General features: G+C 36.9%; 1 protein-coding gene and 1 long non-coding RNA gene across 2 annotated transcripts; one reads left to right on the forward strand and one right to left on the reverse strand.

Annotated features, from left to right (window-relative positions):
- The first annotated feature begins 2,782 nt into the window (after positions 1-2,782).
- Positions 2,783-16,933, forward strand: LOC580057 (formimidoyltransferase-cyclodeaminase). Its single transcript, XM_030990299.1, has 15 exons — positions 2,783-2,880; positions 3,988-4,093; positions 5,221-5,404; positions 6,247-6,375; positions 6,845-6,933; positions 7,777-7,956; positions 8,634-8,771; positions 9,298-9,429; positions 10,499-10,560; positions 10,988-11,114; positions 11,700-11,861; positions 12,523-12,566; positions 13,161-13,299; positions 14,966-15,061; positions 15,430-16,933. Exons 2-15 carry the CDS (start codon positions 4,028-4,030, stop codon positions 15,514-15,516), a joined length of 1,635 nt encoding a protein of 544 aa, XP_030846159.1. The 5' UTR covers positions 2,783-2,880; positions 3,988-4,027; the 3' UTR covers positions 15,517-16,933.
- Positions 16,934-29,745: 12,812 nt separating this feature from the next.
- LOC764682 lies at positions 29,746-33,757 on the reverse strand. The gene is made up of 4 exons (XR_143608.3): positions 33,659-33,757; positions 32,811-33,006; positions 30,974-31,042; positions 29,746-30,001 (listed from the first exon to the last, which is right to left on the reverse strand). It is a non-coding gene; the product is annotated as an uncharacterized LOC764682 (long non-coding RNA).
- Positions 33,758-68,195: the final 34,438 nt, after the last annotated feature.

Here is a 68,195-nt window from a genome sequence, read left to right on the forward strand (position 1 = left end):
AAATATAGAGGATAAATTAAAAGATGATCAACAGATAACAAGAAAAAAAAGATGAACAATTGAAATAAATCAATGCATAAATAATTAGATTAAAACATAAACAAATAGTTTAAAGAACCTAATTAACACTAAATTAATAAAAAAGATAGATAGATATACAGATAAATGAATAAAAAATTAACAACATTTGATTAATAAATTTAAAACAAATGAATTAATGAGATTAAAGTTTGACAGCGCACGTGTGACCATCCTGACACACCTCCGCCACACCCCCAAAAAGAAATAAGCTCCGCAGTGCACACGTGTACGGCAGCCTAGCTGCGCGCAGTACGTACTGTAACAAATCAGGGTTTTAGTATTGGACGAAGGTTAAGCATTTTCTGTTGTACGAGCATGCGCTATAGCAATATGGTGCATCGTTGATTTAGCAATTACCAAACTGAAGGAAAATGAGCATAAATTACATATTTTGATCATGTTGGTGCAATTATCATGTTTCTTTTGGGGATATTACTTGTATAGTAGTGATCTAATCAGGAATAAGGGGTTATACTGAAGATTATATGTGAAGATTTTATGGGATTAGCAGAAATATTGTGTTGAAGTGTTGTTTTACTAACGAGGACATAATTGTTCTTTTACACGTTTATGTATAGGGAAATTGTTACGATGGTCAGGGTTGTGCATCTAGGGCTTTCCACTGCACTGTATCCGATACAGGCCAGCCTCACCGAGGCTGGCCTGATAGTTGGCCTGATAGTTGGCCTGGCCTAAGCCTCTAAGCTAAGTCTCACATAGTTTGCACTGTATTGAGTTTACCCGATTGTTGAATAGATCGCAATAAAGACTTTCAACCTACACATCATGATTGGTTTGATTTCTTGGAGCAGTGAAACCAAGGGACGAGAACCTGTGACAAGTGTTGACAAGGGAAATTGATTGTTCGAAGGATGCTCAATTGATTGATGCTGTGAACGAGACGTTTAGGTGACCGATTGTAGTCGATGGACGAATGATTGTTGAGATACGTGTGAGCAGTTAATGACTCCAGCCATTAAGCTACGGGCATATATTTTGTCCAAACGAACGACGGGGAGCGCCAGGCCGGACACGGGCATCCTGACAAATACTCCGTGTCAAGCCAAGGTGGCAAAATCGTGTCCGTTACACATGGTGTCAGAAGTGGGATTGCTGATGGCGTGGAGTGGTCGAACTGACGGATCTAGTAGGGGACGACGGCAGTAGCACTGACGGAGCTGGGGGACCATGGGCAGTAAGTCTGACGGCGTCACAAGCTGGTAGAGCTGACGGAGCTGGGGGACGACAGGCAGTAAGACTGACGACGTCACAGCTGGTTGAGCTGGGGGACGACGGGCAGTAGGTCTGACGATGTCACAAGCTGGTAGAGCTGACGGAGCTGGGGGACGACGGGCAGAAGGCCTGACGGCGTCACAAGCTGGTAGAGCTGACGGAGCTGGGGGACGACGAAGGGCAGTAGGTCGTACGGCGTCACAGCTGGTCGAGCTGATAAAGCTTGGGGGCGACGTGCAGTGAGACTGCCGCGTCACAGCTGGTCGAGCTGAAGGAGCTTGGGGACAACGGGCAGTATAAGACTGACTGCGTCACAGCTGGTCGAGCTGACGGAGCTTGGGGACGACGGGAGGTAGCATTGACGGTACGTGTTGCAGCTGGTCGAGCTGACGGAAGTGTAGAACGATAATGGAGAGAAAGAACAATGAGCCCAGGGGTGCCTAGAAGGACAGGAAACGAACTAACTTTTGAACAGTTGAACACTTTTGGAAAGAGCCATTTTGAACTGTCAGAAAAGACTTGGATTTTAGTTTTGAATTGTTTTGATAACATGTTATGTTTTGTTGTTGTTGCATAAGTTATAGATAAGTTAGCTTGGGGACCAAGCTTGGGAGGGAAGGGAATCGTGTAACAAATCAGGGTTTTAGTATTGGACGAAGGTTAAGCATTTTCTGTTGTACGAGCATGCGCTATAGCAATATGGTGCATCGTTGATTTAGCAATTACCAAACTGAAGGAAAATGAGCATAAATTACATATTTTGATCATGTTGGTGCAATTATCATGTTTCTTTTGGGGATATTACTTGTATAGTAGTGATCTAATCAGGAATAAGGGGTTATACTGAAGATTATATGTGAAGATTTTATGGGATTAGCAGAAATATTGTGTTGAAGTGTTGTTTTACTAACGAGGACATAATTGTTCTTTTACACGTTTATGTATAGGGAAATTGTTACGATGGTCAGGGTTGTGCATCTAGGGCTTTCCACTGCACTGTATCCGATACAGGCCAGCCTCACCGAGGCTGGCCTGATAGTTGGCCTGATAGTTGGCCTGGCCTAAGCCTCTAGTCTAAGCTAAGTCTCACATAGTTTGCACTGTATTGAGTTTACCCGATTGTTGAATAGATCGCAATAAAGACTTTCAACCTACACATCATGATTGGTTTGATTTCTTGGAGCAGTGAAACCAAGGGACGAGAACCTGTGACAAGTGTTGACAAGGGAAATTGATTGTTCGAAGGATGCTCAATTGATTGATGCTGTGAACGAGACGTTTAGGTGACCGATTGTAGTCGATGGACGAATGATTGTTGAGATACGTGTGAGCAGTTAATGACTCCAGCCATTAAGCTACGGGCATATATTTTGTCCAAACGAACGACGGGGAGCGCCAGGCCGGACACGGGCATCCTGACAAATACTCCGTGTCAAGCCAAGGTGGCAAAATCGTGTCCGCTACAGTACACACAATGGTCAAAGGTTATTTTTGCACATTCCTAACAACACAACCTGTGGATCTGGAACGGAGCTGAGCTGTGTGATCATCCAAACTTGAATTTACGTGAGTATTACATCTTTTATTAACACTCAATCACCGTAATAGTGACAACAATTGCTAACATACTTGAATCCAATCCTTTGCGAGTTTTTTAAAAGCACAACATTTCATGTGATGAGCAGTTAATTAGCTGTTGTATACGAAACTCGCACATCAACATTTTTGCTCCGGAGTCCGGAGTCAAGACCTTGCCCGTGAAGCGACCGCGACAGTAGTGCTCGGTAGAGCGAGCTTGGCGGGTATGCTGCCCGCACATCAACTGCCATTGATTCAATCAAGGACGTATGTGACAATTTATTGTGTGGGTTGTGGAGTGGTGCGCTTCGTATACATTATTGATTGTAAATTGAAACTGAAATGCCACAGTACTCAGTAGATCTGCATGTACATCATGCTTAGCAGCCATGATGTAGGTCTAGATCTAGTCACATTTTCATTGTTGACACTGAATACTGATGTTTCCACGGCTACCACCAGTGTAGATCTAAAGTAATAAAAATGAACCTCTCAGTCTCACCAATATGAATATAAATTTAAAAAACAAATCATCCCTAAACCACTTCCGAACTCAAATAAATCCTCTTTCCAGAGAGAATATACAACTAATTACAAGACCTTGCGTGCTGGACAGGTTCTGTATCCGGAGTCTCTGGACAGTCGATTTAAAATAGAAATTTAAAGAAGTTTTCAAGCAATAATTCATAAATCTTCTAAGACTTATGTTTGACACAGAAATTCATGTTAGTTAGTAATATTTGATGAATATTTTCTGTTAAATCCTAAGGTGACAGACAAGTTTGTCTATGGACTAACTGACAACCCCCATCGAATACTAAAGTCTAGGAGTTTGCTTCTACCGGTAAATGTAAAAATAACAACAAAAATGACACCAATGAGACTGACAAAAACAAAAATTAATTTCCCAGAAGGGCACCAAATTTATTTGTTTTGGGGGTCGTTGTAGGGTCGATTTAGGGGTACAATGTATGATTAGATTTGGAGTATAACAGGCTGTTACTTCATTAGCTGTGACATTGAAACAGTTTTTCCATTTTGATTTTGTATTGAAATTCTTTATATTAAAAAAAAACCCACTTTTATATTTTTCAGAGCGTAAAGTTCTTGCATTCTTGCTGTACCAGCCCTCAAGATGTCACCTGTTATAGCTCGTCTGGTGGAATGTGTGCCAAATTTTTCAGAAGGACAAACCAAGGAGGTATGTGGCACTATATTATTTTCTTTAAAGCCCCACTGCACTGCTTATAGACTTGTGCCCTCTATGTAGCAAACAATGCCTAATCAGTGCATGTTGGTCCCCCACGATCCCCTTTTTCCTAAGTTAATTGAGAGCTGATTTGATGAGATAACCTCCTGTCAGTGACCTTGCAGGGAGGTCTAACCCCTCTTGGCAAAACTAGTACAGACAGGCTTTAATCCTCGTATGTGGAGATTTTTTCATCGAGTGGATAAGTCACCACACTCTGGATGACAAGGTAAAGAGTATAGACTTGCAGTTGCTCTGTAGACAGCAGAAATACAGTCAAACCTGCTTCATAGCGACCACTTGTATAGAAGGACCACCTGCCTTCAAAAAACACATTTTTGTTTCCCTTGAAAATGGTTTCTCATTGAAGCATGTACTAAAGGAACTTGTCCATAAAGACCACTTTTCTTGTTTCCCTTGGGTGGCCTTTATAGACAGGTTTCACTGTACATATAATGTATGTCTGTAGTTTGAATGTAGTATGCTGGCGTTGAACCCCTGCCTTCAGAGCAAAGTATTTTTTGATGATTGTTCCATTTTAAAATTTGCATTCACTCCTAGGCTTAGTTTACAACACATGAGTTTGTGATCAATTGGAAATTGAGAATGAAGATCTGATTGGCTAATGGTCAGCCTTTTGACCAATATGTGCATTCAACAAAGAATTTTTTTTTTGCAATTCATCGCAAACCTTTGTCTTGTGCGGCCCTGTTTCATAACACTTGATACATAACGAGTTGCAGCTTTTGTAAAAGGCTACTGACAAAATGGGATTCGACAGGTTTGCAGTTCAAGTCCCGTCGAGGCTTAATGTCCTTTAGGAAGGCATACATTTGCCACTCTCCACCCAGGTGTTGAATGGGTACCTGGTAGGATGCAAATGTTAATGTGATTGGCATGTGTGCTTTTGTAAAATGGTGCCTGGCCCTAGCACTCTCAAGTGTGGATATGGAATCGAATCCCATGACCAGGGTAATAAATATTACAATTAAAGCTCTTAGAAACATAGTATTAAGCGTTGTAAAAATTATGATTATTATACTGAAACGGAGCCCTGATTGGATTTGTTTCTTCTTCAGATCATTGATGCCATCAGCAGTGCCGTAGCCCAGACCCCGGGATGTCAGCTCCTAGATGTAGATCCTGGTCCTTCCACCAACCGTACGGTCTACACCTTCGTGGGCTCACCTGCGTCTGTCGTAGAGGGCGCTCTCAACATGGCGCGGGTTGCTAGGAGTCTGATTGACATGAGAATCCATGAGGGTAATAATAATAATAATAATAATAATAGACAACATTTATTAGGGGCTTAATACGGGTGTTTCTAGGAGCACCATTGTTTGACTAAAAATTACCAACCAAAACTTATAATAAACACACAAATTATAAATCTGTTTTTTATTCAATAAATCATGCGTATATAATAATAAAAATAAAAATGAGATCAAACATAAGGTCAAACATAAGTTCAAACAAACAAACAAGGATAGGATGGTGTGCACCTCCTTTGACCGACTCACAACTGCAGAGAGTTTTTCACATTGGTCTAACAGGAATGGCATGAATCCTCTTCATCATGACCGAGAATCCCTTTTTGGTGGGGGCGGGAGGGGTAAACACATTAATATTTCAAGTCTCTCTTATCCATTTTTAACTCTGGTTGTGCCAAGAGATGTGCTTGTTTCGATATTTTACCGAAACATGATCAGTGTTTTCTCTTCAAACACCTGCACATCTTAACTATGACTTAATGTACATACACAATTATTTTGTGTACAAAAGTTGTAGAAAATGTAATACCCTATTATTAGTAGTAGTAGTAGAATTAGTATTAGTAGTAGTAATAGTAGTAATAGTAGTAGTTGTAGTAGCAGTAGTGGTATTGTTATTATCATCATTATTATTAATGGTACTATAATCGTCAATGAACTTATCAACTGTTTATAGTTGATCCAGAGTTTTCCATACATGTGACAGTCCTAACCGTAAGTCTAAACATAATATTTATTCTTTCTCTCTCTCTCTCTCTCTCTCTCTTTCTCTCTCTCTCTGTTTCTATCTCACTCTCTCTATCTCACTTTCTCTCTCTCTCTCGTTGTCTATAGGTGAGCATCCGCGTATGGGAGCGTTGGACGTGTGTCCTTTCATTCCTATCAGTGGAGTTACCATGGAGGAATGTGACCTATGTGCCGTAGAGTTTGGGCGAAGATTAGGAGAAGAGCTTCAAGTACCTGGTAAGCTGAAAAATGACAGAAAAGATTAATTAAACTGTTGCAAAAAATTATTTTGATGTGATACATGTTTTTTCCACAAACTCCAGCAGCGATAGCACTGGCTTATTATTCAATGGATAGATGTTTAGGGAAAATCCATTAAAGGAAGTACAGGAAAGTACAGAAAAGATTTAGTGATAGATCAAAGAAAAGTTTGTCAGTTCGTGTTTTTTCGTTGTGAGCAGCTCTCTTTTTGTTCTATACTTAATATTTCAGAATTTGGGAATTTCAAAATTTCTCTAGAGAAAATATGTTGTAATGCATGTGCCTAGATAAAAATTATCAGGCTTGCGTAATATGCGTGGCTGAAAAATAGTGAGTAAAAACAAAAAAGCTTATTATTTTCTCCTTGAGGTCAATGTGCACTTTAGTGACTATGCAAATGAATAACAACTGTTGATTTGCTCAACCTATTCCTTGTCTCTTTCAGTGTACCTGTACGCTTTCTCCGCTAGGGAGGAGAAGAGACAAAAGTTGCCTAGCATCAGAGCAGGAGAGTATGAAGGATTGGAGAAAAAGGTACGTATAAGAATATTATAAATATCATGTGCTGTGCTTGATCTGTTGATATGCCAATAAATACTTATTTCTGATCAGTGACACTGGAGATAACTGTGTCAAACGAAACTTGTGATTTTCTTGGATCGTTCAACCCATTATATTGTTAATGTCATCCACAGAAGTCAGCCACAAAAATAGGCTTCATTGCTTAATTGACATGACAGTGTGCAATGTAAAACTGTAAAGCGAGAATCTTTTTTGCAACAACATTTTTTTTTGTTAGAAATTTTCATTTTCATTACAAGAAACTTTTGAGAATTGCAACAATTTATAGTTGATGTTTAGTTATTTACAGTGTGCGATTTGCAAAACTGGACGGTATGTGATAATCATACAAAATATAATGTAATAATGATAATTATCTGGATTTTTATAGTGCTCGATTCAAAAATACCGCCTCTATAAAGTGTTTTGCAGATATTAATACCCGGGTCACCAGATTCATTCTTGCACAATTTGCACAATCTGTGAGGGCATATGGCAATAACTAACATAAAGGCTTTTGTCATACTACAAGTTACCCGTTTCTCTCCTGGGTATCGAGTGGCAAGGGCCCAAGGACATTAGAGCCGTGCAGTGCCGGGGATCAAACCCATGACCTTTGCTTTTCAATTCAAATGCCTAAACCACTAAACACCTCAACAGTTTCTGGGTTTACAGTAATAATGGTAACATTCAATGACATACACAGGCACTACATTATGATGACTGTTTTTTTTTCATCAATAGAACAAGTTAAATCAGTTTGAAATGGAAGATGTCAATGTTTAATTATGTTCAGTCACGTTTGCATTCCTCCAGCTTGCAGACCCTGAATGGAAGCCCGATTTCGGTCCGACAGAGTTTGTCCCAACCTGGGGCGCCACAGCGACGGGGGCTCGTAAATTCTTGATTGCTATGAACGTGAACGTCCTGGGGACCAAAGAGCAGTCGCATCGTATTGCATTGGACATCAGGGAACAGGGGAGAGGGACAGACCAGGTAGGTCAGGGACTAATACATTAAATTCTATGTTTTTTGTGCTTTTAGTAACCCAAGAATAAAATGTGGACTGGTCAAATTAGAACCTTTGTTGAACACTTCCAAATGTAAGCTTTCATTTTTCACATACTTGAAAAATTACAAAACTTGGTAAGGGTATGAATAATTTAGTTGTTAACTGTACATGGGCCGAATCAATAGGATTAGGTCAAGAGGAAGGAACAGAAGGAGATGGACAGATGATTTCAAAAGGTGGACAGGGAGATCCCTTGCAGAATGTGCAGCAACAACAAGAGAGAAAGAGGGAAAGAGGGAGGGAGGGAGGGAGAGTGAGAGAGAGGAGACAGTGAGGGAGAGAGGAGACAGTGGAGAACATTAGTGTATAATCCAAGACCTCCGACCCGAGGAGGCGTAGAACAATGGAATAGCATCTGACGTACATGGGCTCACACATTTCTAAGGGGCTTATTCTCACAAAGACTCTGTACATGCACCACACTAAAGAATATCGTTGTAACATTATTGGTAACATTTATACAACTTACTCCTAGATCCTAATCAAATTATCGGTTGAGAGAATTCAGTTTTCAGGAGGTTAAGCAATATCTAGAACATTCTCTGTTACCTCACCTCCTCCTCCATTCTCATGAATTTACACTTTTTACTTCTCTTTGTAGCCCGGATCACTGAAATCAGTTCAAGCGATTGGTTGGTGGCTGGATGAGTATAACCTTGCTCAGGTGTCCATGAATCTCACCGACATTGACCAGACTCCCATGCATGTTGCCTATGAAGAATGTCTAGCAAGATCTAAGGTAAGACACAATGAAACCTGTATATAAAGACCACTCATAGGAGATGAGATATGTGGTCTCTATGTGCAGGTGGTCTTTATAGACAGGATGTACAATTTCTTTCAACATATTGATCAATGAGAAACTTTGCAAGGAAAATACAAAATGTGGTCTCAATGAACTGGTGGTCTTTCTTACCAGTTGGACTCTAAAGGAGGTTTGAATGTAAGAAGGAAATGTTTCATTTGTTAACAGCTACTTTTAGAGACATTGATTAGATCTCCAGGTAATTGATGGTGGCCAGTGTGGGTCCTCTCGGGCCATACTGGAGGTGTCTGAGTACTACATGGAGAAAGAAAATCTTTTCATTATTTCATTATCGCTATGATTATTCTGTCTCCGTGCAGGTAACCAAGGTTGGCCTGTGTGGGTCTGAGCTGGTTTGTCTTGTTACTCTCAGGACCATACTAGAGACAGCCGATTATAACATGAAGGAGGAGAATATTTTCATGATCATTATCACTATGGTTATTCTGTCTCCTTCTAGGTAACCAAGGTTGGCCTGTGTGGGTCCCAGCTGGTCGGTCTGGTGCCTCTGGCAGCCATCATGGAGGCCGCTGCGTACTACATGGAGAAAGAGAATCTTTTCATTATGGAGGACTCACAAAAAGTCAGACTGGTAAGAATAACAGCCTTTTCACACAGGGTGAAAATCATTGCATCTAGAGCTGATTACTTTAAAGCTGTTTAACTTAACAGCTTTAAAGGGACTATGTAACATTGTTCAGATGAGAGATAGTGGTGATAAGGTAGTGACTTCACAGCTAGATGTACAATTAAAGATAATCTGAAAATTTGAGTAAAAACGGTCCATTATTCATGGTACAAATTGGGAAAAACTGATCTGATCGATTCCTAAATTCTCCCAACTATATTATTACAATTTAATTACATTTTAGGTGAATGTAAATCTTCACAAAGCAATGAAATGACTCTACATTCCATTCCAGACAATTAAGTGTTGACAGATTTTTTATAGCCTGTTTTATGTATTTTTTTTCATGGAAAAACGGTTGGGAAAATTCAAAAATGGTTGGGAGAATTTACTGTTAATCACTGTTAGAGGGTGTCGTACATCGACGCCTTCAAAGAAAACCATAGATATCTTCGTGGTTTGAGAATTTTTTCAGGATTTTGTGCATGTCAGAGGGTAAGTATAGTAAAAGGAATATAATAAGTAACATTTTATACAAAAATTAAGCAATTTTTTTCATCAACCTTCAAAATGTTACCGAGTCACTTTAAAGTCAATTTATCCTTTGTGAATGTCATTTATACGATCTTCGGACAGATACGAAGTCGTGTAGAAAATCAGAGTAACATGCCATGTCACTGACCAAACTGCCAATTTGAGGTTAGCATAGACTTACTGATCTCATATTTCAGACATTCTTGACTTATTTTTAATTATTGGTCTGATTTATTTCAAACTTTTGCCATTCTGTTTATATTTTTTTTAAAGGGTTGGATTGCCTTTTAATATCTAAACTTTGCTCTTGCTTTGAAGCAAATTGGCCTATTCAGTTTTGAGAGTAGTCTTGACCCTTCAATGTTGATGGTTTTTTGTATTAATGTATAGGTTACATTATTCTGAGTTTTAATGGAAAAAAAATGTTCAAGGGAAACAAGAAATTGGTCTTTGTAGACAGGTAGTTGCTAAAAGCAGGTTTCATTTTTTTTTTCTTCAGGTTGTTGATCGCCTTGGTCTCAGTTCACTGGAACCGTTCAATCCGAGAGAAAAGATCATTGAGTGAGTATCTTACTCTGTGCTTCATTTTCCTCACACTCAATATTTACACCCCTTTTGATGATATCATACTCCACAATTCATGAATCCACATTGTTCTTTGCCTGAAGTAAACATCTTTCTGTGAAACCACCAAACTTTTGAGCACTTATAATGTTTTCTAAGTTTACAAATAGTTCATAAGATTCCTGCACTTTCATGTCTTGAAATACTCTTTTTTTAATCACAACTGACACAGCACTGAATTTTGGTGATTCTTGCTGCGAGAACTGTCATTTACAGTTTCTACAAAGTCTCATGTCATGCTATTTTCTAGTTTTGCAAAACCGGGTAGATGTAAGATCAAATTATAGTGGTTCGGTAACCTATGGTGGTGGTAAAGATCAAAGTAGAATGACCATGATTTCATTTTTTTTCCTCCATCATCCAGGTACATGGTTGAAAGTGTTAGTGATGGACCACTTACCTCCATGGCCCTCAAGTCTTTCATCCTGAATGTCGGAGCAAGGTCACCTGCCCCAGGAGGAGGATCAGTTGCGGCAGCCATTGGCGCTATGGTAAGCCAAGGAGCTTGGGTTTGTGAAGCTGGCTCTTTGTTTGTAGTAAAGATAGAATCGGTGGAGATGATAAAGAGCCTTGCCGTGGTTGTTTTGATGATGATGCAGCTCAAGTTGTAGTGGTTGCGTTCATGATTAGGGGGTGGATAAGGGGTAATAGTGATGGAGGACTTGGTTTTTTTTTTATATAAAGTTGATGATGAATATGAGTGATGGTGATGATGATGATGATGATGATGATGATGATGATGATGATGATGATGATAATGATGATGAGGATGAGGGTGATGGTGATGGTGATGATGATGATGTTGATGATAATGATGAGGATGATGATGATGATGATAAAGGTTGGGAAGGGATGATTATTTATGGTTGTGAGTGGTGATAGAAGGATGATCATGAAAGTGAATGTGGTTTTAGTGTTTTTGATAACAATGATGATGAGGGTTATATACTGACACTGCTCAGGATTTTTTTTGTTATAGGAAATAAATAAATCAAATCAAATCAAATCAAATTCACATGGTAACCAGGAACTTGTGAAATATCTAGATCAATATAAATTTTTGTTTGATATCTCAGGGAGCAGCGCTCGGTACCATGGTAGGCTGGCTGTCGTTCGGAAACAAGAAGTTTGAGGCTCTGGACTCCACCATGAGAAAGCTCATTCCTCCACTGAAAGAAGCCATGCACGACCTCCTCCCCATGATAGATGCAGATACGGCAGCATTCTCTGCTTACATGGTAAGTTGGCAACCTCAGACCCAGAATTTGTTTTTAATTTAAAAACTCACAAATGTTTACCAGATTTTGACCCCTTGTGGGCCACCACTTTTATCAAAAATTGAAATAAATGAACTTTAATTTGCATTAAGTGACAGTAGTGTGTTTGAAGCAATTGCATTATCAAGGATTCAAAGTTGTTTTTGTCTCTCCCAAAACAGATCTATGATTATGCTGAATTGATATCCGGTAAAAGTGACAGTTTGAGCAAATCTTTCAAATAACTATATGAAAGAGAATCTAACTGCATGTAAAAGTAATTATTTTGGTGTGTATAAAGACTAGAATGAATCATTGCATGTAAGTTTGTTGATCCAATTTATTGCAGCATACAGTTTTGCCACCAATTCTCCTGACAACTGATAGTCAACCTGTTCAACACGTCGAACCTCTTCTACTACCCATCCTCTCCTAGAAAGATTATCAACAGTTCTTTTCAAGACTCCCTAATCCTCTTCCCTTTCTCACATGATGCAACCGTAAGCCTACATCACCATATCTACATATCATATCATATCATATCATATCATATCTACATCACCATGCAAGCCAATACTTATAAGAAGCATCTAATTCTGCTATAATACTGAATTTAACTCAATGGATTTTTTTTTCTTTTCAGGGTGCTATGAAGCTCCCTAAAGGCAGTGATGAAGAGAAAGCTATGTAAGTGCCATTTGAAATTATGTATTAATAATTGTTTACTATCTCTCGAAAATACAATTGTGTATGTTCATGGTTTGTAAAAATATATGTCCCTTAAATCTCTAACCCTATAGTAAGTACGATACCCTATTATTCATGGATTTAATTCCTGTCAGGTGCCCATTTAATTACCCTCGATTAATTCTTTATATACCACACAAATAATCTCCCTGTGCCACATTGTATATGCCCTCCCGGCAACCATATGGTATGAATAGTCCCCAGGGAGTGGAGATGGTGCACATTATGCGTGAATGAATCCAATGACAGGATAATAATATCTGTAAAGCACTTAGAGAAGGTATTTTGTATTAAGTGCTATATATCCAGATTATTATTAATCACCCTTTTAAAGAATTAAGTCCTACCCCTGGGGCCCGTTTCATAAAACTTTTATCAATAACAAATGCTAAATTTGTATACAAATTTGCTCTCAGCCAATCAGATGCCATGGTTTCAGTAGCTTATAACAGTAGCTTGTAACTTGTTATTGATATCAAGTTTCATGAAACAGGGTCCTGATCTTATTTCTACCCTTTCCATTCATACATGAAGTCGAGACGAGACCATGAAAGCGGCCATGAAAGACTCGGTCGCCGTCCCGATGAATGTCGCCATCACAGTCAATGCATGCTGGGATACAATGAAGGAGATGGCCCGCTACGGCAACATACAGTGCAAATCCGATATTCAGGTCAGTAGGGAAAACCGGATTGATCGATTTTAAAGATTGACCTTTCGCCATTACAGGGGAAACTCGATAAAACGAGGTCGTCAGGACCAATTGATTGACCAAACCAATTTTTTTCTCCATACATATCAGTGGTAACGTCTGGCTAGCAAAAACTAGGTATTTTTTGAGCGTGCTCGGTAAATAGGCCGATGTAGCAAGGTTGTTCGAAAAAAAGAGAAAAAGAAAAGGAAAGAAAGAAAATCAATGCAAATTTGAATATTTCACCCTGTCATGAACCAGTCCTGTGCATAATTTTTTCCCCTACTCCTGAATAATTCATTATGCACCTCAGAGTAAGACTGACTAATTAGTCTTAGCCAATTATGTTGGCATCTCTGATAAATGTGCAGACTACATGTATGTGTAATTGCATTGGATTCCTGTCTTAATTGTGCATGTGCGCTGCCCTCTTTAATACCCAATCGACTGTCCAATCATAATCTTTGTTCTATTCACACCTCTCCTCTTTCTCGCGTTCAATCGAGAGCGAGCATGCTTGGAAAGCCAATGGCTGTGAAGTGTTGGTGCACTGTACATAATTAGGCTATGAGAGTTTCGATACTGCTTTCAGCGCATCGACCGTACGTATAGCCAGCCCTCAGGCGCGCCCAACATCATTCACTCTGCTTGCACAGTTTGTGTGCAATAATCTCAGGGCTAAAGACACTTGTGCTCCAATGAGTTGTCGTACACATAAAGAACAGTGAAATAGCTTGTTATAACGGAAATGATTAACATTGTTTTTCCTTTTTTAGGGGCATTGGATTTAGCTCGTAATAGCAGAAATGTCGTTATAGCTGACCTCGTTATAAGAGGTTCATGCCGCCAAAGAATTACACATAAATTGATTTGGGCCCATGACAACATCCTCATTATAACCGTTACCTCGTTAAATGAAAAGTTTAGACCATAAATGTACTTGTATATTTAGAATATGCTAAGGGACATCTTTCCAAGTTTTACATTGTAAGAATTTTTCTTTTGTTTATGTTCCATATGAAAAAATTAAAAATTGTGCTGTTTGACAGTTGCTTCCTCTAGTCAAAGTAGGGCAGTATTCTTCAGCTTTTCACAATCAAAATTGTCATCATCATCATAATCACCACTTTTACTGTTATCACCATCATCATCACTTACCACCATCATATGCTTCTTGTTAACATATTTTTTTCTTTTTGTATTATCTCTATGTTTTTATTAATTGTTTACGGTTCTTACGTGAGGAATCAGATACCATGTCGTATTCGTTTCTTACAAGTGTATATTAATTTGGTTAAAATTAGATGCACTTTTGTTACTTGTTCTGCAGCCTACATTATTTCTTCTCTTCTTGTTCCATTTAAAAAGAAAAACTTGAAAAGTTATACTGGCCAGAAAACACAATGATTTACAGACTATGTATTACATTGTTTTCCAGAAAAAATGAAAAATCATATTGTTTTACACTTACAATCATGTTGTTTCACATTACAGTGTGACATTAAAAAAAAACATAGCATGATACTTCGGCCTTGTTCCATTTAGTTTCACAGTGCACCTTAGAGAAGTTTACTAGATATAGATGGTGCAATATTGTGTTAGATACTTATAAATTATTGAAAACTGTTTTATTGTCTGTTACATGCAGGTTGGTTCTAAAGCAATGGAGCTAGCAGTGTGGGGCGCTTATTACAATGTGATGACCAATCTGCCTAATATCTCTGATGAGGTATATCGAGAGAAGGTATGTCATCTCTCTTTTTAAATATTAATTCCTTTCATGCCTTGCACAACAAATCTAAAATTTGAGCCTTCAACAACGTGTTTGGTTCTAGATGGTAAGTGCTTTTATCCCTGAAGGAGAAATATATATTTCTTTTCAGTTATGATTTTTTTTTGAGAAACAAGAGCCCATCTTCAAACTATTCCCCCGTCTAACATTATTTGCTTAAAAATTGCATACATATTATTATTATCATCAACAGATGTGCAGTTTTTATCTCTTGTTTACAATTATTGTGCTAAAGTACACTTGTGAATATAACCCCTGCTTGAAAAATTGCATGTGATTGAAGCATAATTATTCATATTTACTTCTCTTGTACCATGCAGGCCAAAGAAGACATTGGGACTTTCCTGAAGGTAGCGCAAGATGCCGCCAGTGATGTCTTAGAGATTGTTGCCGACCGCACCGAGTGAATTGGTGATCATGATGCTTAGCCGTGACCTAATCAGTCACGGACAAAGTTTCCCCCATGTTTAGATGAGTTATATAGCTGAATGAAGTGCCCCTTGTGTAGGTTTGGACCAAAGCTTTGTCTTTGCATTGACTATGTGTGTGAGCCCTGCGTTAATGGAGTTTTAGCTGTCATTTTTCTGATGTAGAATTAAATCACATATTATAAAATTATTATGGCCACCAAGTGGTCACTCCCTGACTTAAAATTGTAATCTTAAAGCGAGGAATTTGTTTTTATGTTTTTTCAAGAATTTGAAAATAAAACTGCATTGAGTCCTCTGTCTGTGAAGTGGTAAAAAAGGTATTGTCCTCTGCACTGTTGGCAAGTTAACCATGAGATGGCGCTTTGCAATAAACAGTACGTTCGGGCAGAAAGTCGATCAGTTCAATATTGCTTAAAAAGAAAAGATATGGCGGAAAGGTGATTTTTACTTAATTTGGTGTCATTGAAATCCTTTGCAGACAGATTAGATGAGTCACTAAGCACATTGCTTGGTTTCTGTGACTCAAAATTCAGTGTGGAATTATTATGATAGCAGTGAACCAAGAAAGTACAGTAATTTATATTTTGCAGTGTCTCGTGCAGGGTTTTCATGTATTTAGTATACAGTAGGTTTTTGTGCCGAAAAATTAAGTAATAATTTCAATACTCCATCCATTACTCTTGTCCATCCTGCGCATGTAGAAGTGTTGTGCCTTACTGCTGTATTATCATGTCATTTTTGTATTAAAAAACGTCTTTCACTCTCTGCGATATACAATAAGATTATATATGGCTATTGAAATATATACACTCTATATAGAATATTCATGTACAACTTCCTAACTCTCTTTATCTCATCAGCACAGTCATCACCTTAATCACTCTATTTACCATATCTCATATCATCTTCTCATATATATTTTTCACTCCCATCCCCAACATCATATTTGTATATATATGTAGGAATTTTTCAGATTCATAAAGGATTACCATGCTTCAAGCTTAGCTTATGTGGCAATCCTTCTTTATGATGTTAGTATTACAATGTAAGTATTTTTATGTGGATGATGTATTAATTATAAGATTTGTTTACTATCATGATCATGTTGTAATTAGTTTGTAACTTTGGAAAAAGACCATGAAGAGAAAAAAAAAAAATAATCAAATAAATCAAATCGGTACTTGTCTAAAAGAAGATAGAATAAGAGGGGAGAGCCCATTTCACAAAACTTGAGTCTGATTGAAATTCTTGACTCAATAGTTCTTTAATTTATCTGAATTAATTCTGAATAATGGAAAAAAAAAGTGTCCAAAAATACTTGATTCAAATGGTTTCCAACGGGTTAACATTGAAAGGCTAGGGCTGTATAGATGCATGGCCCTCGGGAAGAAAATAATTAATATTAATAATACTTATCCTCATAAGTAGTAGTATTAGTTTTTAAAAAAAGTATTGTTATTTTTTTATATTTATCATTATTATTATAATTATTATTATTATAATTACTTTATTGTTATAATTATTGATATTATAAGTATCATTATTATTATTGTTGTTATTAATCAGTGACTTTCTCTCAGATTGGACTGTTTTTTGCAGGAAATGTTGCCTTAGTTTCCTTTCTGAACAAAAAATTCATAGGTTATTGATATGTAATGTATTTTGTCTATTTCATTTTAAAATGATACCTTATACCTTGACAATCTATTTTACAGTGCCATGTTTTTTCTAGGAACTACTTTCATCAAAATAATGCAAAAACCTGGAATAACAGAATATTACCATAGTGTTTATGGTGGCCTCTGTTCATCGAATATAGAGAGATTATATTCAACTTATATGTACATACCAGTGGAGTAAAGAATCTTAATAATGATATGTGTGTGTTTGTGGTGTGTCTGAAATACTGAGAAAGCAGTATCAATCATCTTCATGCTTTAGACAGGACCAAAGGAAAGGACCAACATGTAGAAGTCCTATCCAAAGGACTGTTTAATTGAGGTTTACTATAGGTTTTGAACCTGGGAACTTGAAAGTGGGAACTTGAAAGAGGCTATTGCCCTTGCTACCTGGTCCTTACACCCATTCGAGTGTAGTGTATAGTAACTCCAATATGTATGTAAAATCAAACTTGAAAACATGAGCATGACAAATGTTTTACTATGCATGTACCATGCTCCATTTTCTCGCTTTCATACTTGTTTTTATTCCATTCTGTGTGCAATAACGCCGTTCATGTATTCCTGTTTTTTCATAGCTGCCAACCATTCCTGTTGTGGAATTAACGTTCCTATATTTTGGACTTCAATCGACATTGTAATATCAAAAACCGTAAATTCCTCTTTTTTTAATGTAAAAAATATACAAAGGATTCCTAATTTTGCAGTGAGAGATTTGTAATGTTGTGATAGAACGTAGGCACGTACACATTGTGTATTTCTCCTTGAGTACCGTATTACAGGGATTAGAAGAGAACTGGGTAAAAAGGTGTGAACATTCTTATCATAATGATTTTCTTTCTTAAGTGGATCTGGATGACCGAGGAAGCGGATTTGAAATGAAGATAAATCAGGTAGGAAATAAGAACGTTATGTAATGTTTGACAGTGGAGATCAATATGGAGAACATTCTTTAGGCAATTCAGTTGTGACATAAAAGGATCACAAGTACTTAGTATTTAATGGAAATTCTGTATACTGATATACTCAAAATATCCTTTTGTCACTCCAGCTTTTCATAGGAGGACGTTTCAAAGTGGGATCGCCCATCATCATCATCAGGGAAATATGCCCGTTCCAGCCTACTCGTTTAGAAAAAAAGAACCTTAAGTTAAGTGCAGGCAGCATATACAGGCCTGATAAAAACCCGATTTAAATCGGTTTCCCGATTTTTTTTATTTTTCCCGATTTTTTCCCGATTTTTTTTTTCTTCCCGATTTATTAAAAAAAAAAAAAAAAAAAAATCCAGATTTTTTTTTTTTTTTTTTTTTTTTACCAATTTTTTTTTCTTCTTCCATATTTTATACTGATTTTCCCAATTTCCCTCTTATTTTCTCTATTCTCCCTATTTTGCCCTATTTTTTCCCAATTTTCTTTCTCGAAAGGGGGGGAATGTTGTTAGATGCCATTTTTTCCCCGCGAATCCTCTTCTTTCTTTTTTTACTCAAGGGGGGCGTGGTTGAGGGGAAAACAAAAAACCTATTTTTTTTTAGTGCTCACTATCACCCCTGCATATATAGGAATATTCCCCTTTTAGGTATGACGTCACACGCGTGATTGAATTCAGTGCAAACCAGTGTTTCAACCTATCTTCATTGACCTCAACTAATAGGTACACACCCAAAAAAGAAACAAACAGTTATAAAACAAATCAAAGATAAGTACTCAAGGAACAATAGTTATGATAAGTCTCTCTTATATGTGATTATCTCGGCGCTTGTTTTCGGATTTTCTGGCTTTCCCAGTAGGGCGCAGAAAGTCATTATAATATCATGTTATTGCCTGTAATTACCATGACGTAAATGACAGCTTATAAAGCCATGAAGAAAAAAAGTATAATGTGAATAATTGGAAAATCTCACTTTTCATGTTATTGGAAATTGACGTTCGTTTCCCAAGATCGACTTACAGTGCCGGCGGGTTTATTCCAATTAAATATTGAAGTACCCAGTAATTTTGTATTTTGCTGCCAAGTAATATGCTAGATTCTTCCCTTTGGGATTTTTTATAATGTACCATGCATTCCATTTTTGTTCGATAACGTATTATGTGTCTCATTGTACAAGTGTTTATTGGTTTCATTTGAAAGCCTTCTATTTCTCTGAAATATCTGCTGAAACTGCCATGTATTGTGATATTGCAATGTTGTGTGGCTTGTTTAATAAAAGCTAATATACCTAGTGCATTTGAAGTTGATCTATTTGTGATTTTGTGACGTTGTGATATTGCAATATATATTTTTAAGCTTGTTAAATCAAATCTAATATCTAGTGCATTTGAACTTGATCTACATGTATTTGTGATACACGTAAAGGCTATACAGCTGTAAGAAGCTCCTTCCTTTGGCCGTGGATTAGTTTATGAAGTATAAAGTAAGCTTAGTTGGGGGGAGTTACGTACGTATTGCGGCTGTGGGCTATATTTTCGCGTCTTGCCAATAATATAGAACGAATAACATCAACACGATGATTAAGGCACCTGCACAGGAATCGCCTGAACTGTACATTTCGACAAGAATGATTAGTTTGGTCGACTTTTTCTGTCTCTAAATTATACGTCATTATTAAATACCGAAATACAATCGTAACGACGTAATTGACGGAAAGGAGGTCAAATCCGTCTGGTTTCGCATCCGGTTTAACAATTGCAACTTCTGTCAAAGGATCAACATATTAAAAGCAAATGCAGTATTGCACAAGAGAGGTGAACCAAATCCATACAATTTTGAACCCGGCTGTGCCTAAATCTTTAAATAATGGTTTTGAAATTTAAAACAAAATAAAAGTTCGAAGAAACTATTTCTAGCCATACTGACTCTGATAATCGTAACCGTCATGATAATGCAGAAAAAATTGTGTAACTAAAGATAATTGCTCGTATGGAAGTGGGTTATAAATTTATAAAAATACCTTTCATTCAATTTTTTTTTAGGACAAGCAATATTTCGGGTTTCGAAGTCGTTCATTTAAAGACACATTTAGTATTTTAAAATTAAGCGTATAGGAATATTATTGACTCAAAATGAATTTCTTATTGTGGCCATTGGCGAGAGTTGGCTGCATGAGGGAATTCAGAATGACGAAATACTTGTAATTCGTTTTACTACTGTACGTTGTGATCGTTCAGGTAGGGAAAGCCACGGAAGAAGTGCTCTCTCTCTCTCTCTCTATCTTTCGATATATATATATATATATATATATATATATATATATATATCTGGAAAAAATCAAATTCATATCTCTGGATCTTGCAGAAGATGAGGATATTCAATTTGAACTATACTTGGTATAAATTTTACCGACAGAGAGCAAACGTATTATCATTGGTTTTATATATTTTCCAAATGAAATGTTTACGTCAGTTAAAAGGAATCTTTCTGATATAGACCTGAATAACCGTATTGCAGGCGATTTTAGCTAAAACTTTTTTTCGCTAAAATGAAAGAGTAAAAATAGATTAATCTGTTATGAATATCAAATGTCACAGTTACGGTCAGTACGCCTGTTAGAGTGACATGAAAAAAACAACTAAAAAATCCGCAAAACAACAACTAGGCCTATCTCCCTTATACCTGCTAAGATGCAATCTTACCCGTCAGCGCAGTAAGTTGCGCCAACTATATTCGGTCAAGCCTAGGTAACTCATGCATAGACGAGGGGCGTTAGTGTACGTATTAGTTAACAACTATTGATTAGTTAACAACAGGTACATATCTGTATTATGTGTATACCCACTCTTCAATAAAAGATACATGTACATAGTTATATGCATTATAGGGATACATAATTATTTTACAAATCATAAATTTCATCTCATGAATTTATACACATTAATTAAAGAGAACAGATTAAATAAAAATGTTTTTAATTTGACTTATCAATAATTTTACTAATATATCATATTACAAATGACAAAATACGTTATATTGTAGGCTATCGTCAAATAGCAGGTCACGAAAAACTGAGTCCCTCGCCGAATTATGTCATAGCCATACTGACAGGACTTAACCTCAGTGAGCAGGAGAAAAACTCCTAATCGCTGGCCCCTTGGACTATTCTTCACCGAAACGTTTCAGTAATTTACTATATTGCCTTTTGTATGCAGGCATCTCTTTTTCTTCTTCAAATACTCCATTATTTGCTTTGGTTGGGCTTCATTTATTTCTGAAAGAAGCATCGCTCTTTCAATAATATATATCGAACGATATATTAGGTAATATACCTGACAGTTTCAACATCAAGGCATCTATCACGGAAACCGGTTGGATAAATACTTTATGTTAAAGGGATTGGGTAACTTCGTCTCAATTTCTGAAACAAAATCCTGGATTTAGCTCATGCTGCAATGATAATTATAAACCTTTAGGTCAGTCAGGAAGCCAGTGACTTTTACAAGCCGATCGTCTGTCTGATTATCAAGATATTTATGATTGGAAATCGAAATTAATTTTTGCGCTTTTCTAAAGGTTTTCATAACACTGCAGTCTATTAGGGAAAACGGGTATGGTAAACCCGGTCACTCAAAGATTTTTACTTTTTGAGGCACTTCTTGATCATTTTGAAGTGCAATTTTGTTAGGGCTTCAATATAACACCATGTCACAGACACTGATAACACTTAGGGCCGTGCATCTCAGATTTAATATTGTTAAACGATGCCTTTAATTGATTAGAGCGATCACTTTATGGTATTTGGAAGCCAAAAAGAAAAGCAACTAGGGTAATGCATTTAAAATCGTCAAAGTCCGGAATTATAAACGCTTTGACGAAGACAATTTCTTGTCTGAAATTTCACGAAAACCCTGGTATAGGATGTGTGGGTGTGAAGATGTGCATATAGACACAGCATGGATTGTATAGAGAATATAATTCGATGAAGTGTCTAATGTTCATGCTCTATATCGCTCTATTCATTTATGCGTACAAAATATATGGTCCCGTGGGTGTAAAAAGAAACGCTTGAACTTTAGTGAAGGAAAAAGGACTATCTTTTCAACAAGGCTAAAACTGCAAATGACTGAAAGAAAGCTAAATCAACAAGATACAAAGTAAATAATATGGCAAATTTTATAAAGAAAAGATATTCTAGCACAGAAATAAATGGACATAAACTCAATCGATTCTGGAATATGACAACAGTAGCTGCATCCATTAGGAAAGGAAATAATATATATATTATATATCAGAATTGAATAAGTAAGACACAGCTTTATATGCTACTGTGGCATTTAAATGTCTACTTGAGAACAAAATATATCAAGCATTATGATAGATGAATAAAACTTTGAGTCCTGAATTCCAATGTGAGGCAAAAGGTACACTTGTCAGTGCACTATAGTGCGTTGGGCCGTGATATTAGACATCTATAGAGTGAGGCGATACCCTCATTTTCAGTTTTCTGTCGTACAATAATTCTTCATTCTTCAATGCTGAAGTTTGCATTCTATATACAGTGCGAGCCAGAAAAAACGAAACCGAGAATTATCGATGTTTTATCATAACTTAATCACAATTTTGATTACTGAATGACACATATTTGTAAAGCTTGGATCCTCTTCTTTCATTTTATGCAACTCATGTGATGCATATTTCACGCATGAGTGATTAAAAAGCAATTTGAAGAGAGAGAACCAAAAAGTCGTTTGGCGGGCCGTATCTGAATTTCAAAGAGAAAATCAAATTTCTAGAGAATTCAGTTTTTGCCTTTTCATACGATACCTCAATCAGGAAAAATGAGCAAGGAATAACAAAGTTCTGTTTGTTTAAAGTGATGACCGTTGTACACGAGGCGTCACTGGCCTGACGCATAGCTGCGTCAATTGCTGGTGCAGTCCTTGACGGACCATGTGCAGGTGATATCGAACAATGATTGCAAAAAAAGATCTTAAACTTTATTTACTGATGTAAGGGCTAACTCCTCCATCGGCGTAATGATGCCAGGTAAAAAAATGTCATCAAAATAGGGCAAAGGCTACAGTTCAAGGTGGCTCTTGAGTGGCTCTTGAAAGAATTTAGTTCCCTTTTCAGGAACTGTACCGCATAGAGCTGTAAATAACAACTCTTAAGCTTTACCCTCATCTAGATGCTGAACAGGCGTTGATGAGTATTACCATAGAAGTAGAAGTAGAAGAACGGGTATCATACATAATGGTTTCATATTGCGTTAAACCAATACTTTGACTTCTAATTGTGTAATGTTTCAATCTGGTCTTGGTAAAGGGATTGTTTACAGTGCGGTCAATTAACAGTACTCAACAATATAATCGTTTATACTCATTACATACATCTTAATAATTATAACAAAACCATTTTCTTGTTTTCCTTTCGCTTCACACCACTATTAGCGTGCGTCAACGTTTTAAATCACATTTAGAATATATCGAATGTATGCTTCATTCATGTTGCACATGTGGTGTCGTCTGCTGACGTTAGACTACGTCGGAAATTGGTGCACCTGTGACGAGCCATGTGAAGGTGATAATGTCAACGAAACCATGCAATGGAAAATTTATCAAATCATAATATTTCCCTTGAGTGTAAAAAATGATTTACTTATCATTAGATACTTTTCTTTAATTTCTGTTTCACATTTGAGACATTGTGGAAATTGTGAGTTAAAGTTACGATTTCGAAATTAAATCAGGGCATAGTATCAAATTTCGGGTGTTGTTACTTTCCTTATGGACTCTTTCCCCTAGATTAAATCAGAACGTTCACCTCACACCGATGACTATCTAAAGTTCATCTTCGCGGTAGACTGCGTACGGCCCTATAAATATTACAAGAAGAAGAAGAAGACAAGAAAGTGAGAAAAAGAATGGAAGAAAAAAGGAAACATAACAATTAGAAGAAGTTAAAAAAGAAGAAGGAGAGGAAGAATCAGTAATTCAAAGAAGGAATTTCAAGTGGACGGCGGGGTTTATGTTGATGAAGAAGGAAAACTCGTAGAAGAAGGAGAAGTTCTAGAAGATGCTACTGTATTTGACGCACTCCTAGGTTGTGGAAATATAAGCAGTTTCGGCGTGAGGAAATTCTCCGATGAACTCCTCGTTTGATCTCTTACAGCCTATCTGCTGACGTAACAGATTGATAAGGACGTTGCGGTATGATTTATTCATGATCCAATAGACGAAAGCATTCCACCAACTATTTGAAGTGATAGCATACCTCACGAAAAGGATGAGAATTGGGGGAATCTGGATACCAGGGATAGGGCTCAGGAAATTGATGATGGTACTTGGTAACCAAGCAAGATAAAACACGGTGGTTATTACAAGGACTGTTTTAAGTCCCTTCATTCCTGCTCCGCACGGCGGTGGGAGAGCGATATTACCGGCGTTAACCGCGGCTTCCACCGCTGCGATCTGGCGCGCATGGCGACGCGCAATAAGTACAAGCCGACCGTTCACAATTGTGGTGACCAACACCGCGGTAAATGGAATGAAGTTATAGATGATGAAGCTGGGCTTGATAATTGACGGGCAAGTGGTACCGTAGGGGTGACAGACACCCGTCAGCTCACTCTGTAGATAGGACCCACCAGAATTGAGAAGTGCAAGAATCATCACCGCGATCAAGACACAAACCATCCTTTTACGGGAGGCAAGAGAGTAGTACTGAAGCGGTCGTGTTACTGCGATGTAGCGGTCGACAGACGCCAACGTCAAAATCCACATGGATTGCCAAACAAAAGCTGTGCACAGAATAACAATAGTATCACCAACGCTTTTGGAAATTGGCAAGTAAACAAATAAAACGCCAGCAGTTGAACACAACAGACCAGTGAAGAGATCAACCACCGAGAGAAACATGAGACAAATTTTAGTGTTTTCACCAAAACAGTTTTTAACTCGCGGAACGGTTATGATATTGATAATGTTTAGCAGAATGCAAAGAACAGCATTGAGAGAATAACCGATAACAAAGAAGTTTTTCTGGCTTTTCAAGATGTAAGCCATATCAATCCTTTCAAGCGAGGCACTAGAATTGAATTTCGAAAAGTTTGCGATATCTGGAATGATGCCGTCCATTGTAAACAGGATCATCTACCTTTGGTTATTGTTCGGGGCGCCTCACTTCGATCATGCAAAATCAATAAGAAGGAAGAGGTAACAAGACGCCAACTGCTTGGTTCGATACGGTTAGCCACAAGTTACCCCATCATTCTGCCTTTCTAAAATGAATAGCAGTTTAGAAATACATGGAGAAAGTGAAGTCACTCAATAATTAAAAAAAAACGTCAATAAGTAAGTATGATACTTACACACAAAAGCACGGTGTGCATAATTATGACGTACAAAAGCACGTGCCACCGCGTCAGGCTGTATTCGGCGAAGGACCCTTATGTCTTCTTTTAGCCACGATTGATAATTCCACTTTTTACATAGGCGACATAATTCAAGTGAATGTATACAGTATCCAGTTGCGTAACCACGGGGAGAAAAGGCACGAGGATATACACGTGTGCCCCCTTCCCCTCCCCCGCAAAAATATAAATAGAAAGAGAGAGGAGAGAAACTCACAGAAGGAGAACGGGGAAATAGAGCGTGAATGACGGAGATGGCATAGTAGATGGTTGATGTTTCGAATCCCAGCCCGGCACTTACGCTGTTTATCAAGACATTAATCTACATTTGCCATTCTCCACCCAGGTGTAAATGACTGCCTGTCAAACGCTTAGGTGATAGTGACTGGAGGAGCATCAGGAAGAACAGCTTTGATGATGATGAGACTTCCCTGGGTATATGCAATTATTTGATATAAAGTGAATAAGACCCCATCTAACACCCCCCCCCCCCCTTACTCGCATGTCCTGCGATCAGATCATTGTCCGTCCCCATGATACCAATGAATGTTACAATGGCTATTAACTAACTAAACTTGAACCATTTTGGATACAATGCTCCATTAAAGGCTAGACTTGTACTTCGTGTTACTTTTTCGTACATTAATGAATAATATTGACCTTATTTTGACACTTAAACAATGCTATCCTAAAACTAAGTGAAAGCGCCTTGTATCATTTGGAAAAGGTGCTATATAAATACAATTATTACGTTGCAATATAGTTCACATTGTAACTTAATGTGGGCTTCAAGTGCTAAGACAAAATTAACCCTATTTATCTAATGCAGAAGGAAGCGCTTCGCATAATGTGCTGACTACATTAATTAGCCCATACAAACCCATTATTTAATTGATTTAAAACACTGGCATTTGTTGATATAAACGCATGACAGAGTTTAATTTTATGTTTAAATACATGAATAACCTGCTTCCTGATTTATTTAAGAATATCTTTGTATTGAATAACATTATCCATTCTTACCCTACTCGGAATTCATCAAACTTTTATTTGACAAGTCCTAAATTATTAATCCGACATAAAACAATACGACATCGAGGTCCAGATTTATGTAGTGCACTCCTATACTCTATAAAATCAATCACGTAAGACCCTATATTCGTTAAACTTCAATACAAAGAAAGCATTTCTGTCAGGGTACATTGTTTGATATTTTCCCAGTGCTGAATTAATTATCAATATTTTTTCGAGATTTCTATAAACACCTATCACTATATTTCATAACTCTCGTATACTTATAAAAGTTTTCTGATTTAGATTCATTTACATCGGCATATTTTCATTTTCATCTTCATTTTCATTTTCATTTTAATCATCATCATCATCATCATCATCATCATCATCAACATCATCATCATCATCATCATCACCACCACCATCACCATCACCATTTCAAAATAAAGATGTGTATGTTATGGGTGATATGAATATAATTTTAATACACGATCTTTGAAATGCATAAATGAATGTGTTAGTATTGTGTATAATAAGTCATTGCAGCCAGTGATTGACAAACCGACTACAATAACAAAATCATCTATAGCTTTGATTGATAATATTTTTACCAATACTTGCTCTGAAACGTTTAAATCAGGTATATTCTACAGTGACATAAGTGATCACTTACATGTACCTGTATTTCTTTTGTCCGTAAAACATAACTATATAGTGAAACTAATCACTGGACAGAGAAGCTTGATAATGATTATTCTAGCAGAATAAATGACTCTAGACCGTAAATGTATTTAGGAATGATTTGTCAATCACTGACTTGAGTGAACTTTTATCAATATCAACTATAGAAAGTGCTTAAAATGACTTTTATCTTAAGTTCAAACAATTGTATGATAAGCATTTTATTCGTAGAAAAATGAAAGAAAAAGAATACTCCTCGAAAACCATTTAACGAGATCACTATTGAAATGTATGCACAAAAAAGATCGTTTGTGTGAGAATTTTATTCATAATTCCCCCAGCAATCATTATGAAGTACGATATAAGAAGTATTGAAACAATTTAAAGAGCCACTCTAAACCAACTAACATAGCCTTTCAAAACATGAATACACCTCTACTTATTAATATCCCAGCCTCTGATTTTTCAGAAAATCTCTAAATTGACCAAAAAATTATAATAACCGTCCATTTTTTTACAGTTCTCACGCTTGCTGGGCTACGCCCCTCGAGAAAAAGGTAATACAGTCACGTGGCCCTGATGACGCACTTGACGTCATTGCGGACATGTCCGATTTGACCTACTACTAAGGATCTTACATTAGGAATGACGAAATTGCCAGAAACGTACTGGGATTATCAAGTGCATATTATTTTTCGGATAAATGTCTTTTTTGTTCCAATTGATATCATAGTTTGCCTTTTTAAAGACATTTTAATGCCTAAATCACCCTCCTTTTCACCGGAGAGGCGCCTGCAGTGACGTCATAAACAGTTGCGCAATACAGCTTCGAAACTGGGCTTTTTTTTTCTTAGCGTTCTGAGTCGTCACTTTTAAAGCTAGCTTCCAGAATTATTGATGATTTCTAAGAAAAATCAAGGTCATGTTCAGAATCTCCTTCAAAAATTATTCTACATGTCTTTAAAAAAATTTTTTTTTAGCCCGTTTTGGTTAGAGTGGCCCTTTAATAGCAATTTAAAAAAAGCCCGGAAGCAGTACTATGCATTACTTCAGGTACCTGGTAATTTTGAAATTACATGTAATTATTATTTCAGATATACATTTAATAGTAAATTGGAATCTTATAAGGAATATAATGTTCTTTCAATGTTTTATTTAAACTGTCAGAGTTTGGCTTCCAAATACATGAGCTTTCAGGACTATATTAAGAGTTTACACCATCAAGTTTCAATATATGCATTTTTAGAAACATGGTTCAAGCGAATCGTTGCATCTATGTAAAATATGTTAGGATACTCTTTTTTTACAAAAATCCAAAACAATCGATTAGGTGGAGGAGTTTGTTTATGAATTGACTCTAACTTAAATTACAAAGAAAGACCAGATATTTCATTTGGAAATTACGATATTAATTCATTATTTATAGAGCTACAACTTACTTCTCAGAAAAATGTGATTGTTGGTGCAATATGCAAAGCTCCAAACTCTGATGGAAAATCTTTTAACGATTTATTAGATAAATGTTTGTCAGCTATTTCTAAAGAAAATAGGGGGGGTGTAATGGAGCACTATTTTGTATATTCTTTTACTCAAAATCCTTTTTCTTTTTGTCTGAGGGAGGGGGCCGTCTTCTTCTTACTTTTGTTTAAAAGGTACAATTAACGTTACCATTTTGGTATACCTTTTTTTTTGACGAGGAGAAGTATATCATTTAGATATACTTTTTTCTCCTACCTCCTCCCCCTGTACGTGATGTTCCAGCTGACACACAAAGATGGACATATAGGTGCCATATCGCTTTTGCGTCTTTTTCTTAAATATCAATGCTTCTACACAAAACATTATTTTACTATTTTCCATTCCTCTTCACATAGACGTATCAAGATGTCTCTACCTTACTACATATACATTGCCTGTTTCCTTCTTTCTCAATTTCTCCTTCTTTCACTTTCTTCCTGTCGTTATTTCTTTCTCTCTCTCTATCGCCCCCTCTGCTGCTTTCTTTTTATCTCCTTTTCTCTTCTTGTCTGTTCTCTACAACCGGATCTCAAAACATATTCGCCTACAAACTCATAGCCGTCCTTTTTTTGTTGGTATTTTGTCTCGCAACACCATGGATATCTCTTTGGATTTTGCTCTGCTGTCTTTTCTTTTTCTTTACAACTCTCCATCCATCACTTTACCCCTCCCATTCCCCCCCCCCTCTCTCTCTCTGTCTGTCTCTCTCTCTCTCTCTCTTGCTCTCTTCATTTCTCTCTCTCTCTCTCTCTCTCTCTCTCTCTCTCTCTCTCTCTCTTTCTGTCCCCATTTATCTAATATGACACTTCTGAATCTAAATCTCAGTCTCCCTAACTCTTTCTTTCTTTTCTTCTTCCATTTCATTTCATCGTTATACTTATCTATCTACCTATCGATCTATCTTGTTTGCCATTTAAAATATATCTATCTTTTGAAACACTAGGAGAGACAGTAGTATATAACAACACGAGTTATTGCAGAAAATTTGTCGTTTATTATACCATATTCACTTCTTCCGAAGATAAAGGGTATAGGCATATATGGCGTTTAACCCACATCGCACTCCACATGAGGCTGCAGTAGATTTGCCAAAGTTTTTTTCCAAACGGGGGTGCTAATGATATCATGACTACGGGTCAACGAAATTCCGGTGTCTGTCCAAACGGTCTTGAGGTCGAGGGGTCACGAAGACGAATAGCATTTATATGGCATCACCATTTCCAGCTCCTGTCGATAACAAGTTGGAGAAAAAAAAACAATATTGGTTAACACAAATTACATGACATCCTATATGTCTGATTTAAAAAAGGACTATGATTATGATTATGAAGTTATCAAATAATGAAACCCTTGAAACTTGCATAGGCCTAGGCCTATATAGACAACTCAAGAGGACTAGGAAAATGTGTCTTTATAGGCAGGTGGACTTTCTATACATGTAGTCGCTGTAGTATATTTTTCTATACATGAAAATACAAACTTATAACTTTATTCACATTTCTCGCCTATTCGTAGCGAATATAGTAACCATAATTCTTAGATATGTTTACACAATCTAAATGTATATCTACATGCTTGAAGAATCCATTAGGATAATGTAATTTTCAACAAATAGAATGTAAATTGTTATTCTATGGTCCTATCGTTATCCTTTTTATAACAAAATAGAAACTGCAATACGCCCCCCCCCCCCAAAAAAAAAAAGCCAATGATTTTCTTTTTAATCAATAAACTTTTAGATTAAAAATTTAAATCAAATCTCAAGATTAGACTTCCATTAGTTTTTGAACTTTTTTATAAAACTGAATCAAATTTAAACCCACTGTCTGTGGAAATCAGGGAGCCCATGTATCAAGCTATTAAGACGAGAAAATGCAGTCTTTACCAGGTTAAAGCGATCAAATTAGTGGATATTGTATTCAGATCTCTTTTTTCGGAGAAGCTAAAATTAAATTGACTTTACATACCCAAATAAAGGAGTGCGCGATATTTGTGGTTTAGCTCCCTCCCCCACACGTATAATCGTACTTGATAAGTCGATCAACAAACAAAAAAAAAAAACGAAAAGTTAATTTCGAATCTCTATTATATATGCCATGTCCAAAGATTATTCAAATTCATCGAGGTTGATTTTTTGAAAGTTTTGGGGATCGACTTCAAAATTCTTTATCAGAGTTGATTTTTGGAGAACAAACTTACCGCTGCAGAAGACGATCTTCTTGGTCCTCCTGCTGCACCAGCATGGCTGGCCCGAAACTCCAGGGCAGTCTGCGAATTAAAAAAACGAAATGACGATTATAATGGTGGTGATGATGATGATGATAATGATGATGATGATGGTAATGATGATGATAATGATGATGATGGCAGCAGTGATGATGATGGTGATGATGATAATGATGATGGTGATGATGATGATGAGTGGTGATAATATTGTTTTCTTCCCAGCGAAGGCTCATTAGCATCAATGCTATTCTTCATTCTTCATGAGGATCATGCAATTACTACTAAGCGAGCAACTACCAGGTATCTGTTTACACATTGGTGGAGTGAGACGGGTGTGGACAAAACGCATTGTCCAAGGATGTAAGAAACCAAGTGAGGCTTGAACCCGGGATCTCTCGAATAAGAGCTCAGATCCTTCACAAATATACCGCAGTGCTACCACAATCAGCCCCTGTCATACTTCCCCCGTGTGGGGGAGCCCTCAGATAAACTTGGCACAACTAGTAAGCACCTTGAGGAAACTACTAGACATAGCGACTATGAACTCATCAACTGAAAAAGAGACACATAAAAACTAAAGCCCTGTGATCCCGTCCCTCAATTGAGAGTCAGGTTCCGCCACAGGTCAGGCCAGCAAAACGCGTATAGGGATAACTTGAAATAACTTGTCGGAAGTCACATTGATTTTTCACTCAAGAGAATACCAACAAGATCAAACGAACGTAAGATTTTGGTATTATCTTGTTTTGTTTTAAAAAAATATTGTGAGTCAGTTGACAACATAAACTATATCGGAAATTAATTGTATTTGAAATTATGTAATCTTGTAAAAGTTCGTGCGTAAAAATGTCTGATTTTGTATGCAGTAATTTCCAGACAAAGTGCAATTTACATTTCGAAGTTCTCAACTAAGATCCGGTTTTTTAATGAGGTTTCAACAAACAATAAATGTCAATGATTTGTAACGATCGGCGATAAAATTCTCTTTAAAGCACGTGGAAAGACAATAAAAACATATTCAGCTTTTTTTTTAGCAAAATAACACATTATTCATTTTATATGACATATCTTTGCCCTTTCAAAGAGCTTTGGAAATTATTACCCCAGCTAAGCTCCAGTGGGAGTTTCAAGGGAACCACAACAATCTGTCTTTGTAGACAGACGGTCTTTTTTAGCCAGGTTCCTTTTTACATGTATTAAGGAAAAAACATTTTCACGCGAAACAAAACAAAACATGTGGTCTTTGTAGACAGGTGGTCACTAAAGCAGGTTTGACTTTATTTGCACTGCCATAGGCTGTACTAGTGCTGTGGTAGGGATTCCGTTCCCGTACCTGCGGTGGTTCAAAATTTGGAGCCTAATTATTTACTAGACCACGATACAACATTGCACTTAAAGAGAAGGTTGAGTTCTGGGAAGAGTTGAACAATAATTTGTGAGCGTTATCAGTGTGGAAGAACATCAGATAAAAAACGTTTCCTGAAAAACATGGCTCTTCAAATGCCTTAATATTCTAAATATGGCATGTAACATCATGTATCGGGACCGATTTTTATGCAACATGTTTGTTAAGTCCCATATACATCTTTCTGTGTAGGCCCTGTGTACAGTGCTTGTAAGTTTACCAAGACTCTTATCATTCTGATGGTTCCCGAACCTTGCAGTACACACCAATACTTATATGCTAGATGATCAACCTTTTCTGATCGATTCCACAACGGTTCTTTCACAATGCAATCGCATGACCAGAACTCAACTTATCTTTAAGCATGTTCAGGCTTAAGAATCGGTTTTAGGGATAGATACTCACACTTGTACTTCTTAATGTTCTTTCCCCTCTTCTCAGCCACGAGGTATTCCTGCAGTGTGGGATCCCTCTTCAGGAATTCGACATCGAGGGCCTCATCCTCGAAATCGTCTTCGAACTCGAAGGCAAGGGCGGCAACGATGAGGGCGGCAGCGAGAACTACGAAGAAAGTCTTGGCCATTTTTGGTTTGTAGGTTATCTGCCAGTTGAAATAAAAGTATTTAAAAATCTGTATATAGAACAAGCTGAAAATTTCTGGCCATTTTGTCTTTAAAGAATAATAACTTGGCCACACAGAGCTGCCTGAACAGCATAAGTACTAATCATAACATCGTTTTTTTTTAATTTTATTTTTGAAATCAGGAATTTGTTGTGTGTTTAGATTTCCATATCTAATATTAACGCCATTTCTAAGAAAATCAGATCACAGGAGAATCGTTATGGCTTGTTACATTGCTCTCTGAGCTGACGTACGTTGTACCATGCCAAAGGGCGTGTCCACACACCAGAGCAATCCGGTGGTTAGTTTCCCCCTCTATCTTGACCCTCCTTCTTTATTGCGTCATCTGTTTTGTCACCTATCAATTAGACACCATCCCAATCTTTTGTTTACCTCTTCCCCGTTTACCGTCCATCTTCCCTTTCCTTAAGCCACTGAGCGATGTAATTCGTCAATAAAATTGTATATTTAGTGTATTTTGCATTCGTTATTGAATTATGAAATCTACTCGTTATTGAGATAAAGCACTGTGGTAGTGCGGAAAACTTTTAAAAAAAGTAGACCTCAATGAGAATCGTATTGGATCATTACTGTGTAAAGCAAAGAGTAAATGAACGTTGTATGTACTTACCTGATGCTGATAGATGGTTTCCGTGTTGGACTGAAGATCTGATGATTTAGTGCTAAAGGCACCTCCTATTTATAAGAAAACTTCCACCATTTGTTTGTAACATTTCTTTTGTTCCGAACATTCATTTCCTTGACTAATTAAGCCGATTAGACAACATATGGTTCCGCTCATCAACGTTAATAAAAAACAAAAATTGCGTGCTTCAAGAGAGAGATATTTCAGAGATGAAATAAATAATTATTCACGCACTGTCAGTCAACCTCTTACTGATTCATTAATGTCATCCTTGACTTTCTTGAGACATAGCACGCTAGGTCTAATCATCATTATGTTACCGAGGTATCTATATAAGCGATTTTGACAAAACAAGGCCGAGGTAATTTCATTTGCAATTTGTTTGTATTTTCATCTTCATTACTAATTAATTTCCAAACGGCCTTCATTATGTCAGGGGCTGATTAAAGAATCTTTCCAAAATCACGAACTCCAATGAATAAAACCAACGCCCCTTCAGATTTTCTCAGGGGGCGGGGGAGGAGGACCGCTTTTCCCGATTGTTAACTTTTTTGTTTCATTAGAAAGAAAAAAGTTTAAAAAGCGATATCCGCTGTGCTCCATGTTATAAGATTCGGCATAGTGAAGCTAGTATTACACTTTACGTATCCATACAAAAGAAAACCATCGCGTTTTGCCACGTCATATGTAAACTGGCCTTTACTGAGCAAAATTAAGTGATGGATTCTTGAGCAATATAGTTATTTTCAACAGATATGTGGTAAATAACGATAGGCAAGTGAAATGGATACAAGTCTGAAAGAAATTACATATTCCGAAATGCCCTGCATCAATAGACCATTTCGTAGTTAGCACATGGGTCAAATGACCCCAAATATTCACAGATCTTTTACTCAAGGAGAAGTCCCACTTTGTGTATTTTAGAATAATCAATGCCAAAGTCAATGTATATGCTTCATGAAAAGCTTTTCTTTGCCCTGTAGGTGCACACATGAATAATAGGGACTTTTAGATTTACACGACGAGAACGTGGACCGCCACGTCTGACATCCTTTTAAGGTAATGTGACGTCCTTTTAAGGCACTGCCGGGCACGGCCCAGTGCCTAAACACAATGTCACACGCGGCACTCCACGCTCTCGTCGTGTAAATCTAAAAGTCCCTAATGATTACATAACATGAGCACGTATTCATCCCTGTGGGTTTTACAAGTTTTATCACAAATGACCTTTATCTGCCCATGCGCAGATAGTATTTACGAAATGGCTTGATATGTGAGTTTGTCTAGCGGCATGTTAACTTAGTCAGCTCTTAGTATTCGCCTACAAATTGGTTTAGGCGACCCCGATTCGAAACTTAGTCACGTCTTTCGGTTGGTGACGTCAAAGGGAAATCCAACCCGTGTAATAAGTAGATTTGTATGAAAGCAGAAAAAATAACAGAAACAGAATGGCAAAAGTTTGAAATGAATCGGACTTATAGTAAGGATGTTATGAATGTTTGAAATATGAGATCACTAAGTCCATGCAAATCTCAAAAAGGTAGTTTGGTTAGTGGATTGTGACGTAGGACGTGGATAACTCTCCCATTAGCCGTGTACCAAAATATCACGAATTTCTGCTTTTTCTTCTCCCTTGCCTCACAAAAGTGCACTAATAAAGCACATAGACACGGTTTTGATCCTGGGGCCTAACAGTTACGAGGCCATCGCTTTGCCACTGAATCATGACTGTACGCAGCGGGTGTTAGGGTAGGGGGCAGCCCCCACAAATACAAAAAACAAAGAAAATGCAAGAAATACTTTTTCAAATGAATAATTCCTCGATATACCATAACAAATTACAACTCTAGATTTCTGGAAGAAAGCAATTTGCTTTTATCAATAATGACTGAAATTGTAACACACGTAAGACATTGCTATACTAGCGATCAGAATCACTCTTAGCCTTAAAAAGTTAGCATTACATCCCTCCCATATGCCTAAGTGAATCAGTTCCTGAAAAGCGTTATTGTTCTAAAAGGAGTGATGTTGAGCCTAAGAGCAATTTAATTATATTTGGGCTTAATTTGAGCTGTTAGAGAATTATCCCAGATCTTCGGACCACTCGAGAGATTTTAAGACTTCTTTTCAATTTTCCTGGCGTTTTTCGCAATCATCTAACAGGATCTGCATATATTTCACAAATAATAGTTTTGCCCATCAAATGGTTAGGCCTACTGTTGGGCACTTCGTTTATAATTTAGAGCCGATTTCTGAACGGCTAATATTTGTTGATGAAGAAGTGTTTGTATTTTTTAAACTCGACTCTGGGTAAATCAAGCAAAATCTATAAAAGAGTATATTTGTCAACCGCACTTCCTATATAATGTATCACCTTATTATTTCAGTAAGAAATAATGTTAGTGTACAAATAATACACAAAAGTGAGGGTATTAGTAAGAATTACCCACACAAGGTACCTTTTGAACAGTCTAACACGCCCGAGGCGATATAGCCGAGCCAGAGTCTTTGGACTGTTTCGAAGTTATTACCGAGTGTGCGTAATTTTTCTAATGCCCGAACAAAATGATGTGTATTATTTTTTTTGTAAGATGATGTTTTATTTGTTTGATAAAATGATGGTTTCTAATAAGATTTTACTGATGACCGGTCATTAGTATTTGCTAATGACTGGTCATGAGTAAAATTACGTATTAGGCAAAATAAATGCCTGCTTACGTGTACGCTACGAACCAATCAATTGATTAGGATCCGCTTATCATCTTATAATGTATGATATTATCCATGCCAAGCTGTCACATTTATCGAGTCCTATCCAATGATCTATGAATGAAATTAGACCACCCCGGTATTCGAACGCCACTTATCTCGTTTTACAGACTACCTCTCTTTAATGCAGTGAGCTGTAGCATGCCCTCATTTGTGTGTAAATGTTCAGTGAATTTCAGTGATCCCTTAATAAATCATTCATGGGTGTATTCATTAGTTGTGTCTAGTAATTTATTGATATTGATTTAGTCTTTGTGCTTACTAACAACGTAAGTTAAGTTTTTTATTGCTAATCTCCCAGCAACATTTCCGGTTGGTTGCGATCATCATCATTTTAGAATAACGGACCGTTTGACCATCAGAATGGTAGAATAACTGACCTTCAGAATGGTAGAATATGAGGAAATTTTGACCATCGTAAACTTTAATCCCCATGCGGTGTATCTGAACAGCAATTTAACAGTAAAATTATTATATACAATCAGTTTTGTTGTCGTCGGAAGTGAAGTTGTTAAAAATGTCGAAGTAAAAAATGTCGATTCTCCCTAGTCATTCAGAAAAGAGCGATGCAAGGCTGCACATCGATTAAAGACACAAGCACTAATCTTATTACGGCGAAGCAATTGACCATTTTGTTTGACAATTGTTATTCGAAGAATGACATAGCCCTTTGAATAGACAGGCAAACAATATGTGCTTAATTCAGTCTGGAAAAAATACAACTTCCAGCAGTAGCTTTGGTATTGTTTCTTTAAGAAGACATGCATGCTCAAAGGAATATATGACAAAAGAAGCTATAGAGGACTCGCTGTTTAGGTGCTAGAAGTATAGGAGCTGATACCATAACACTTTATTTAACGTACAAGACCGAGTTTGGAAAACATTTTGAGGTAAGATGACATTTTCAATTTGAGTTAGTATCATCGTGGTGGGCAAAATGTTACTGATGATGCCAGATGCGAGGCAGACATTATGATTAAGAATTGGAATGGCACGGGATACATTCATGGCAATCAACCCCTTATTTACAGCAAGCAAGGTGCAAATTTGAACTAAGTAATAGACTTACAAATTGCTACGTCTAGTCCGCTCTATCGTATGGAACAGAAACGTGGACAAGAAAATCACATCATTTGAAAATTGTACAGGAAACTGATGATAATATCGTGACACGATATTGAAAAAATAGAAATACTAGAAATATTGCATGTGATAGGGCTTAAACTAAATATCCTGATAGGAATGGTTAAAGAAAGAAAGCCAAAATACTTTGGTCATATTAAAAGGCATCAGAGTCGCTTGAAAGATATATTGGAACTTGGGAAGTAGAAGGCACCAGGCTAAGAGGAAAACCAAGAACTTACTGGGAGGGGAACATGAAGACATGGATGGGAACGACACTGCAAGAGTGTACTAGGGAGGTAGATAAAACTGTGGGGAAAATGTTGCAATCTACCTCCGCCCTGGGAGAAGATACCTGGATAGAAAGATCATCGGTTAGATCATCACGGTATGTCCCTTTTGCAGCCAACCTCAAATGCTGTAGAACTTTGCAGGAATTATGAATATGTCATGTATGTCCTATCTGTGAAAATTTAAACGTTAGCAGTGTACTCATATTCAAATTATGCAAGGAAAACCGTTTACTTGCTAGACTTCACTGTCAGACACTATTGATTGACTGACTGGCTTTTTTTCTTCTTTGGTAATAACATACATGAAAAGAGTTGTAAAGGGTACATGAGCATTTGTCTACATCAATAACCCACTTCTTGTGATGGCCAAGATTAAACTGATTGAATCTTTGTACAGCATAAAACGTATGACCATTCGGTACAATTGTCTGAAAATCAAGACTATTACTTTTGGGCTCTATAGCTCTAAAGTCGATTTGACAACTAATAGTCATTATTTTCTCACTTGAAGACATTTTCAAGCCCCACCTTTTTTAGGGAAGTTTTAAATTAGTATTATCTTTCAAATGCAGTTGGAATTTAACTTTTTCATTTTTTTGGCCTGCAAATGGGACATAGTCCCTATAAAGTTCTTTCCTAATGTCTTGACCCAGTTTGCAGAGCGCTAATTAAATTGGCTAAGAATTTAAAGAGAAAAAAACTAAATAAATCCCCGACGTGCTAAAGAAACTGCATAAAGAAGTATTATGGGGGAACAATTATTGCTCCTCCGCACCGCGGTACTTATGAATAATATTAATAACAATAAGAGACATTTATATAGCGCCGTCTATCTAGACCAGGCCTTCTCAACTGGCGGCGCGCGCGCCACTTGTGGCGCTTGCGGTCAGTCGGAGTGGCGCGGGGCTGTTCCAAACATTAATACAAAATAAATACAAATTAAATATTGAAAATTAAAGCAAGAAAAAATTTAAAAAAATATATTTTAAAATAAAAAAAACTCAGCAAAATCAAAAAGTCGTAGTCGAAGTTGAGCCCAAAAATGTAAGTAAGCCATTTTGTTTGTTTGATTTTCACTTGATTTTGACATTTTCCGTGTTTATTGCACCAAAATAACTACATATAAATTAACTTCCAGTGTAGATTTTAGCCCGGAATTGTACTAATTGTTTCAAATCAATATGAAAATATGATTGATGTTTTATGGAACAAAAAGGTGTTAAAAATGCCACTTCTGGGCCTTAAATAAGCCCTAAAATCCATTAGCTTCCGGGGGCTTCGCCCCATGAACCCCACCCAGTATCGGCTTGGTCGCTACGCTCCCTCGCAACACAGTCGTCACACAAACAGGTTGGCACTTCAACCTCAATACATTTTGGTTTTGGCACTTCTAATAAACTAGTTGAGAAGGCCTGATCTAGACAATTCTTTTCCGAGCCGCACAACTGATTTATTATCCCCGGCTTTAACCTAGCTGTCAAGACAGCGCTCTAGCATTTCAAGGAATTAATTCCTGCCAGGTACCCATTTAATTCACCTGGGTCGAGTGTGGCAAATTTAGATTAATGCCTTGCCTAAAGACATTAGTACCGTGTTGGGATCGAACCACGACCTTCGAATTTCAAGTCTAGCGCTTAAACCACTCGACTACGACACTTTCAGTACAAAAAATAACAACATTATTCACAAATTGACGCTTTCGGTAGTCTTAATAAAAAGGCTGTCGATGTATACTTTCGTTAAAAACTAAAGCATATTTTAACAGCCTTTCCAGTAAGGCTACCACAGATCTGATAACGAAAGCATAAATTTGTGAATACATCACAATGGAACCCTAACGAGAACATCTAATAACCCCATTAGTATATCATCGCCCGAACTAGAACAGTAATACAAAAATGATTGATACAGTTGTCGTCATCAGAAAGTATTGTTTTCCCTCGCCGTTTTTTTTTTTTATAATGATACGGACCTGTACGGTCATGTATACCGTATACGGACGTGTATCTCAAAAGTAAACGTGCGTACTACAGAAATTGTCAAGGGAATGTAAATATGTACTTGTTTTTTATGTTTGCTTTCTATAAACAAAACACCAGTTTTTTCATGTCGACTCCATTTCAAAGTTATGCTAAGATTAAAATATTTCTCAACTAAAGAAGTCACCGATTCTGTTGTTTTCGAGAGCTTCTGAAATAAGAAACGCTTGTTGAAATATCACATATGTCACATAGAAATAGTTTTACCTTCATGCAATAACGTTCGAACTCTGACACTCAATTTCGTTTAATTGTCAATAATGTAACCAAACCATTGCAATGCTGATGGTAATGTTTCCAGTTGTAATATCTTTTTTCTTATTGTTTGTTTTCTTTATATATTCGAACATGTGAGAACAAAAATTGTACAAAAATCATTTTAAACATCTGTCCAGTCACTTCTTGAATATATTTCATTTCATTTTTCATTTCATTTATTTTCATATTTCTCATGTTACATATAAAATACAATTTTGTTTTTGGTGATGTAATATCAATCAATGATACATAATAAATAACATAAAGATAAAGTGGTCAATATAGAGAACTGATTTAACTGAGCGAAATATGATGACCAATCTCTGGGAACAAAGGTTTGAAAGTGTTTTTGTGTTCCCTGATGAATACCGAACAATTTTGACTTGGGCTGCCCCCTTGAAAATCCCGGCCATTTTTGTGAGGGGTCAACAAAGGTCATACAGGGTAGAAATTCAAATTTATTCAAATCGTGTCGATATGCATATCAAATTACTTGTCTGGTCATGGGGATTCCAAAAATATATAGTTTGCTATACCTCCGACCTTAAATGAGGGCGCTATGGTCAAAAACGTTGAAAGGTCAAAACACTTTTGACTGGTGGTCAAATTCACCAACACAGTTAACCTTATCAAATTGCATATCAAATTACTCGTCTGGTCATGAGGATTCAGAAAATGTATTTATTTTTATACCTCCGACCTTTAGGGCGCTATGGTAAAAAAGGTCAATGAACTTTAGACTGGTGGTCAAATTCACCAACACAGTTAACATTGTCCGATTTTAATGATTTTAGTGTCTAACAATATGTTTTCTGACATGGCAGATTCAACTATACAACTTTCAAAAGTAAAATTGCTTACCTTGACCATGAACATTCAAAATGGCTGCCGTTTTGTTGATAAAAATTTAACAACTTCTTATCCATGGGTTTGGGGGGAATTTCAAGGTTATGTCAACCACTTTTGATCTAAAAGTTGCTTAGTTCAATTTCATCAGGAATACAAAAACACTTTCAAACCTTTGTTCCCAAAGATTGGTCACGGGATCTACAGACTGGTCTCCTACTAGATATAAAAAGTGACTAATCCAAATACATCAAAAAATAAAAAGGGAAAGAAAAAAAACATGCGGTGGTGCTGTTTATATTTTCTTTCCCTTTCTTACAATGTAGACAAAAGTACACGTACTTCAAATATCTTTACAATAGGTGCTCAGCTGGTACAGTTTATGAAGATGTAAATAAATTTTGTGACGTCACAGAATATATTCTTTTCCCCGACAACCTTAAAAAAAAATGGTCGAACATATACAGGCTATTCACTTGCTGTCCAACTTGTCAAGGTGCCATTACAAAAAACATATTTAATCATATGCTTCAGAAAATGCGCAGTTTTTCAAAATCTTTTATTGTCTTTCTCCCTCGACATTGTGTAAAAAAATTATTTTTGTTTTACAGTTTTGTATGGAATTTAATAAAAATCTCTAATAAAGCCTCAATGCAATGTGAAATAAGATGTCAAATCCAAAAGACTCTCTCTCTCTCTCTCTAAGAGAAACTCTTTCTGACTGTCTCTCTCCCCAATACCCTCTTTACTTTCTCTCTCCTTCCTCCTTTCTGATCGACATCCCCTCCCCCTTTTCCATTCCCTTCTCCTCTTCCTTCTTTCTTCTCCTTTTTCTTCTTCTTCTCCTCCTTCCCCTTCTTCTCCTCCTCCTCCTCCTCCTCCTCCTCCGACGACGACGACGACGGGGATACCTTCGTCTGACATCGTCCTTGGGCATTGGCGACTCGTACTATAAGAGCAAACGTTTAGATCCACTTGAAGGCAAATACAAATCTTTAGATAAATTGATTTCTTCTTCTTATCTTCTTCAACGTATCTAATAGACCGCCACGACACCTCTAGTATAATCACTTCCCCCTCGAGGTTTAATATCACAGCCTTATAATGAAACCCTGATCCCTTTATAGTTTGCTTTGATATGATTTATCGCCAAAGCCAGAAATGAGAAATAAAATAATGAGATATTTGCAAAGGTCATTTTCATCTTTTCTATCTCGTACGATTGTTTTAAAATAAAAACATAGAATCTGAAACTCTTTCGTAACTTATGGCTCTACTGAATACGAAATCTCCTTTTTTAATGATTCTCTCATTTCTTGATTTCTTTGCGTAACGCATCTGATATTTTATAACAAACGATAAATGTTTATGTTTCGGTTTTGACATGTGAATAAACGCTCCCCTCTTTTATACGACTCTTAATGACGCTCACACATCGTAAAAACAGCCGAGGGAACACAAAAAGCCACGTTATTATTAATGATTCGTTCGTAGAAAGAGCATGCCAAATTATGTACTCAGATACTTTATGATGTATCGCCTAAAGGCATAAACAAATAAGACTCGCAATTAGATATTCGCAAAGGTCATTTTCATGTTTTCTACCACGAACCATCTTCTAATTGTTACAAAAACATGTAATCTGAATTTTATCTGTATGTACGGTTCAGCCAAATACGAAATCTGTTTTTTGTTTGCTGTTCGCCTACTTCCTTTTTCATTTGTGTACAGGCATATATTCTACTGCAAATATGTATGCTTCTGTTTCAATGATGATAAGCCCTCGCTTCCTTTACGACTCTTAGTAAAGGTGAAATGTATAAAAAACAGCCGAGGGAGCGCAATCTTTTTGTTCTTGTTACTAAACAAACAAACAAAAATAACAACACATTCCTAATATATGTTGTTAGTGAATTATCAATAGGCAAGCGGGCCCTTTGGTATTTGGGAAAATTTGTTCTAATATCTATTTTTTTTGGGGGGGCGGATTATGTTTACAGTGAGCATGGAGAGAGGGACCATTGATGCGCCGATCCTACATGTACATTTTCATCGTCACGTTAGTATAGAGACTTAAACTCTTTGTAAACGATCAAGCAAGATCATTTTAGGATACTAAATCCATGCACTGAAAAGCACTATACCTGTATACAGTGTGATTGCTATAGAATACTTACATGTTCTCTATGAAATATACTGGTGGTGTATCCCCCAGTTTCCCTGTATCGCAGCCCCTAATGAAAAATCATAACCTTTTTTAGAATAAAATAATAAAAAAATATATCGAAACATGAAATTGCAATGAAATTTAAAAGAAAATGTGTGTTTATTTTGTCAATGTTATTCTTCAGCTTACCTTCAATTATATATACTCGTCAATGTTATTTTTGTGTAAGAGTACATTCATTAGAATTTTCCCTACTTTTAATTTTGTTTAAATATTTTTTTTTACAAAGAACCGTCAAAATGGATACAAACACGCAATTACAATTTTTGTTCAGTATAAATTCAGGCTCCAAGACAAATAGAGGTGTTGTGGTCTAGTGGATAAGTCGTCGGACTGTGAACCACAGGGAACGAGGTTCGAATCCCTGTCGCAGCAATTAAACGTCCTTTGGCAAGACATTAATCTACATTTGCCCCGCTCTACCCATGTGAGGTAAATATGTACTTGGCAAGAAATGATTCCATAAAATACTAGAGCACAATTATAACACTCACGCTAAAGGCAAAGTTTTAATTGTGGAGAGCTAGGAGTGCCACGTTTGACAGAAATTACCAGTATACAAGAAGATACTATTATTATAATAACATCACTATTATTCGTAGAAGTGTTATTATTATTATTATCATTATTATTATGATTATCATCATCATTATTATTATCATTATTACTATTTTATAGTGAGTGATTATACCTAACGTTTGGCAGACATAAGCTCTATACAAAAAGACACTAGTATTATATTATCTTCATTATTATTTTATCATTATCATTATTACTATGATTATGATTATGATTATTATTACCATTATTATTATTATATTATGATAAAACGGAATAAATATATATATATGAATAAATAAATAAATAAATGAATAAACAAATAAATAAATAAATAAATAAATTGATTAGACCTAACAAACGTGCATTCCTTTAATTCCCAATCACAGTTTAAGAGCACCCAAGAAAACATGGACTTCCTGAGACGGAGGAAATCTTGTCCCAACCCTGATTTTCAGGAACTAGCGGCCCGACATCAGCGACCATGGTCTCCTTTCATCGGTTCAGCGACAACCCCACGGGCATCACCGAGATCATCGCCGAGATCTTCGCCGAGATCGTCACCCCGACCGTCACCGAGACTTAAACGGAAGCAAAAGGTACCTTCTATTACCATCAATGGTAAGTGCCCAAAACCGTCTTAGGTCGACTACCTTCATATACATGAACACTGGTCAACAATTATTGTGAATTTTTTTTTTTTTAAATGCCTCTTGATTCAAATGTGCTTGTCCTAATGGATTTTGAAATGCTGAAATCAATACACTAACCAATTTTCAAATTTCCTTTATTAAAAACATTGGCCCCCATGGCACATTTGACTCTTTACTCAAAAGCTGAAAGTTGTTTAAACCGAGGTTTGCATAGGCCTATAAATGTTATATTGAAGGATGTCAAATAATTTGGAGTACGGGGGTTTGAATATTGACTCAAATACTGTTGTCAAACAAAAATTGTGAATCATGCTTTTCGTGGCCCAGTCTTATACAGAGTTGCGACTGATATCAATAGTTTATAACTGTTTATAAGACGGGGCCCATGACCATTTTGAAAAATAAAGGCCCGAATCAGTGCGTATCGGTAATCAAATTCAGCACAAAACATCACTTTTGTGTATCACAGCTATCTATGATTTTATATGTTTATGATCCCCACGCTAGTTATGTTAATCGCTTATCATTTTTTAGCTACGTCTGATAAAAGTGTCAGCATTTTTATGACAAGGTGAGCCTATCTTAATGCTCCTTGGTACTGAGTAGGCTAAACTAAAGAGAAGATTTCACATAAGTAATGGTTTCTTTATTTGGTTTTTAATCATGCCAAATGAAAGTTCAATGTCCCTTCCATACATGAATAACATGGTTTGTAAATGGTTACTGTTTGTGTTTGTATATTATATAGAAGGAACCATGCGCACGTTGGTGGATTTTCTAGAACCACATTTTATTATTCTAAAGACAAAGAATTATGTAAACTAATTGGACTAGTGCAATAATGTAAGCATTCATAAAGTCCCATAAAGTCAACACTACTTCCTAGAACAGCATTGGTTTTGTATCGCTTGTATCACTTTCACACGGATGAGACCGCGACGACTGAACAACACACCGGACGTAAATTTAATACGGTGCTTGATCAAGAATTGATCGGTCTGTAGTCTGTTTTGGGGGCAGAGCCATCATACTCCAACGTGGTTTGACTTGGTCATATGAGGTTTTGTGCGTGTCCAACACAGCAGCATTTACAACATTGTGCCCAAATTTGGCTGACACGCGCCCTCTGTTGTTTCTGATCGGTTAAGCTTCAAAGAGCTTTGTACATAACGTATCTGTCCGGGTTCTTTCTTCCCCATATCTTATTCTTTCTTTCATGTGCTCTCTTCCATGTTTGACGTTGGTTCTCGGCCTCTTCCCATGGTTCCCCATAACCTTTTAAAACACAATCGCAAAGACATTCCAGAAATCAACCCTATTTGGGTCATTTTAATACTCTTTTATATTCCCATAGAAACCATTAATCATACTTGAGCAATTGGTTTTATCTGTGTCTGGGAGGGGAAAGCGAATTCAGTCGGGTCTCTCCTCCCTAACGTAACTGGAATGTAGAGGTGTATCATCACTTTACCTGAATTGAACCCCCTACACTTTTTACAAAGATTGCAGTTTGTTCTTTATGAGCGTAGGTGGCCACTCTCCTCCCCTCCCCATAAAGACATCTATCTAACGGCCTATCAGGGAGACGATTCGGATTTATGTCATTGCAATGTCCGAACCTTTTAAAAGTGATGGAGGAAAGATATATAAATTACTTTTGGTTGATTTTAGAAAGATTTTGCGACAGTGTTTTCACAATACATCACTGTACACTGACCCACATGTATATTTCCGAAGCATTGTCAATGGTGCCCGAATGAGATGCGATGTAGCGCCATCAATGTTGAGTTGTGCTGATGGCGTTGATTCATAGAGATATATACTTAATAAGCAGTATATATCTCTATGCGTTGATTCCATCATAGACATTGAGATAAGTAAAATTCAAAATATTTGCTCACTTCTTTCAACTCGGAGATAATTTCCCCCCCCCTCACTTTATCACTATGATTCTATTTTGTACTTAAATTTCTGTAAATATGTTCACTTATTATAACTTGCATATTTGTTTGTAAATTGTATTTTCATTGTCTTATATTTTGTCATATGTAATCACGGCCTCGCTGAAAAACAGCTTTTGCTGAATGCGGGCACAATTGTATTATGTTTTTAACCGTGAATAAATAAAATATACCATACCATACCATACCATACCAGACGTCTATGATTCCATCAACCATAATTCCCTGGTCCGGAGCACGGTATTTCACCTAGTCCAGCCTCTGTACCGTTTCCGTGTCGCGCGCCCAATCAGCTGTTAAAAATAACACACCCTCAACGTTGAAAGCAGATCTTCTCCTCGTTAAAGGCGAAATCCACTCTGATTTAATTTGGGTTTTAATAGGCGCATTAAAATGAAAGGAACGGGTCTGTGAAAGTTTGAGCAAAATCCAGTTACAGGTAAGAAAGTTATGAACTTTTGAGGTTTCGATCGATCAAACACAAATTGGCCAATCTGTGACGTTTAAAAACAATCTCATTAAAAAAAAAAATTTAAATGCCCTAAAGATTTCCAGTCATACGTGCAGCCTGAAGATAATTCTGGCAAATATGTTTTTATACCACCCCTATATAAAACAATTCTATTCTGTCATTAATGATTAAGAAAATGAAAGTTTATACAAAATTTCTTTTCGGAGCAAATGGAAGGGTCGCTCGTAAGATACTAAATTGTCAATTTGTGTTTGCTTGCCTTACATTTTCCTGCTGCTATCAAAACCTACTTAATATCAGGATGAACTTCCCCTGCAGGTGTCGCCCACACAAAAGTCGAATAACCTCTAAAAGACACCCGCGCTATTGTGAAAGAAACACTCAAAAACAAGCCTTCTCCATTAACATGTCGCATCTATGCCAGCCAAGCGAAGATAAATCAGTTCTCAATAAATACATGGCGTTGAGGAAAAACATCTATTCTATCGCTCCTTTTACAAAACATACCCCGCATCAGATCCAATGAGATACGCACCATCGATTATGACGTCTATACAAAAAAAAAGGAACAATAAACCGTGTTTTTGAAGTCTAAAAGTCTGTCATGATTATTGAAAAGGTTGTTGAAAACAGGGTTAAAAACTCACTGAAGGTAACACCATCTAAAAATAAACTGGGCGAGTAGAGAGAGATGTGGATAAAAAATAGTGGCAATTTCGGGCCGTAACCCTTTTGCATTTTATCTTCAGTTACTCAGCTATAACAACAAGAAGCACAGGGGGATACCGTGTTCAAAAGTATTTAATTCCTATAGGAATTATTCTTGCTTTGAAAAAGGACTTCAACAACTTGTTAACGTAACACGGAGCACGTAAAGAGAAATAGAGTTTGGCATTGAACTTAACATGAGCCATAACAACTAAACAAAATTGCTTTTTCGTTGTGTTTCGCTGCCATGGCTGTGTGTTAACAACGCGTAAATGGATCAACGCCGATACGAAATATATTGATTTGATATTCATTATGAGTTGTTAGAACTGTATCCAATTCACATATATATAGCTGGAAGTTCCAGCCTGGAACTGATTGCTTTGTTTGACTTGATGACACCGAGGGAGGCAATAAATTGAAACATCGCGTGATATTGATCATGATAATGAACATGTATCAGCACCGATACGAAATGTATTGATTAGATAGGTATTATGAGTTGTTAGAACTGTTTCCAATTCACATATCTATATAGCTGGAAGTTCCAGCCTGGAACTGATTGCTTTGTTTGACTTGATGACACCGAGGGAGGCAATAACATCACGTGATATTGAACGGAGCGTGAACATGATTATGAAGAGCCTTGGGAGTTCATTAACACTCATCAGAGCGTGGATTTATAATTGGATACACCACAATATCGGTATCATTCTATCCAGTGATTCGATTAATTATTTCTGAACTTTACAACTGCAATCTGATAGAATAGACTGCACATTGTATTATGTATTCAGTGAATGCTCTACGACTCACTACCCTAACTACCACCGGGGACTAATGGACTACTATAATGTATTTGAAAATGTTTTCTACCAGAATGCTTTGTCACACCCTCTAACTCAGAGACAATACTGGTAATCCTATGAAGTATATCGGATAAATCTGTATGATCAAATGTGCTACGCCTTGGTGTAATGCGACTGCTACTATACTGAATACGCTACTTTCCCAGGACTCTTGCTTCCGTTATAAAGTCAACGAAAAGTTGTGATAATGTATAAGTCACGGATCCCCCGCGGGCGCGCCAAATCGGATGTTATAGTTACAGATCTGGAAGGTAAATATGAAATAATTTTGTTCTCTCTTTATCTCGTACGAAGTTTATGGGCTTAGCTTTTTTTATGCACATGAACATGTCATGCCCTTATATCGTGTATTAAACCACCTATACAAATGTCACAAGGGCTGATGGAGCTTAGCCAGTCATAAATTCCTTCTTGTCAAAATATCTTTGTTTCCCTCCCACATGGTTCTTTGTCTACAAAACAAATTCGACAACTTCCATCATATATATCCGCAAATGATATACAAGAAACAAATCTCAAAATACAATGTATCATGATCATCACGGCCCATTAGCCTTAAGGCAGATAAATGCAAAAAGAAATGACACAATGGATATTCCAATAACATTAAATTGTATTGAATTGAATTGAACTTTATTTGCTTACAATCACAGTAAACAAATACATTATACATTGCTATAAAAAATAGGCAAAAAAAGGTATATTGTATATATATATATATATATATATATATATATATATATATATATATATATATATATTGGGAAAAACACAGAAGACAAGATTAAATCTATTAAAAGTATTGAATGGACAAAAGTGCATCTGTAGAAGCCACAGGGGCTTGATGAATGGGCGCACCCTGAGTGCGTCACAATATAATTGACAATACAAATCTCAGTCTGCTGGAAAGAGTAAAGAGATAATATGTGATATAAGAATACACAGTGAAGTACTTGATCATTGTCATGTCGTCTGTATTTTGGTTTTATATATTTTTTTTTCTATTTTTCTATTTTACAACTTTCAATGACAGCCTTTTAATTCGCTTTCATTTTTTATTGATTGTTGTTAAATTGCCTTAAATCTTATTTGTTACATGGTCATAGAACTAAGTAACAATTGGCTATCAGTTGACATTATGATTGCAAGCTGTGATTGGTTATCAGTTGACACTATACCAGCAAACTGTAATTGGCTATGAGATGAATTTATGCCGGTAAGCTGTGATTGACTTTCAGTTGACATTATGCTTGTATGCTCTGCCTGATTGGCTATTAGTTGACATGATGCTTGTAGGCTGTGATTTGCTATCAGGTGACATTATGCTTGCAGGCTCCCACTGATTGGCTATCAGTTGAAATTACGCCAGCAAGATGTGATTGGCTATCAGATGACATTTTGCTTGTAAATTCTGATTGGTTATCAGTTGACATTATGCTTGTAAGTTCTGATTGGCTGCAAGTTGTGATATGTGAGGGGGGGGGGGGGTAGGCTATACCCATTTAAAGTCATCATTGGCTTTCAATCGTCGCATGATTTAAAACTGTGATTTATCTCTTCTAATAAAATTCATGTTGGTGTTGAATGAGCACGGAGAATGGCGTTCCACATAAAATATGTATCGCGTGAACAGGAATTGGCAGAAATTGATGGATGAGAGAAAACAATGAAATAACAAACAACAGGAAAAAAAGTAGCGGTTTGAAAAAAATATGCAAGAAAAACACCTTTTCAATGAACACAACGGTCTCTGAGCTCGACAGCAAACAACATTGTTTACAAATGTCCTAACGTATTCATTATTAATCCCTAGACAAGCTCTACACATTGATAATTCATGTCAGTCGATAAGCCATTCGAGGGATTATAATAATAACATTCGAGATATGCAATCAATATCATTGAACCTCGTGTTTTGAATCTCAGTCGACATCATGATTTGGAAGGGTGTTAGAATGGTGTTGAAGAGTAAAAAGAGCGTAACATATTGGAATACTGTATTTGAAATGAAAATGCCTATATGTTCAAACTGGGCCCCGTCTTACAAAGAGTTACGATCGATCCAAATCAATCGTAAGTCCTCCAATCAATCGCAAGTTTACAATCTCCTATCTCTTATGTACTTAGTTACGATTGATATCAATCGCAAATAAGTTACGATTGATATCAACTCTTTGTAAGACGGGGCCCAGGTCTACTAATTTAGTCCAGGATTAGGTGTGTACAGTAAGTTGACCTATAATATAACCCGTTCTGTAACGCCTATAGTGTCAGCCTCTGTCGTGAAATAACATTGAGAAAATGACTGCAAAATGACACGATTGTTTCATTTGTTCATTTATTGCTAGAATTACAGAAATGTATAAGGTGCAAAGAAGTTAAACCAAGTCGAATCAAGTTAACCTAGCCCAGCTTTAATGATTGCAAGCAAAATGTTCTAGGATTAGTTACTCTGTTTAAACCTAAACGGGCCTGCGAGATAAAAATCGAGCTGAAGACTCTTTTTTTCCTCATTGATATTATAGTGGCTGTTATATTATATCAAGCCTTGATATTCTGATCGTATTCTTTGATTACGTTCTTTCGGCGAGGGTCGCATTCAACCAATGCTCTTAAAATAGCAGCAGCTTAACGGATAAATCTCGTTCTCAGTCTTCTGTATCACTCGCAATGAATGATTTATGTCAATATATAGACGACGGGAATTGATTTCCAAATCAATGATACTCTACTCATAACAATGATTACAAGCATGTTATGTTAGGGACGACGAAATATTAAAGACAACCTTGTGCGAGGTTGTTTTCCCACTCCCCCTCCCTGCCCACCCATTTACCCCCTCACTAAAATACAAAGCCCCCTCTCTATCTCTTTCTTTCTCTCTCTCTCTGTCCCTCTGTCTCTCTGCCCCTAGGCCTATCTGTCTCTATTTTAAGTGTCCCCTCCCCTTTCTCTCTCTCTCTCTCTCTCTCTCTCCCCTCTCTATGTTACCCTCCGCCACATAATTATATATCTGTTTTTGTCTGCCTGTATATACAATTATGTTATGCTTTCCCTCTCTTACCCCCTCCCTCACACACTCAACTATCTCTGTTTCTGTGTGTTATATACATTTTTAATGTTTCTTTCTCCCCCTCTCCCTCTCTCTCACTCCCTCACTCATATTTATTTTTAAAAATCGCAAAGTATATACCATTTACTCACTTTATGTCCCTCTTTTCTCCTCCTTACCTCCCTTTTCTACATCTTATCCATTTTTCCTCTTTCGGTTTTATTTCGTTCAAAATATTCCTCAGCCTGTTCTTTCCCAAGACAGTCACCAACGACACAACTGTCAGGTTAAGAATCATCTTTGCCAAGGAATGAAGTTACGCGATGTCTAAATTCACCTCAAGATAAGGATAGACAAGAATAATGGAGTTTTGTAGTTACCCCTGAGAGAAAATCGATCTCATTGATGAGCGAATCCCATCGCTAAAGGCGGTATATTCGTCTTTTCTAGCATCGTGACCATTGTATTTATTTGTTGGGGAGAACTAATACCCACATTTTTGCCTGGGGCTAAGGGGGACTCATCTTGGTATGTTAGTTTGAGAGATTAGCCCCGACTGGTAACAGCTTTCTTAGTTCCTTCCCACTCAACCATACCAACTACCGTCTACTTCCAGAGTCGTATCCACCTTGATAAAAAGCGAATAATTCAACTTCCTGATTAGTATTGTTTCAATATCAAGGCTTGATTGATCCGCTGATCGCGGTTGTAGGTCCCTGATTTCTCTGAAATGAATTTCAGTGTCATAATATAAGGTAATATCTTCTAGTCAATGATTTCAGGATTGAGCTCAGGATGAGGCGAAGTCGAAGTTGTGAGTATAATGTTTTTTGAATAATATTATCTTTGAAAATAATCCTTTCATTTTCCATAACCCATTTGTATTACTTTTTATGTTTAAACTTCGTGATAATTATATTGATAATGTTTTTTATTGCTTAAAATATATAAATGACCGCTAGCTGGTAAATAAGATGCGTAAATTGTTAAAATCAGATTGAATTCGGTACGACTGGAAAGAAGGGGAATTGGGAAGAGAGATAGAGAGATAGAGTAGTGAGAGAGAGAGAGAGAGAGAGAGAGAGAGAGAGAGAGAGAGAGAGAGAGCGATGGGAGAGGTCAATGTTAGCCTGACAAAGTGATCCTTAGGAAAAATATATACAGTCCCCAACCGACTCTAAATTTCTCGTTTTTCGAAGTAAAGTGAAGATGGAGTATAATCACTATTAAATAGTGTCGAGTATTTTAGGAAAGAACCTACCATTTGTGAAGCACATAATGATGTAGGCTATGTGAAGGGCCACAGACTATTCGAATTTAGCATAATATGTAAATTAAATTTATGATTTTATAAAATTTGGTCAAAAGCTTTGCTTGGTCTTTAACAGTGTAAATTAATCGTTAACGGTACTTCTTATGAAGGAAGAGTCGAACGATGACCACGGTATCCGTAATGATTATGGTCATGACGAAATTAAAGGCAATAACATTAAAACACAATGATAAGAATAACAACAAAAATAACAGTTATAAATGTACTACGATATCAGTTTATCCAAGGAGATCTTCTTGGTTTATCATAAGCGTAGTATAATCCAGTAAGTTTATATACAGTGTGTTACTCTTGTCATCATTGTGTGATGTTCTGCAAAGAAGAGGGAAACAGATTTTCTACTTATCTCAGTATCCACAATCATCTGCATTGGAATGGGGAATCCGATGATTTAAGAGAAATCTGGAATGCACTTATCTGTTTGATATTACGGCATAACGTGGCTATACTTGAGAGAGTAGAGAGTGTAAACTCGTTCTCCTCTTATCCCCTATAATTTATCACAAAGATTTGTACGTTTGATCTTAGAGCTTAGCAGACCATAAACGAGATGTATACGTAATTATCTGATATAATCCCTGTTTTAGTTTGCATTACTGAAATACCACTTTCAAGAGACACAACGCCCGATTTTTAGAGTTGTATCCGATCAATACTATGCTATAATCTATTTTTAAACCAACGTTGATAATCTCACTCGTATTCAGTTTAATCTGCTTATTCCTTTTCAAACAATCGCTTCTCTTCTATTTGTGTTAACAGAAGTATTGTGAATGCTAATCTACAACTAAATCAGTCTAAATGCACTTCTTTTCGTCTTTCGAATTCGATCGAGGATACCGTACGTGTGCGAAGAATTGGTCGGTATTTTCATACAAGACAAGACAATTCCAAACAAGACAAAAATGGCTAAAGAAACTCTCCCAAGATTTCAACTTATCAAATGCAAGACTCGCTGACAAACAACAAAAAGGGTACGTGAAATTATCCATAGACATGTTCGTTTAGTTGCTGAAAAAGCATAGACGTAGACGAAAATAGATCTGATCGCGCACCCGATGTTGTGTGTTAAAATTCCTCCCATAGAGATTGCACGCAATGCAGTCTCTATGCAGTATATGTGCATTGCGCGACCATGCAAAAAAAGTCAAGTTTTTTTTTTTCAATTCGAGATTCAAACCTTTATCTGTTGTGATCCTGAAGGTGATACTCAATACGTGAGGTGTCATATGAAAGCGCAGGTTCTTTTCCATATTACCCACAGGGCCGGCCCACCCCCAAAATTATAAAAATATCTTGCTTAGACTAGTAGAATCTAGATCTAGTCTACTCTCAAAGATACACTCATAAAAAACAACCGTGCAGATAAACTAGAGAAAGGCCAAGGTGGTGTCATGAGTTGACTCTTTTGTTTTCGGCATATAAAAGTATTAATGACTGCTTTAATATTCGAGAAATAGTTGCTTTTATACGCTCTCGAGAAGGTTACAATTGGGCTATTGCCCTCGGCACGCCTCGGGCAATAGCACAATTCATAAAAAAAAAAAAGATGCAGAAACCAATAAATCAAATCAAATCAAATTATATTTATCTATAATAATATCAAACTGAACTATGAAGAGGAAGAACTAGTCAATTCGGTAGGCCTTTATAATTCGATGCAGGTCCTAGGTATGAATTGAAAGTAAGAAATCCTCTGAACACCTTTGTTATGCACATGTAGATATTGTAAGCGTTATTCTAATATGATCCTTGGGTTCGAACCCCGGCCGCGTCATACCAAAAGACGTTAAAAGATGGGAGTTGTTGCTACCTTGTTTGGCGTTCAACAATAAGGGATAGAGCAACGTCGATCTGGCGCTGCTCAGTGGCTGCCGGGCTCACGATTAATTGAGCCAAAAGAATTTCCGTTTCGGTTTAATAAAATTTGGAGTGGCTATTATTACTATTATCATTATTATTATTATTATCATTTATATCTTGTTCTTACCATGTTACCCGTTTTCAAGAATATGCATCTACTTTCAGGACTAGTCCGTATTTGTACCTTTAATGGTCCATTTTGAGTTATATATAAGGAGGTTACATTCGGGGGGGGGGGTAAGCCGTACAGTTCCTGGAAATGAAAGCTACAGCAATGCAGAATATTCTGCAGTTTAAAACAGACTTCCACTTTAACTCTCGTATTTTCACTTCCAATAGAATTGTAAGGTGTTACAAATCGAATTAATTACCTGACGTGGTTTTGTGGTACTGAAGTAGCAAATCTAGAGAATACGTCCAAACTGTACTGGTAATTGTAGAGAGTGTGAAAGTTTCTGATAATATATTGAGCCCGTCGAAAAGGTGAGGTATATAGGGACTGTGAAATTGAATTTGGACTAATATTGATCGCAGTTTGTGACAACTACCATCAAGGTATTGATCGGGTGATAGAAGACATCTGTTGTATACAATTACTCTCTTCTTCGCAATTTATGTCTTCTTCGCCTCTTCTTCTTTCCCTTCTCTCTTCTTTGTCTTCTTCTCCTTCGTCTTCTTCTTCTTCTACTTCTTCTTCTTCTTCTTCTTCTACTTCTTCTTCTTCTTCTTCTTCTTCTTCTTCTTCTTCTACTTCTTCTTCTTCCTCTTCTTCTTCTTCTTCTTCTTCTACTTCTTCTTCTTCTTCTTCTACTTCTTCTTCTTCTTCTTCTCCTTCTTTTTCTTCTTCTTCTTCTTCTTCTTCTTCTTCTTCTTCTTCTTCTACTTCTTCTTCTTCTTCTCCTTCTTCTTCTCCTTCTTTTTCTTCTTCTTTTTCTCTTCATTCTTTTTTTCATCGTCCTCGTCGCATTCTTCCCCTCCCACCTTTCTCCCTCCTTTCCTCCTCCCATCCTCCCCCTCCTTCTCTTTCTTCTTGTGATCTTCGGGCTATGCAGCATACAAAAAAAATAGACATTATACATTTTACAAGACTCATTTCGTAAATGAAGATATTATGCCCATCTAATTGAATTTTCTTTCGAGAAAGAAAAGAATCAAATAAAAAAGGAAATGGACAAAAGAAAAAGAAAGAATTTCACCGGTACAGTTATCTAAGGTCACGTTTATTATGGAATGGTCATTTACTGACAACACATCAGTTGATTGACCGCTGGAATTCGATGGATCGATCGTACACAAAAGCGAAAGAGTAAGGCAGGGAAGGCTAAGTTTGGCTTTCAATGTTGTCCCTTGGATCGACAAATGGTCTAGTATATATATAGTGGGCATTCGGTCTTTCATTTTATTAAAGTTTTTTAGAACTGTATGTTTATTCGGCCACACAAGTCCTTGAGTAAAAAAAAATGTTTTTATTGAATGTAGAGACCTGAAACTTAATGAAGTCCCTTTTTGTGTGCATTTCATCAACTTTCTTATGAACTGTTCTTGTATGCTTCCACCCGCAACACCTTATATGCCAACCATAATTAGGATGAGAGTTGATAGGGGTAAATATTTCGATAAACCAGTGGACCGCCCAGTGTGACAAATCGATACAGGAAGCGTCGGGCTTCTCCCTTTAATACTTACTATTGGTTGCTAGTAAAAAAAACACGCAATAATCGTTGATGTGTACCAGTGATACAAGAACTCGAGGAGCATAATCCTGAATTACCACAGAATGACTATGATGGTTGTACGTTGTATCATGGATTTTACCATGGACCTACTAAGTCCATGATGTTACTATCCACTGTTGATTGGACAGATGGGCTACTGTCAGATCTATTGTTTACCATTATGTTTATTAGTTCGTGGCGGAATTGGAGCAACCTGACTATCCAACCTATGCATATCTTTATTTTTTTTAATTCACCTTTCACATTCTAGAACCAAACCACCTGCAAACCATTTTTACGTTCGTAAAAGATCTTTTATTTCTATAATGTAAATTGAAGCCCTAATAATACAATACCTGTTATTATGATAATCGTTTTGTTTGCCAAATATTTTTTCCGGAATTGAACCCCCCCCCCCCACAGAAAAGCGTTCGCAAATCTCCTGCCAACGACAAGATTAATTTTCTTTCCAACTGGACAACAAGCAGTCCTTACACATGAACACTGTCGATGTTTCTTTCCCTCTTTTTTCAATTGTTAATAAAAGTCGCGTATTGCAGTTGCTTTTACTGAAAAACTGGAGCAACAAGCACGATTACGTGAGTATTAAGACCAGACTGCGTTGATATCTCCCAGTATAGACGACTATCTACCCTGTCTTTAAATCGATAGGCACTAGACAATTCCTATCACATGGGCGGACTATCTTCTTTCATCGCAATTAGATTCCAGTTATAATTGATGGAATGGCGCCTTGTTAATCCCTCATACTTGATTACACCTTACTCTTTTGTAAAGATTGAAATCAATATCGATCAGTTCATTATTTTTAGTAGAGGTGTTGTGGTCTACTGGATACGTCACTGAATTGTAGATCACATGATTCGCGTTTCGAGTTTTGCCAGGAAACGAATGTATATGTCCATTGGAATGCGAACGATTAGCATATGTGCGTTCGTACAATAGCGCCTGTCTAATACTCCCCACTCCCCAGGGAGCGGAGCGTGTGCGCTATTATGTGCGGATTAGCATTTCGAATCAAATAACCGGGGTTATGATTACAAAGTTTATACTCTTAGATACGTACTATACTATTCAAATGTGAATTTTATTATTATTATTGTTATTATTATCATTATCATTATTGTTATCATTATTAGTGTTATAATTTTGTCGTATACAAAATATCACAAATGTCATTGTTTGCTACTTCAAAATGAGTCATTTAGTGTAGGTCATTAATAATGACAATTAAGATAGTTGACTGCAATCTTTTGATTTCTATGATCATGTCTATTTCCTCCTGGACTTTCTGCCATATTCATTTCAACTGAACGTATTCATGTTTTTTAAAACTATTTTGTCATTTTTTGCTAGTTTATCAGTCATTAATTTGTGGGAAATTGTAAATCACAGAAAGAACGACTGCAGTCAAAGCAATTAGGTCGAACTAATATTCGACTCGATTAAATATACAAATATATATATTTATTTCCAAACAATCATACATTTGGTTTTAAAGGCTTGAACACTTATACACCATGTTCGTAACGTTAATGTGAAACGATGTACATGTAGCACGTGTAATCTGTCACTGTCTATTGTTCATATGTATTCCTCTATTTCCATTCAACATGAATATTTTTTCTTGATTATACATACGCCAGCACAAACGAATCCATACAACATAATAATTTCCATGAAAGCGAGTATCCACTCTCCCTCTCTCACAAATGAATATTTTGGACACTATTACCCATTCAATATTGATTTGTAATCGCTTTGGAAAGCACAAATTCTTTTCCAGGTTAAATGCTTTGCCCGTCATTGTAAGACGATTGGGTGAGAATAAATTGTTTTGGGGCAATACAATGGAAGAGAAGAGAGGCTTCACCGATCGTGCTATAGATCCTTAAAGGAATTCATTTTCACAATCGATAATAAAGGAAAGGTCGTTATATTGCCTGAGATATAAACTGACATCTAGCAAGGACAAAGTAAAAAGGCATTGGTAGGAGAAGTCATAATTAATTTGTCGAGCCCCGTCATGTCAGGGATCTAGTCTTTAAAAGGTTCATGCCTTATTGTCGGCCAACCATTATAGATTTTGAATACTACGTGGAAATCCAATCGTTGACAATTTCGGGTTACAGAGACAAATGGAGGTTAAAGCGAAAAGAGAACAGCTTAAACGGTATGTTAACTGTATTGCATTCAGTATTTTTTTTAAATAATTTCAGTAAGAAATTCGTATTCTTATCATACGAAAATTGTAATCCGAATTTGTATCTCTTCATTTTTGTAACAAAATTAACGTTAGGCTACTTTGTCTACATAATGATGTTTGATACGTTTTTGTTGTTGTTGCTTCATCTTGCCATATGGTGTCTCTCGTATACTGTATGATATAAATCGGATTGAATCAGCGTCAAACACCCACAGTTAGATCCAATATTTAAAGGAAAGTTCTGCAGCATTTTATCAGTTCTGAGAAATGATATCAAGCGATTAGAAAAATGCATTGTTGATGATCTTGTAATGTTTGTAATATCTTTGTTTCCTTTCTGCATTGAATGCCAATTGCAAGCCATACATTCACATTTTTCGAAATACTTCTTGGTGTTTCATTTATTAATATGTCAAGCTTACTTTTGAGTTTTGGGTTCTTTGTCATGCTAATAGTCCGATATGAATTTTTTCCATTAAATTTATTTCGCAGAAAGCTAAAATATAAAAGTAACTTTCATCCATAACCATCGATTTGCTATCCCGCTTTTGTCAGACAAAAAGTATTCTCAGACATACTGTTGTATTCGTTTTATCAGTAGTAATCCAAGACCCACTTCTCTCCAATATTTCGCTACCAGTAAATTTGTATATTGTGTACATCAGTCTCTAAACCAATTTGCCCTCACTGAAAAAGGTACAAGCCACGTGTGTCAAAGTTTATTTCTGTTGTCATGAATACACAAGCTTTATATCAATCGGAGTGACCTAAATATCACGCTCTTTGGTTAATGTCTATGAAAATAATTTCTATGTATGATGATCTTATCTGATCGGAAGAGATATTAATCAAGGAGATAACGATCGAGAAATAGACATAAATCGGAGTCACTTTAGATTTTACCACAGACGTGTTTGTTTGATTAATATATGAATGGCTGATTATATATTCGAATACCTTGAAATGTTGTAAGTATTTTCAGGTCGGGCTCATTGAAGAACCAGTCAAATTGAGTCACGGTTCATGCTCTCGTTTTGAGATTGATTGTTGATAAGATGATTCTAATTTTATTTATTTATTTATTCATTTATTTATAATTTTATTGAATCTTTGACCCCCTCCCGGGGTATAAGAGTACAAACAAACATACAAGTATAAATAGCAATTCATGCCTTGTGAATACAGTTCTTATACATTATTATATACATAGATAATGACACAAACATGCAAACGACGATAGGAATAGTGTATGCGGAAATAGTGTTTGTTCAATTTAGTTATATGAAACTAAATGGGTAAACTTACAAATATATGATGGGTGGTATTCTCATAAGTTAAGCCGGGACTAAGTCCAGACTAAACAAGAATTTTAGTTCACACTTCTATGGAATGCTAGGTGTCATCTTCCTCCTTCAATATTCATGACAAAGATAATCTACCATAGCCTTTGTTGAAATTCAGTTCATAATCATATTATCTTTTTCTTCCCATTTCATCGCAAAATTAATTATTTGGACACTTTTCATTGAAGGATTAAAATAATCTGTACAGGGTAATTGAGTTGGCAACTGGCACTCCATAAAAGTGTGGACTAACTAAGTACGCGCTAACTTACGACACGCTACCGGAATTCTCAATCTCACTAACATTTTTTTTCTCACTATTAGAGAGTGAACTGTTTGTGAGCTTTCTAATTTCATTTATGTTCATGTAGAAGAAATATCGAAGAAGCGATGTGTAGTTGAAAGGAGTACTCTTGATATATCATCAAATTAAACAAAAAGAGATATAGAAATACTTTGAACCAAACACGATGTAAATTACGTAGACCTATTTGTACCCATGAATTTATCCAGCGCATTTCATTTTGTGTCACCACCTCGGTTCACTTCGTTGTTATTTTGATAATTTCACTACCAAACAATGCACAATAAACATTTATTATTATTTATTGAATTTGAAAATTATAATTTCCCTGTGTCGTTTTTTAAACGGCTTCATTTACGTTGCGTTTTGTATGACTAATTTACATGCAATGTATAATTTCATCTTTAGCGCAAGCAATTGCATTAAATGCCTGTGTATAACTTAGATTATAAAAGTAATCTAAGTAAATTATTCATTTACATTAACAGAAGCGTAAGTGGAGGAGTCTATTTAAGACCTTTATTGAATTGTATAGCAACAATAACAATAGAAAGTCGAAGAGTAAAATGAAGAAAAAGGCTGAATATAGGATGAAAAGGAGGAGGATGAATAATAGAATCCAGGGACCCGTTTTTGCTCCGTTTCTGAGAACTAGGTTCACGACGTCACCATTTAGTGCCCCGGGCTAGGTTTATCATCTTGTAAGACTAAATATATCGACTTGCTTTACGGGTTGACGTAAGTATTGAATCCCAGCCCCATCGACGAGACCAACACCGTACAAAACAAAAGATCGAAGAAAAACATTACGTCACCCCGAATGGCATATGTGTCGGCCGGTTTGACTGCGGCCAGGCGGTGTGGCCAGAATGAGGCATCTGTTACGTGTTTAGTTCAAAACACGGTTGCGTCCTTTCTCATTTTTGTAGAATCACCGAAAAACGGCGATCGTAAACTCACTAAAAGGTGCGTTTACGATCGGCGATTCTGGGGAAGCATAAATGCACAATCATTTGTAAACGCGTAGTCAACGTAGTCAACGTAGCATGCGCAGTGCAGGTGTGCGAATCACGCTGCAGACTCTGCACTACACTTCTCTGGCTCCTCCAGGCATGATTCCTGGCTCTGAGTCAGAATCATGCCTGGAGGAGCCAGAGAAGTGAACATAAACAGTACACCGTGGAACTGCGATTACGATGAGCGTTAACGATGAGCGTTTCAAATCGCTCATTCTGCCTTCAAAACTGAGCATAAACGTACCCTCGGTACTATCAAGTTGTTATCCATCCTAACTGTTACGGCGTCTTCCCTGTCACGCCACAATAGTGAGTCACAAGTCTTTCATTGGAATCGCTTGTTCTATTGTGTATCACATAATGATCATATGAGTGTATTGAAGGGATTGCTTCGTAAATTGGTCGTTGTAGTACCTTGGAGATAATTTCTACGCGTAGATAGAACGAACACCCGTCCCTAAAGGCCGCATTTTGTTTCCCTTGACAGGTTGCTTCGTATTGAAACTTGTATTAATGTAGACCTGTCTATAAAGGTCACCAAAGACCACTTATCTGTAAAGACTCCTTTACCTAACTCATTTTGGCGGGCTTTCTATACAGGTTTGACCGTAATCCCCCCCTCTCTCTCTCTCTCTCTCTCTCTCTCTCTCTCTAAATGTACAATCATAATAGGGGTCATTTTCGAGTAGAAATTCAAGTTCAGAATGGTGGAACACACTCTCAAAACAATAATGCAACCACTTCTTTGGAATCCACATTATGCTGCAATGGATTGATATACAAAATTGATACAACTCCTTAAATAGTGATTAATCATTTAAGGTTCTCCAAAATATATATGCTCTCACATCTTTATCCTCGTAACCTTCACGCTTGTAATTCCACTTGTATTAATTTCGAAGAAAATGTACCTTGTATAATGCATTTTCAAAGGATTAATGAATAGGCCACAAAAGATAGTCCCTTCGAGAAATAAGTGAGTGCGAATGCACGGAAATCGGGAGAAGGGCCGGTGCCTAGGGACTCAAACGCTTCAATTAAACAGCTTACCACATCAAGTATCAAGTAAAACTCACTCTAAGAAAATCTTTCTATTTGCACTACATGTAAAGTAAAAACTTCTTTTGATAAAGATTTTTATTTCATTTTAACTATAACTATTGAGCAAAACTTTGAAAAATGTTTTATGAAGCACCTTGTACACTTTATATCCATCATGTTTATCCGTAAACATTATCATAATAGAGTATGTGACAAGGGTATATTATAATGCCCAAGCTCCCTTGATTTCTGATTGCAAGGTGACTTAATATTGCATTTAAGAAAGTCTTTCAGAGTTTTAAGAGCCTCTCCCCATTGCGGTCTGTTTGCTATCGACCGCCTAAATCGATATCGGGTTGTGTGGACCATTTTTGGGACGTTAGGGTTTAGAAGTCGCCAAAAAGATTTTCTTCGGATAGTCCCTTATCCCATTACAACGCGCCATTTCAGTTGCGTTATTATACCTGCGCTGATCAGTTGCGTTATTACACCTGTGAAATTCAGTTGTGTCATTACACTTGCGCTAATTAAGCCTTTGAACATGTTTAAGGCAATTGGTCGTTACGACAGTTGTACAATAGGCGTGGAGGAGGTCTCATGGTATAGTGGTTATAAGTTCCCTTGACCCTCAATCCAAGGGTAGAGTGTTCGAATCCAAGCCCAGTAATAACGTTCTCTGGCAAGACATACGAATTTATCACTCTCTACTCTGAATACCCTGCGTACATGACAACTTTGGGGTGTATTACAAGGCCTTCAGGAAGAAAAAAATAAATCATGTTGATGCTGATGAGGCTCCCCTGGACAAACCAAATTATTATTACAAAATTAAAAGACTTTATAAAACATTAATCCACATTTACCACTCTCCACCCTGGTGGAAAAAGGTACCTGGAATTTGCAGGAACTTTAGGAAAAACATCAATGCTGCTAAGGCTTGCATGGGCATACAAACTTATTGTTATACAATTAGCTTTCAAGATTATGTCAGCTATACTTTTGGCAGGTTTTTGCTTGAAAGTATCTTTCGTCGATGCCACCTTACCATGAATCCATCCATTTCTGTTTAAGGCATAACATGGAGAGCCGTTAAGGCTAAACTAATCATCGAACAGAATAGATTCTTGGGTGGGATTTGACGCTCAAGGCACAGAACGAGTCAAGCTTCGCAAACATGACTTTTCTTTGAACTGCAACCTATATCTGGCATTCTCTTTAAACCTCTATTGCACTCTGCGTGACAAGGCAATTTTCGATTGGATTCAACAACATCTTTGAAAATCAGTATCGGTGCTTTCACTTCTACTAAAGATTATCTTTGCTAACACGATAGTCCCCGGTACTCAAGAGTGGCCAGGCCTTCTGTCTCCCCCTTACACCTGGAGCAAGATGCCTTCTAATGAAATGTAAATACACGTTAACGAGATAAGGATTAGGTAGGATCCATTCGGGTGCAAACATATTCCATGACACGGTTTCTCATCTCCGCAAGGCTTTAGTTAGCTTAGCATTTTGTTTTAACGTGTCTGCATGCCTGGAGGTTGTTTGTAGAAATGTATTGTTGATCACGACTCGGCTCAGTTGAATAATGATTTAAGATCGTTATTTGTGAGGTGCAAGTTCAGAAAACACCGGAGGGCGCTATATTTAGGACAAAGTTAACTCTTCATGTATACGCGCGCACTAACGCTCACCCTCGAAACACCCACCGCGCACATACGTCCACACATAGTGACGCATACAAGGGACATGATGGACGTTTTTCAGAATTTGGGGGATTGGAGAGTAATCATGAGATGATGAGAAAGAAAGTGTAATAGGAAGGTTGCCTGTGAGTGTGTGGGTAGGTTCGTGTGTGCGTGCGTGAGTGTGGGAATGTGTGTGTGTGGGGGAGGGGGGTAGGTTCGCGTGTGCGTGCGTGAGTGTGGGAATGTGTGTGTGTGTGGGGGGGGGTAGGTTCGTGTGTGCGTGCGTGAGTGTGTGTGTGTGTGTGTGTGTGTGTGTGTGCGTGTGGTGATAATTTATGTTCGTTTGAATGAATGATAGTATTACACATTTTTATTCTATATGAACTACCTACCAACCCAACAAATATATCTCGCCATTCTAAATCTTTAATTCCATCTAACTCAAAAAGTTGTATTAAAGCCTGCCATAACCTTTGAACGCTCCCACAAGATAAAAATAAATGTTTGTATGTTTCTATTTCCAGGAAAGCAGGAAATAGAAACATACAAACATTTATTTTTATCTTGTGGGAGCGTTCAAAGGTTATGGCAGGCTTTAATACAACTTTTTGAGTTAGATGGAATTAAAGATTTAGAATGGCGAGATATATTTGTTGGGTTGGTAGGTAGTTCATATAGAATAAAAATGTGTAATACTATCATTTTCATGGTGAAGTATGTTACATTTATGTCAAGATCGGGGGGGGGGGCGAGTACTAACTTTAGAAAAGATGAAAAAAAGCATTTTTAAGTATAGGGATGAGGAAAAGAAAATAGCAATTAAAATGGGAAAGCTAGGATCACATTTTTTAAAGTGGGAGCAGCTTAAGATTAATTAAGATTTGCTTTCTTCTCCACCGTGAGCTTGTTAAAAGCGTAACTCGATTTTGCAGCCTGGATAACTTATTTAGTATATTTTTCTTAAGTTGAGAATGTTGGCAGACATCCACTGAGTGAGTACTGTGTGTGTGTGTGTGTGGGGGGGGGGGGGGTGGGTGGGTGGGTGGGTGAGTATGTGTGTGAGTGGGTGAGTATGTTTGTGTGATAGAGGGTGAGTATGTCTGTGTGATGTAGGGGGCAGGGAGGGGGCAGGATTGTTTCAGTAAAATTATCTCCAGATTTTTTTTTTTTTTAATATATAAGTAAATAACATTTACAATTGACATATTATGTTTAGGTACTTATACGTTTACTTTGTTGCTAAGTTATATTATACTGCAAATAAGTTTGTGTTTAATTATGTTTATGTAAAAGCATCAATATTGAACACGTTTATTTTATTCAATTGTATGTCATGGTTTGTATTACACATCTGGAGAAATAAAACAAAATTGTTTAAAAAAAAAAAAAAAAAAAAAAAAAAAAGTGTGTGTGTGTGAGAGAGAGAGAGAGCGAGAAAGGGAGAGAGAGAGAGATATGAATAAACAAAAAAGTATAGAGAGAGGGATATAAAGAGGAAGATTTAATTCAAAGTATATCAAGAAAAGGAGACGGAGAGATCGAGGCCCATAGAGAGATAGAAAGATAATACAATACAATACAATACAATGAACATTTAGGGCGCCATTCCCATAAGGGTCAGAGCGCTAACATCAAATAATATTATTGGTCTTTACTACATGTAGTAATTAAAGGCTACAATTAGATATTCCATATAAAATATTAAATTCAATTGATTAAATTAAATAATTAAACATAGAGGAGAATTCATGTAAAGAGATGAGTTTTCAGAGCCTTCTTAAAAATATCGATAGAGGCAGATTGTCTGATGGACATGGGGAGATTATTCCACCCTTTGGATGCTGCTACCGTGAAAGTCCTATCCCCGGCTTATAGAAAGAGAGATAGAGAAAGAGAGAGATAAAGAGGGAAGAGAGGGAGAGAGAGAGAAAGAGAGAGAAAGGGAGAGAGAGAGAGAGATGATTTGGGGGAGTGGAAAAGAAGGACATGTTTTTTTTGCTTTCTAGTACTATAGTCATTAGATCATGATGTTCAAGGTCAAACTACTGTATTTCAGGTATTGTGCAAAAGTTCGATCAACTTTTTTGTAATAAACCAGTCGTATAGTTCTTGGTTATTTGTTTGGGGGAATTCGTTTCACAATAATCATCATCTATGATTGATCTGGCGCACCTACAAAACGAAATATTTTTCAGATATTGTCAACTCCACGCTAAGTTCGACAATAGCCCTGTCAAGCGTATACCAGAAATAAAACATGTTGATTGATTATTGTATGCTAGTCATTGCTTACGCCTTTCCTGTCAAGATATTTGGCTTAAATTGTGACTTCGTGTGAAAAAAGCAGAGTTTAAAGAATCATGATGTCAATATATGTGGACATGTGCAGTCTACCATCGTATAAATTATGTCCATATTTTGTTTCGTGTTTGCTTACAACGAAATGTATCTTCAATTTATTATATTGCGAAGCTTTTCGTCCGCATTGCTCATGATGGAAACATGCATGACCTTCCATCTAAACAGTGGATAATAAATGTGTCTTTGTAGCATTCTACTGTTCTGGAGATAAACAGGTAGAAATCAGGTAAAACGCAGATAGAAAGGGAAAGCCATGGGGGAAGGGGGAGAGTGAGCGAGAAAAAAGTAGGAAAGAGAGAGAGAGAGAGAGAGAGAGCAAAAAAGGCAAAAGAGAGAGAGGGAAAGAGAAAAAGACCGATGATGTAAGATAAGAGATAGAAGCAGAGATAAAAATGCAATTTGAGAAATAGATATGACTAGATGAGGGAATGGTGGGATGAGAAAAGGATAGAAAGAGACATACGTGCATGTGCAGAGAGGATGTGAGAAAAAAAAGGGAGAAAGAGAGATCCAACGAAAAAGAAGGGGTGTTTGAATTAGATTCTTGTAAATCGCCGTTATATACATTTAAGTCCATATTCAAATGCATTCTTATTGGTCCACTCATCAGGTATACTCATATTGCATACTGTCATCAGCCAAATTCATTTTCTCGAATGGAAACAATGGAGAATGGTTACGAATGTTCGCATGCATGTTAACATCTTGATAAAACCTCCCCATAAATGGTATCTCAGACAAACATTGAATAACCAAGGACTCTTTGATGACTCTATAATTAACAGTTTGTTCTCATTCAACACAATCGCGGTTGGCAGAATTAACTTCTCACTTTTGTTCACACTGCGGCTGGTATGTAAAAGGGTATGAAAGGACTGGGTAAATAGTTTGTTGGGGCTGTGGATTACCTGGTCCATTGTAAGGGGGCGATGCCCGTGAATTGGAATACTTTCCTGACACAAAAGGCGACGGAACACTTGTAAGAAGATTGAGAGCGAAAGAGCCCAAACAGATCGTGTCAAGTGTACACGTGCGTACTTGTTATTGTGCCGAAGTTCCGAAGATAAAATGTAAAGAGGTTTCAAACGAGCTTCAAAACCTCCTCGTTCTTTCATTTTTGCGAAGTATTTGGTTTGTTCAAGGTTTTAGACGCAAATGCTGGAGATGTTCCTTTCACGAAGCGAAATCGTCCGTTCATCCATGTGTGTTGACTGAATGTCGTTGTATGAATGGAATCTAAGAAAACAAGATCATTAATCAATACTGTTCTCTGCGCAAGTGAACATGGTTATTAAAATATCACATGGTGAGATAGAAAGAGATAGAGAGAAAGAAAAGTGAGCGAGAGAAATATAAAGAATGTGTATGTGTGAGAGAGATTAAGTTTGAGATTGAGAGAGAGAGAGAGAGAGAGAGAGAGAGAGAGAGAGAGAGAGAAGAAAGAGAAAGAGAGAGAAAGAAGAGAGAGCGAGATAAAATTAAAAGAATGTGTATGTGTGAGAGAGATTAAGAGAGAGAGAGAGAGAGATAAATATATATAGGCGGAGTGACTGGCAGACAGATACTAGGGAGATATAGATATACAGAAGTGTAAAGAGAAAGGCTGAGAAAGAGGTTACAAGGGGAATAAAAGTACAGAGAGAGAGAGAGAGAGAGGGGGGAGATATATAAAATGAGATATATATATTCAAGGGCAATCCAACTTGTAAAATAATTTCATTGGAATGAAAGCAGAAAAAAATAGAAAAACAGATTAGCGAAAGTTTGAAATAAACCGGACCACTAATAAGTAATTTATGAATGT

Source organism: Strongylocentrotus purpuratus, unplaced genomic scaffold (genome assembly GCF_000002235.5).
Source record: "Strongylocentrotus purpuratus isolate Spur 01 unplaced genomic scaffold, Spur_5.0 spur5_scaffold_19, whole genome shotgun sequence".
NCBI classification, from domain to species: domain Eukaryota; kingdom Metazoa; phylum Echinodermata; class Echinoidea; order Camarodonta; family Strongylocentrotidae; genus Strongylocentrotus; species Strongylocentrotus purpuratus.

Excerpts from the sequence above, each read along its gene's own strand:
- LOC580057 (XM_030990299.1), top strand. The coding sequence starts at position 4,028 with ATGTCACCTGTTATAGCTCGTCTGGTGGAATGTGTGCCAAATTTTTCA. Across the intron at positions 5,405-6,246 it reads TGACATGAGAATCCATGAGG|GTGAGCATCCGCGTATGGGA; the intron begins GTAATAATAATA and ends CGTTGTCTATAG. Across the intron at positions 11,862-12,522 it reads CAGCATTCTCTGCTTACATG|GGTGCTATGAAGCTCCCTAA; the intron begins GTAAGTTGGCAA and ends TTTTCTTTTCAG.